This window comes from Spea bombifrons, chromosome 5 (genome assembly GCF_027358695.1).
Source record: "Spea bombifrons isolate aSpeBom1 chromosome 5, aSpeBom1.2.pri, whole genome shotgun sequence".
Taxonomy (NCBI): Eukaryota; Metazoa; Chordata; class Amphibia; order Anura; family Pelobatidae; genus Spea; species Spea bombifrons.
The window spans coordinates 75,536,950-75,609,038 of record NC_071091.1 but is presented as its reverse complement, the minus strand read 5'-3'; the positions used below and the strand labels follow the sequence as shown (position 1 = coordinate 75,609,038).

General features: G+C 41.6%; 2 protein-coding genes across 3 annotated transcripts; both read left to right on the top strand.

Annotated features, from left to right (window-relative positions):
- Positions 1-10,926: 10,926 nt before the first annotated feature.
- Positions 10,927-18,482, top strand: NDUFV2 (NADH:ubiquinone oxidoreductase core subunit V2). The gene is made up of 8 exons (XM_053466474.1): positions 10,927-11,084; positions 12,360-12,419; positions 12,649-12,711; positions 12,864-12,980; positions 13,361-13,529; positions 14,477-14,586; positions 17,680-17,756; positions 18,340-18,482. Exons 1-8 carry the CDS (start codon positions 11,043-11,045, stop codon positions 18,431-18,433), a joined length of 732 nt encoding a protein of 243 aa, XP_053322449.1. The 5' UTR covers positions 10,927-11,042; the 3' UTR covers positions 18,434-18,482.
- Positions 18,483-28,168: 9,686 nt separating this feature from the next.
- Positions 28,169-67,185, top strand: ANKRD12 (ankyrin repeat domain 12). 2 transcript variants are annotated; one of them, XM_053466465.1, is made up of 13 exons: positions 28,169-28,403; positions 44,639-44,779; positions 46,855-47,002; positions 51,023-51,088; positions 56,655-56,801; positions 58,221-58,421; positions 58,838-58,980; positions 59,525-59,672; positions 60,095-64,572; positions 65,313-65,411; positions 65,861-66,004; positions 66,487-66,582; positions 66,971-67,185. In XM_053466465.1, the coding sequence occupies exons 2-13, from the start codon at positions 44,690-44,692 to the stop codon at positions 67,154-67,156; spliced, it is 5,946 nt and encodes a 1,981-aa protein (XP_053322440.1). In that variant the 5' UTR covers positions 28,169-28,403; positions 44,639-44,689; the 3' UTR covers positions 67,157-67,185. The 2 variants fall into 2 exon arrangements, with proteins under 2 accessions (XP_053322440.1, XP_053322441.1); XM_053466466.1 differs by lacking the exon at positions 51,023-51,088.
- Positions 67,186-72,089: the final 4,904 nt, after the last annotated feature.

The window sequence follows — 72,089 nt, the reverse complement described above, 5'->3', positions numbered from 1 at the left end:
AAAGCATTAAACATGGACATAGCATTTGTGACAGTGTAAACCCCAGGGAGATGCTTAGTGTGGCATTTGGGTACAGGTGCTATCCAGATCGTAAATATGGGTCACTGGGGTGGAGCAATTGGAGAGCAGGGTGGGCCAATGCTCCGTTTCCCCATGCTGTGGAAATTCCATGCCGAGTTTTCCAGGAGGCAAGAAATCTGCAGGATCCGGTCCGGGATTCCTATGGGGCCGGCATCAGGCACAGGTGCTGGACATTAAAAGCCCCTGGAGCTTGATACTCAGAGAGACTGTTGGGGGAAGAGGAAGTTCCCTGTGCTCCCAGGGCAAGGAGAGGCCCTGAAGAAGACAATCCCTGAGCCAAGTGAGGCAATACCTGCCTGGACGTTTTGTGTGTTTTCTGGGGGAGGTTTTCCAGAGCCTGGCGTAGCTGGGTCTGGCTGGGAGGTTGAGGTAGTGGGTGATTAGGCTGGTCAGTCTGGACCAGCATAGTTCAGTTAGAGAGGGCTCCAATTGGGAGCTAGGTTTTCTTTTGCAGGTTTCACAAATATGCAATACTTTTATCCAGCAAAAAGAAACTTCACGTCCGGATCATCAATAAGTCGTCACAAACACATCAAGGCCATCCTCCATAAGCAAATGTATTTCAGCCAGCAATACACAAGGGCACATACCATGCAACAGTCAAACAGTGGTTTTTGGGGTTTAAGCGGTTAAAATAAAGCGAATTTTTTTTTTCTCTCTTTTTTTTTTTTTTTTTTTGGTTCCTGCTTTCTGCCCACAGACCATAGCAGTGCTTTGCCCGCATCCTCCACCATATGTGACAAACCCTATAGCATGAGGGCCATACGTGTCACTTTTAGGGGTCCTAAGCACCTAAGTCCTCTAGGGCAATTAGAGCCAGGAACAGCAGCTCATTTTTTATTTTTTTTGGTTCCTGCTTTCTGCCCACAGACCATAGCAGTGCTTTGCCCGCATCCTCCACCATATGTGACAAACCCTATAGCATGAGGGCCATACATGTCACTTTTAGGGGTCCTAAGCACCTAAGTCCTCCAGGGCAATTAGAGCCAGGAACAGCAGCTCATTTTTTTTTTGTTTTTTTTCCTCCTTATTTTAACCGCTTAAACCCCAAAAACCACTGTTTGACTGTTACATGGTATGTGCCCTTGTGTATTGCTGGCTGAAATACATATGCTTATGGAGGATGGCCTTGATGTGTTTGTGACGACTTATTGATGATCCGGACGTGAAGTTTCTTTTTGCTGGATAAAAGTATTGCATATTTGTGAAACCTGCAAAAGAAAACCTAGCTCCCAATTGGAGCCCTCTCTAACTGAACTATGCTGGTGCAGACTGACCAGCCTAATCACCCACTACCTTAACCTCCCAGCCAGACCCAGCTACGCCAGGCTCTGGAAAACCTCCCCCAGACAGCACACAAAAGGTCCGGGCAGGGATTGTCTTCTTCAGGGCCTCTCCTTGCCCTGGGAGCACAGGGAACTTCCTCTTCCCCAACAGTCTCTCTGAGTATCAAGCTCCAGGGGTTTTTAATGTCCAGCACCTGTGCCTGATGCCGGCCCCATAGGAATCCCGGACCGGATCCTGCAGATTTCTTGCCTCCTGGAAAACTCGGCATGGAATTTCCACAGCATGGGGAAACGGAGCATTGGCCCACCCTGCTCTCAAATTGCTCCACCCTAGGGACCCATATTTACGATCTGGCATGTCCTGAAGAGCGATGACATTTTAGGTCCCCTCTTACCGGAAAAACCTCAAATCGTATACAAAAAAAAAAAATAATTTGAAAAACATTTTCCTCCCAATAAAGAAAACAGAAATTAATTTTAATACCTTTCTGGGCAAGAAACCCATTGTTTTTTGCCCAACGCGGTAGGTGCAAGATGTGCACCTACCTACCAAGGAAAACAAACAGTTTTATCAGTAATAGGACAGGGACTACATACGAAATTAAGAAATTCATCACCTGCACCACAAAATCTGTAATTTATTTATTACAATGTCCATGTGGTGCACAGTATGGGGGAAGAACAACCAGACCACTTAAAGGAAGAATTTAGGAACATCTTGGGAACATTATGAATTCAAGCATTAAACACGGTGTCCCGCGATACTGTAATTCATGTCCTGTTTTCTCAATTAATCAATTTTGAATCATGGGAATAGACATTGTACCCCCAAATTGGAGAGGAGGGAATAGTGCAGAAAACATTTCAAGAAAGGAAACTAAGTGGATCTTTAAATTAGGAACATATAAAAAAAGGAGGCTTGAACATAAACTTGGATATTCACGCTTTCACCTAAGGGATCCTAACCCCCATTTGAAATAAATAGACACAGACTACTTATTCATTCATGGCTTCTTCAATATTACTTTTTACTATACACAATTCCAATATTTCATATTTTGTATTATTGTTTGGCACTTTTCCACCCTTATTGCTCTCTTTTCCGTGGATTCATATAGACATTTATGTATAAACAAAACCCATAGTATGTTTAGTTATAGTTCATATATCCACGTTTAATGCAATCACATCCTTAAACGTTTACATCCTATAGCGTTTATACTTAGCGTTCATGTTAATCCGTCTTCAAATGTCATTTCTTAACATCTGCACTTCACAGCACAGCAGGACACTAGGAGCCGATGCAACACCAAGAAAAGAGACAGCCCTACGGAGAAGGAGAAGCCGTTTCTATGGGGACGCGTATAAACAGAATGACGCCAGTACGCACATCCAGCCTCCAATACGTCCTCACGTATTGTGGAATGACGTAACAGCGCCACCTAGTGTACATGTGCGTACAACACGTCCTCATGTTCTGGGAAACAACGTTACACCGCCATCTAGCGTATATAGAAGAAAATACAACGAATTAACACACATACAAAAAGAGTGGAAGAAGCGATCAAATCCATTTTTTTTTCCTGAGGAAGCCAGTAAAGCCGAAACGCGTTGAGGAAAGACTTTTTATTTAACTTTTACATATTTATATTTTATATATCTTAAAGTACTTTTTTTTAAAATTTAAATAAAATTATTTTAAAGGCATATTCCCATAATAAACCTATATTTTTAAATATAAGCAGCAGTTGTTTATTCTCTGGAGGTGGTTTTGCCGCTCCCTGGCTGGAAGAAGTTGCCACACTGTATCACAGCGTTCGGGGGATTGGACCGGAAATTCCACGACATTTGGAGAAGAGATCCTGGACACCGTGGTCTTCCCCTACCCCCCTCCCTGAGCGCACCTTGCACATAATTTTACGTGCATTGGATCCCGTGATTGCAACCATTTACTACCTTTTTCACAAGCTGCTATGAGAGGGGAATGAGAAACAGACACAAATCTTCAGCACTATTGTGAGTGCAACTAACGCAATATAATTAACACCGTATCGTCTGAACAGTCTACACTATTGTTGTTTCGTTTGTTTTTCTTACATGAGCGCCCCCTATTGAAATTGAACCTATACTTTACAACACCTGGAGAGAGTTGTTTTTAAGGAGGCAGCTGTGAGAAAACAAATGGGAAGTATTTTTAAGAGATTTACATATTTAGCACACACTATTTTTGGGGCACACCGGTTCTCCTCACAATCTTTTTAGTAAAGCACACACACCCAGGGACTCACACTAACACAACCAGACAATCACCACTAATACACACACACCCAGACATTCACACTAACACCACCAGACCCATACATTAACACACACCCAGACACTAACACAACCAGACAATCAGCACGAATACACACACCCAGACATTCACACTAACACAACCAGACCCATACATTAACACACACCCTGACACTAACACAACCAATCAGCACTAATACACACACAGACACTAACACTAACACTAACACAACCAGACCCATACATTAACACACACCCTGATACTAACACAACCAGACAATCAGCACTAATACACACACCCAGACATTCACACTAACACAACCAGACCCATACATTAACACACACCCAGACACTAACACAACCAGACAATCAGCACTAATAAAGCAGCGAGTCCGCTTGATCAGGACGCAAAGCAGCGAGTCCGCTTGATCAGGACGCAAAGCAGCGAGTCCGCTTGATCAGGACTGGATGTATTGGCTAGGGCTCAACCCAGGTAACAAGGCACACCTGAGTTCTGAGTGCTCCAGAGGGCGGCCACTAGTGGTAGCAGATTTAAACACCACTTGTATAAAAAATGCCATGGTTCAGGCAGCGAAAAAGTGGTTCCTGCCATAGCATTAAACATGGACATAGCATTGCACATAGAGATAACATTAAACATGGAGATAGCATTAAACACTGACACTGCCTTACACATGGATAAAGCATTAAACATGGACATAGCATTTGTGACAGTGTAAACCCCAGGGAGATGCTTAGTGTGGCATTTGGGTACAGGTGCTATCCAGATCGTAAATATGGGTCACTGGGGTGGAGCAATTGGAGAGCAGGGTGGGCCAATGCTCCGTTTCCCCATGCTGTGGAAATTCCATGCCGAGTTTTCCAGGAGGCAAGAAATCTGCAGGATCCGGTCCGGGATTCCTATGGGGCCGGCATCAGGCACAGGTGCTGGACATTAAAAGCCCCTGGAGCTTGATACTCAGAGAGACTGTTGGGGGAAGAGGAAGTTCCCTGTGCTCCCAGGGCAAGGAGAGGCCCTGAAGAAGACAATCCCTGAGCCAAGTGAGGCAATACCTGCCTGGACGTTTTGTGTGTTTTCTGGGGGAGGTTTTCCAGAGCCTGGCGTAGCTGGGTCTGGCTGGGAGGTTGAGGTAGTGGGTGATTAGGCTGGTCAGTCTGGACCAGCATAGTTCAGTTAGAGAGGGCTCCAATTGGGAGCTAGGTTTTCTTTTGCAGGTTTCACAAATATGCAATACTTTTATCCAGCAAAAAGAAACTTCACGTCCGGATCATCAATAAGTCGTCACAAACACATCAAGGCCATCCTCCATAAGCAAATGTATTTCAGCCAGCAATACACAAGGGCACATACCATGCAACAGTCAAACAGTGGTTTTTGGGGTTTAAGCGGTTAAAATAAAGCGAATTTTTTTTTTCTCTCTTTTTTTTTTTTTTTTTTTTGGTTCCTGCTTTCTGCCCACAGACCATAGCAGTGCTTTGCCCGCATCCTCCACCATATGTGACAAACCCTATAGCATGAGGGCCATACATGTCACTTTTAGGGGTCCTAAGCACCTAAGTCCTCTAGGGCAATTAGAGCCAGGAACAGCAGCTCATTTTTTATTTTTTTTGGTTCCTGCTTTCTGCCCACAGACCATAGCAGTGCTTTGCCCGCATCCTCCACCATATGTGACAAACCCTATAGCATGAGGGCCATACATGTCACTTTTAGGGGTCCTAAGCACCTAAGTCCTCCAGGGCAATTAGAGCCAGGAACAGCAGCTCATTTTTTTTTTGTTTTTTTTTTTTTGTTTTTTTTCCTCCTTATTTTAACCGCTTAAACCCCAAAAACCACTGTTTGACTGTTGCATGGTATGTGCCCTTGTGTATTGCTGGCTGAAATACATATGCTTATGGAGGATGGCCTTGATGTGTTTGTGACGACTTATTGATGATCCGGACGTGAAGTTTCTTTTTGCTGGATAAAAGTATTGCATATTTGTGAAACCTGCAAAAGAAAACCTAGCTCCCAATTGGAGCCCTCTCTAACTGAACTATGCTGGTGCAGACTGACCAGCCTAATCACCCACTACCTTAACCTCCCAGCCAGACCCAGTTACGCCAGGCTCTGGAAAACCTCCCCCAGACAGCACACAAAAGGTCCGGGCAGGGATTGTCTTCTTCAGGGCCTCTCCTTGCCCTGGGAGCACAGGGAACTTCCTCTTCCCCCAACAGTCTCTCTGAGTATCAAGCTCCAGGGGTTTTTAATGTCCAGCACCTGTGCCTGATGCCGGCCCCATAGGAATCCCGGACCGGATCCTGCAGATTTCTTGCCTCCTGGAAAACTCGGCATGGAATTTCCACAGCATGGGGAAACGGAGCATTGGCCCACCCTGCTCTCAAATTGCTCCACCCTAGGGACCCATATTTACGATCTGGCATGTCCTGAAGAGCGATGACATTTTAGGTCCCCTCTTACCGGAAAAACCTCAAATCGTATACAAAAAAAACAAATAATTTGAAAAACATTTTCCTCCCAATAAAGAAAACAGAAATTAATTTTAATACCTTTCTGGGCAAGAAACCCATTGTTTTTTGCCCAACGCGGTAGGTGCAAGATGTGCACCTACCTACCAAGGAAAACAAACAGTTTTATCAGTAATAGGACAGGGACTACATACGAAATTAAGAAATTCATCACCTGCACCACAAAATCTGTAATTTATTTATTACAATGTCCATGTGGTGCACAGTATGGGGGAAGAACAACCAGACCACTTAAAGGAAGAATTTAGGAACATCTTGGGAACATTATGAATTCAAGCATTAAACACGGTGTCCCGCGATACTGTAATTCATGTCCTGTTTTCTCAATTAATCAATTTTGAATCATGGGAATAGACATTGTACCCCCAAATTGGAGAGGAGGGAATAGTGCAGAAAACATTTCAAGAAAGGAAACTAAGTGGATCTTTAAATTAGGAACATATAAAAAAAGGAGGCTTGAACATAAACTTGGATATTCACGCTTTCACCTAAGGGATCCTAACCCCCATTTGAAATAAATAGACACAGACTACTTATTCATTCATGGCTTCTTCAATATTACTTTTTACTATACACAATTCCAATATTTCATATTTTGTATTATTGTTTGGCACTTTTCCACCCTTATTGCTCTCTTTTCCGTGGATTCATATAGACATTTATGTATAAACAAAACCCATAGTATGTTTAGTTATAGTTCATATATCCACGTTTAATGCAATCACATCCTTAAACGTTTACATCCTATAGCGTTTATACTTAGCGTTCATGTTAATCCGTCTTCAAATGTCATTTCTTAACATCTGCACTTCACAGCACAGCAGGACACTAGGAGCCGATGCAACACCAAGAAAAGAGACAGCCCTACGGAGAAGGAGAAGCCGTTTCTATGGGGACGCGTATAAACAGAATGACGCCAGTACGCACATCCAGCCTCCAATACGTCCTCACGTATTGTGGAATGACGTAACAGCGCCACCTAGTGTACATGTGCGTACAACACGTCCTCATGTTCTGGGAAACAACGTTACACCGCCATCTAGCGTATATAGAAGAAAATACAACGAATTAACACACATACAAAAAGAGTGGAAGAAGCGATCAAATCCATTTTTTTTCCTGAGGAAGCCAGTAAAGCCGAAACGCGTTGAGGAAAGACTTTTTATTTAACTTTTACATATTTATATTTTATATATCTTAAAGTACTTTTTTTAAAATTTAAATAAAATTATTTTAAAGGCATATTCCCATAATAAACCTATATTTTTAAATATAAGCAGCAGTTGTTTATTCTCTGGGGGTGGTTTTGCCGCTCCCTGGCTGGAAGAAGTTGCCACACTGTATCACAGCGTTCGGGGGATTGGACCGGAAATTCCACGACATTTGGAGAAGAGATCCTGGACACCGTGGTCTTCCCCTACCCCCCTCCCTGAGCGCACCTTGCACATAATTTTACGTGCATTGGATTCCGTGATTGCAACCATTTACTACCTTTTTCACAAGCTGCTATGAGAGGGGAATGAGAAACAGACACAAATCTTCAGCACTATTGTGAGTGCAACTAACGCAATATAATTAACACCGTATCGTCTGAACAGTCTACACTATTGTTGTTTCGTTTGTTTTTCTTACATGAGCGCCCCCTATTGAAATTGAACCTATACTTTACAACACCTGGAGAGAGTTGTTTTTAAGGAGGCAGCTGTGAGAAAACAAATGGGAAGTATTTTTAAGAGATTTACATATTTAGCACACACTATTTTTGGGGCACACCGGTTCTCCTCACAATCTTTTTAGTAAAGCACACACATCCAGGGACTCACACTAACACAACCAGACAATCACCACTAATACACACACACCCAGACATTCACACTAACACCACCAGACCCATACATTAACACACACCCAGACACTAACACAACCAGACAATCAGCACTAATACACACACCCAGACATTCACACTAACACAACCAGACCCATACATTAACACACACCCTGACACTAACACAACCAATCAGCACTAATACACACACAGACACTAACACTAACACAACCAGACCCATACATTAACACACACCCTGACACTAACACAACCAGACAATCAGCACTAATACACACACCCAGACATTCAAACTAACACAACCAGACCTATCCATTAACACACACCCAGACACTAACACAACCAGACAATCAGCACTAATACACACACCCAGACATTCACACTAACACAACCAGACCCATACATTAACACACACCCAGACACTAACACAACCAGACAATCAGCACTAATACACACACCCAGACATTCACACTAACACAACCAGACCCATACATTAACACACACCCTGACACTAACACAACCAGACAATCAGCACTAATACACACACAGACACTCACACTAACACAACAAGGCCCATACATTAACACACATGCACAGACACTTAAACTAGCACAAATGCATGCTATCATACCCAGAGAGACACACACAGACAATATCATACCCAGACACACACAGTAATAACATGCCTGCACACACAGTCATAACATGCCTGCACACACACTAACATAAAACAATAGAAGAATTCCGCGCATATTCAGCGAATATCAATCACTGATCTGAGGAGTAAGTATTGGGGGTTGCAAAAAAACAACTCCCCCGATGTTTTCATTTAAACCCTGTGCGGACGCACACCTGTAAGGCCGGCCCTGGCGGGGGCTTCCCGGCCCCTTTGAGTGACGGACCCGGTCGCAGTTGCGGCGGGCTTAAGGGGCAGGTGCATTTTTCGGTGCACAAGTTTATAGCAAGATGCACAAAACATTTCATAAAAGCCAAAATACACCTACATTTCCATTCCGACATGTCATGTTTGGGACAGTCTATTTTAGTAGTATTAATTTTAATTCCAACTATGTACCACATGAGAGATACAAAAATAAAATACCTGTATTAACACCAATATAGGCTATGCAATGTTATACTTCAAGTGTAAAAAAGGAACTATTATTTATTAACTCTAGTTACCTGGGGAAAGAAATATATTTTTGCGAGCAGTTGATAGAAAAGCTACAGGTTGCAGGTGCAACTTATAACCGTTACAAAAATAAAAATGCCCTGGTCCCCAAACCTTAATAGAATTTAAGATACTGGAAACGGCATGTGATGTAATTCTCTGCACTAAGGGAATGGCATCCGTAGTTCCCGCTGGTCTCTAATATTTTGTTCGGAGCTTGGAAGACACTGACCCCGGCATATAACAGCCCTCTGCCATAGTGACCGTCGAACCAGTTGCCTCAGATTCTGGTATTGTTCTGTAGGCAGAGTAGTGGTGTAGCAGGAGAGGATGACCCGCAGCAGCCCCTGGAATTCTGATACCACATCCATGTGTTCGTCAAGGCGACCGAAGTCTGTCGTCCTGTCGGTTAATCCCGGTAGAAAGTAAGTGTCCCTCAGACTAAGAAGCAATCCCGCCGCTTGCCACCAATGTCACGGGGCTGGCTATTCCGACCGACTACCTCCGCTGTCTTGTGCTCCCTTAGCCTGGGACAACACTTTCCCCAGTTCCCCAGTCACTAGCCGAGACTCAGTGTAGGGTAAAACCAAACGAAGACTGATTTATTTTGGACACACAGGGCTGGATATATCCATCAAAACACACATTTACATAAAATAAGATATTGGGACACAAACCGCCCCCTTAATCTGCCTCCCAGAGACAACAGGGGCAGTAACGAGATTAACAATACAATGGGGGGGGAGACTGATTTATACAACATTAAACTGAAACAATGGCAGTCACTCCCTGGTGGCAGATCCTGGCTGTCTGCCGGAGATAATCCCCTCAGCAAGTAACGGGATGATATCCTGCTGGGGGTAGAAACAGAAGTCTTTACAAAGCCAGGGCCCATAGTCAATAGGGAGGAGGCTGGCAGTCAGGCTTCTCCAGTGGTCCCAGTGATGGAGGGTTCCGTCACAGCATTAAACATAGAGATAACATTATCCTATGGGCATTCCATCAATACTGTCATTCACCTGTCATTCCATAGAACACAGCTATAATTCCACTTAATATGAGGTTTAGAACCTGTAACTGTACTAGGGGAGTATACATGACAAAGTTCTATATGATATTTAAGATGGTTTTCTCTAAAAAACAAGTTTAATTTTTCTCCCATTATATCCTATGGGCATTCACTCAAAACTGTCATTCACCTGTCATTCCATAGAAAGTAGCTATTATCCCACATAATCTGAGTTTTAGATCCTGTGTCTGTGCTAGGGGAGAATGTGTGCCAAAGATCTAAATGATATGTTTTAAATTCAAAATCAATTATTCTTTTACCTTCCATTATAGTCTATGGGCATTCCTCCCCATTATAGTCTATGGGCATTCCTCCCCATTATAGTCTATGGGCATTCCATTTTGTCATTCGTTTTAGTATGTCCCAGAATATAAAACATATTTATTATTACTTTTTTATCTGCACTCCCAGAAACACGCAGAACCTGCTCCTCTCACTAACACCTCACATCCCATATTTAAGCAGCAGCAGCAGCAGCAGCAGAATATCGGCGTTTTGCTGCTTCCTGTAATTCTTCTGCTGGCCTGCTGATGTCACCAGAGCCCTTCTACTGGGTAGGAACTATTAGAAGACCGCTTGCGACGTTGAAAGGTCAAGTGTAACTTCCGCTTGCCGTGTTAATGCATTCGGCATTCGATTACACGTCCCCTTGAAGTCGCCAATAGTAGCTGTGCGGCTGTGTTATTCGGCGTTCGATTGGTTTCGCTTGGCTGTCTCCTCCGCTGGTGGCTCGGAGTCCTGAACGCTGCAATGTTTCTGTGTGCGCGGCTCCGGGCGGGGGTTACTAATTCGGTAAGCGGGAAACTTTCAAGGGGAAATGTGGTGCTGTTTGTGGGTGGTGCCCCGTGCAACATCCAGCAAGGGCACTGGTGAGGTGGAAATACTTTGCTCGACCTTCAGCTTTGAGTCGTCCGCGGGCCGCAGCCTGACAGAGCGGAGTGTGCGCACAGTCAGTGTGAGGCAGGCAAGGACAGTGTGTCATATACATCTATAATATTATAATAATCGTACTGTGCAGCGTGTAATATACCTACAGCTCTTCGTATGACTCTCTACAGCAAGATTTGCAGTTGCAGTGAAGCATTAACAAAACAAAATATTGTGAAAAGGGAGGTGGGTTGAGTATTATATGCGTAATGCATAGTAATATCCAACTAAGCCCATCTGACATGAGAATGCCCCCCAGTACAATTCCTAATTAAAATGTTTCAGATCCCATTAGTTCATTTAGAAATCACAAATTACTTCATAAATCGAAGTGGGTCCCTGTTCCTCTATGAATTCATTCTGACACTGGAAGGAAACGGCCTCCGATGCAGGCTCTTGCTGACGGCAAACAGTCCGGGAGTCATCTTGATGGCTTTTTTTTTTTTTTTTACATTTATTTCCAGACGTAATAGTACGTCTATAGTGTCTGAAGGAGTTAAGCTATTACAAGCCAAATATAAGATATAAGGACATGCATAATATTTCCCATATTGTGTGTTCTGCTTACTGAACAGTAACTCCCCCCCATAACGCCCCTCCAAAAAAAATCCTAAGAGAGCTGCAGGTGTCAGAGAGAATGATTTGTCTTTTAAAATGCAAGCGCAGTGATTGGTCAGCAAAGGGATTGCGACTCCGATCACTTAAGGAGTTCCTTGGCTGGAAATAAGGCTTCGGTGCTAGTAACCGACACAAATCACCGTGGAAAGTAGCGTATAATGTTTTTCATGAATGATCCCTTACTGTTTTTTTTTACTTTTCTTGTTCATCCGAATAATCCGTACACACTTGGTTTGCGTCCCCAGCTCCTTTGCTTTGGAGGAGATGTCAGATTGATTGCATAAACATTAAGTTTTGAATTTTTTTTTTAACCTCTTAGAGTGGACTTTTAAAAAAAAAAAAAAAAAAAAAAAAAAAAAAAAAAAAAAAAGCTAAAGTTTGAGTTAAAAAATCAGAATAATGTTACAGGATTGTTTCTATATATATATATGTGTTAACCTGTATACATTTAATGTTGGTGGCTAAGGATTTGTATCTGGGGTTCTCTAAACACTGTTCTTGTGTTACTTTTCAATGTTTCAGGTCAGGCGATACTTGCACGAAACGGCAAGATGCAGCGGAGCCGGCGGAGCATCTTTTGTGGTGAGTTAATTGTAAAATCTTCATAACGGAAATATGTTTTTCATAATTGAAGTTTGATATGTTTAGATTAAAATGCTTTCTGAATGCATCCTATATACGTGGCGTGTGTTTGTTTCAGTGACTGCTCGCTGGAAATCTGCTTGTAAGTAATGGCGTGTAATGCCTTGCCTCTGCCTGTTATGTGGGAACTATGTGCACTTGTAACACAATCTTTATTGGTTATTCGTAGCACAGAGATACACCGGAGAACAACCCAGAGACACATTTTGACTTCACTGCAGAAAACTATAAGGTAAATTGCATCACATCGGTATTTATTTGTGTTTACGTTTGGGAAGATCATATAAAGGTCCCATCTTTAGCTGGCCACATAGCAAGCAAGCTGATGTTTCAGGGTCCTTGTGTTAATAATATGACTTTTTGTCTCTGTATTTATTTTTGAAGAGAATCGAGGCAATAATTGGCAATTATCCAGAAGGTCACAAAGCATCGGCTGTAATCCCAGTACTTGATCTGGCACAACGGCAACACGGCTGGCTGCCCATTACCGCAATGAACAAGGTAGGGTCCGTGGGGAGGACGTCTAAAGCTGGTTGTGCTGTTTGCTAAAGCTCTTCATGCTTAATGTTTTTCATGTATTTTGCTATGAGAACATGACAATAAAAACACGAGGACAAGATCTGCCGGATCCCCCGATATGCATTTGCCCGAGCTGCAGTTACTTTCCATTTACATCCCCTTGCACTTTATATACTTACTGCTAGTCGCTGGTCAATGATTTTCTCTGTGTGTATATATAATATTATATATTTGTTCCAAGAATGCATATGAAAATACTTGCGCATTTTGTGCATTCTATATGATGTTATACAGTACATTGGAAAGATTCCTGTCAGTGGCCCTGTTCATGCCATTTTGTGATGTGCGCTGCATTGTTTCAGGTGGCTGAAGTCTTAGGGATACCTCCCATGCGTGTGTACGAGGTGGCCACATTTTACACCATGTTCAACAGGAAACCAGTTGGAAAGTATCACATACAGATTTGTACAACAACCCCATGTATGCTTCGAGATTCTGATAGCATCCTCGAGGCAATCCAAAAGAAACTAGGTAAGATGCGATGTGAGGTTCACTCAGCAATGGGTTTAATACTGAAAGCAAATTATGCTGTGAGTGTTTCAAATGTAAAAAAATTACCTTTTTATTACCTGTGACTTGGGCATCAGGCCACCTTTTGCAGAGTTTGTACCCATTTCTAGCACACTGCATTTCTACTGGCTACAATTTAAGATTTGCACTCAAGGTCAGGTTGATTAGTAGCCTGACATTTAGTATCCGCAATAAAAGGCATGCGTTCATTCTACCCGCAGAGGACCATGCCATCCACACATTCAGCAAGCATGGGTTCACTTTGTTAGGACTAACAAATGTGTGGTTTTTAACTGGTACAAAACATGGTTTGTCTGCATTGATGGGTTTTGTACATATAACCTTACAGTATTGAATGTCGGGGAAGGGTGTTCCATGCACCCTTGTCTACTATACTAAACCATTCATAATGTCAAATGACACACTGGAAGACGCACAGTGTGTGCTGATATATTTGGGTTGTATGTGGGGTCCCTGTCTAAACGAAAGGCATGGTAGTTGTACTCGCTGATCCAGAGTTCACCAAAGACTTAGGGCCACTGAGCGACTGTGTATTTATTAATATGCAATTGCTATATGAGAAAAGGGGGAATAGTGGAAATCACCACCTCGCTGTCCGGCTTACTTGGGGAAGGCCTGAATTAACAGCAGATATCTAAATATATATTTTTTGCCCCAAAAATAAAAACAAAATCCGCAAGGGGGCATTTTTCTACTATTCACCATCCTACAGCTTCTGTAGTGGTTCAGGTTAATCTGGTTAACAAAGATTGTCCAGCAGCTGGTTATCAAGTGCTAAAAATAGTCTTGTGCTCTGTAATAGATGGATAACACGAAGGTAATAGTTGTCATGCTACCTGCTGTGATGCGTTTCAGAGTGTCCGCAAATCTGTGTTTCCTTGTCACAGGAATTCATGTAGGAGAGACCACACCGGACAAGCTGTTTACTCTAACAGAAGTTGAATGTCTTGGGGCTTGTGTGAACGCACCAATGGTTCAAATAAATGACCATTATTATGTAAGTATAATCAGTTTTTATTAATAGCGATTATGGTCAGTAGCCGTTTTAGTAACCATTTAAGAATAGACGCTTAGTTTCTTTTTAATAACAAATGCGATCACGTTTCCGTACTGCACAATGTGATGGTATATAAGTCAATAATAATTCTGAGCTGCTGGCTACATACTAAATGCTCAAGCTTGCCATCCAACTAACCTGAGCTTCAGTATACCTAGGAGCTCAACCCCTGGTTGGGTTATTCCGTCCCAATTGAGCGTCTGACAGTTCCAAAACTGTTGCAGAGCGACAAAAATATCTGTTCATAATGCAAAGAGATTTTACCTCTGTGTTCGCTATTAAGAAATACCAGCCCTGGCTTATAATGCATAGATAATTTAACGTGACAAGTGTTACCTCTCAGCTGCCGCTGTTTCGCCTTTAGAGGAACCCTTTCTTCGGTGCGTTGTAAACGTGTAAGTAGTAGGCGCTGCGTTTTTTTGTTGTTGATATATTTCAGGAAACCTCTTATTAGCGCACTGACATGCAAATTAGTTCATGGACAGAACTTGCCGTAGAGCAGAACTAAACATCTGCTAAAAAGAATGATGTGTTTAATAGACGTAACTCCATGTTACCAGGGTATGGCCTTTCCCTGTCCCTTACAGCGAATGCGCTGGTGTTTACCTACCATATCGCTCCGGTCAGATTGTTGCTGTGTTACCAGTTAGATAATCCACCTGCTAATCTCACAGCGATGCTCTGAGGATTTAAATAAAGGTTTTAGACGTGCAGATGCCATTTGTTGTATGCTGGGTGGAAATGATGCCCCCATTTTTCCTTACAATAAATACAATAATATAAGGTTATTCTGTGTATGTTCTCCTGACGGCTTTTAGAAAACAGGGAGAGGAATAATATGTCATGTTGAGGGGCAGCAGCCTCTGCTACAAAACCGAGTGGCAGAAAAAAATTCCTTTGCACAATCACAGCAGACCTTTATTCCCTCTTGGATCTCCCCAACGGACCTACAGTGAAGGAAAATATTTTGTGCGTTTGCCCACTGATAAAGACATGATCAGTTTATAATTTTAATGGTAGGTCTATTTGAACGGTTTACAGACTAAAAAATCCAGAATAACGCATTCCAAAATAAGTTATACATTGATTTGCATTTTACTCAGTGAAATAAGTATTTGACCCCTTTGCAAAACATGACTTAGTGCTTGGTGGCAAAACCCTTGTTGGCAATCAGAGGTCACATGTTTCTTGTGGCTGGCCACCAGGTTTGCACACATCTCAGGAGGGATTTTGTCCCACTCCTCTTTGCAGATCCTCTCCAAGTCATTGTCAGGTTTCGAGGCTGACGTTTGGCAACTTGAACCTTCAGATCCCGCCACAGATTTTCTACGGGATTAAGGTCTGGAGACTGGCTAGGCCACTCCAGGACTTTAATGTGCTTCTTCTAGAGCCACATCTTTGTTGCCTTGGCCGTGTGTCTTGGGTCATTGTCATGCTGGAATACCCATCCACGACCCATTTTCAATGCTCTTGCTGAGGGAAGGAGGTTCTCACCCAAGATTTGAAGGTACAAGACCCCATCCATCATTCCTTTGATGTGGTGAGGTTGTTCTGTCCTCTTAACAGAAAAACACCCCCAAAGCATAATGTTTCCATCTCCATGTGTGATTGTGGGGAATGGTGTTCTTGGGGTCATAGGCAGCTTTCCTCCTCCTTCAAATATGGCAAGTTGAGTTGATGCCAAATAGCTCAATTTGGTCTCATCTGACCCCAACACTTTCACCCAGTTCTCTGAATCATTCAGATGTTCGTTGGCAAACGTCAGATGGGCTGTACATGTGCTTTCTTGAGCAGGGGGACCTTGCGGGCGTAGTGTGTTGCCAATTGTTTTCTGGGTGACTGTGGTCCCAGCTGCCTTGAGATTATTAACAAGATCTTCCCGTGTAGTTCTGGGCTGATTTTGTGTTTCTTCCATTTGCGAATAATCACACCAACTTTTGTCACCTTCTCGCCAAGCTGCTTGGCGATGGTCTTGTAGCCCATTCTAGCCTTGTGTAGGTCTACAATCTTGTCCCTGACATCCTTGGACAGCTCTTTGGTCTTGGCCAGTGGTGGAGAGTTTGGAATCTGATAACTTCTGTGGACAGGTGTCTTTTATACAGGTAACAAGCTCAGCTTGTTACCTGTATAAAAGACACCTGGGATCCAGACATCTTGCTGATTGGTAGGGGATCAAATACTTACTTCACTGAGTAAAATGCAAATCCATTTATAACTTATTTGAAATGCGTTATTCTGGATTTCTTTGTTATTCTGTCTAACTGTTCAGATAAACCTACAATTAAAACTATAGACTGGTCAGGGCAAACGTACAAAATCAGAAGGGGATCGCATTTTTTTCTTTCACTGTATATGTGCCATGAAGGCTGTGCTGGCTCAGCAGAGAGAGCCTCCATAGTCTGCATTAAAAGGCTTTCCTGCTAGAACGTGTGATGCTGTGATGACGTTTGACAAAAGTTGGTTGTGCTTTTAGTCTGTATTTTGAAGACGCTGGTTTACACCGACTTACAAATTCATATATGTTACAGGTCTTCATGACAAATAGATTTTAAAAGGGGCAGATAAGTTTTAACTATTTGTTTTTACAGATGGGTAAGAGTGCAGTGGTGTTCCTTTTGTAATGGGTAGTATGAGCTGGTGTAATGCTCTAGCATTGCATTGGTCCCTAGTGCCAACATTTATAGTAGAACCCGGCGGGGGATCTGTTACCAGTCACTGAAATACAAGCCTGACATCATGTAGGTTGATGGCACCATAGGCATAAGCACAGCATACCTGGTTGTGCTGCCTGCAGTGAGATAAACATCATGCAGCAGTAACGTGAAACAGGAAGGAAAAAAAAATACCTAATACTGCCTAGATTTACTTAAATCAATAACATTCTTCAGTGTTTTTATTCTCTACTTTTTTCTGGAAAAACACCATAAAAGCACACCTTACATGTTTAAGTCTTTGATATGCAAATACTAGCATGTCCAGTGATGGAGCTCTTAAGCAACCTAATGAATGTGTGTATATTTATAATTCTTGCAGGAGGATCTGGAGATAAAAGACATTGAAAATATTATAGATGATCTGAAAGCTGGCAAAGTTCCAATTCCTGGCCCAAGGTAAGTTCAGAGCACGGCCCAAACAGATCGTTTCACAGGGACACCTAACGGTTGTAATTATTCCATTATAATGTACATTGAATATATTCTAAGCTGTCCAGCTTACTTGCAGTTAACACCATTTATTAAAAGCACCAGATATTGATTGGTTTATTCATTGGGAGGTAGTGTAGTGTGTTGGTTTGGCTCAGGGGAAGCTGTAGAGCCGTAACATGCATGCAAATAGTTATGCCCGCCATTAAAGAAATGTGGGTGGTGGGGAGTTGATTTTCATTGTAGTCCTGTGCACAACCAGCAGCATGTGGAAGTAGAGGACTGCATTGGGAGGCGGGTCCCGCGGGACCTGGATTAAAAAAGCAGTCCCGCGCAGGGCTCTATGTGGAAGGAAACGATATACCGGTGCTTACAAAATGAGTGTCAATATAAAGAGCTGTAGAATTGCGTTTGAATAACTAGTTAGAAAGCAGTCCCTGTATCAAAGTTCTGTGGGCTGGATGCTTGGATGTTGCATTTGTGCTGTGATGGCTTCTTGATGCTTTGCATACTTTTACCCAGGAATAACTGTACTAAATTCGGTTTATAGGAATGGACGATTTTCATGCGAACCTGCAGGAGGACTCACCTCTCTATCTGGGCCGCCACAAGGACCTGGCTTTGGAGTCCGTGCCGACCTCTGAGTTTGAATGTGAATGCTTAACCCATTAATATGTGCGTGCAAATAAATAAGTTCCAAAAAGAGATCTGAAGTGTGTTGTGTAATGTGATTGTTGCATCACACGGTGTTCTGGCAGACAACGCTGACATCTGGTTAAACGCAAGAGACTGGCTCTAAAATGTAGGCTTTGTGGAACAGTTTTGAATCTTAAAAGGACAATGAAACAGTTGCACGTTGCCATTATAAGTATTAAATATACTACTGCATCAAGTCAGATGATGTAATGTTTGAGTGAGCATTGTTAAAATCACTCCAAAGAATACAAATGAAGGTACCTGTGTGTGAGCCAGCATGTTAAAATGCACGATGACTGGAATACCCTTTTAAATAAGTGATTTTGTTAAAGCAGACATGCCACTCCCTCCCAATATCCCTCTGTATGTTAATATAATTCCGCATTGTCTCGATTATAGGCAGCACGCTTCTAGTTTGGTGCCATTTAAGAAAAAAAAATTACACCTTAGTAGAATGTTAAAACAGTATTTTATTTAATGATGAACATTTATTAACATTGTATGCTCACAGAAACATGGAAAACAATTTTGTAGCTTAAAGAATGAGAACAGAATGGACAACACCAAGAATAGAGGAAATGGGGAACAAATATCCGAACTATATTTTGGAAAGACAGCCTTCCTCTTAAAACAAACAAGAATATAAATCAAACTGGAGGTAATAGTCTGTCCAAAAATGCCAACGACAAGGCTGATAGAACGGGTTCTCCTTCCTTCTTACCTAATAAGTCAGAAGAGACTAAAGCAGGGAGTGAAGGTCACATCTGTTCTGATAGTACAGAGGAACTTGTCTTATTCGCTTGTGTTGCGGACCACGCAACCTCTAGTGCTCTAATTCACTAGGCTTGGCAATAGCTTTAAAAAAAATAAATAAAATGCACTGCTCACCATCCTAAATGCTGCTTATAGGCTGCAACCCTGCTCAATATAAACCTGAATGCTAGCCCTATACATCAGCCTGAAGCCTGCATACCACCTTCAAAGGACAATCTAGAACATCTAGAAAAAAAAGTGTTATAAATTCATTTATATGGCTCATTGGTTCAATTGGGCTGTCAGACATAGTAGCCAAAAGGAGGTGGTGCTGGACATTAGTTATCCTCAGTGTGTCTGTTGTAGGAAGATTGATCAAAGTCAGAAAAGTGCCCCCCCCCAATTTGGGATCTGCCTCTGGTCTGGGTTCAAACATCAAAGCTAGAGTAACTTTTGAAACAATGGTTAACGAGTCAAATTGAACCGTTATGTCTAGTAAAAACAAACACCGTTCACATGAAGTACCTTATACCAACGGGCAAGGGTGGTGGTGGCAGAGCGATTGGGGATTCTTTGATGCATGAGGACCTGGACAACTTGCCTCTAGAAGGACTATACATTTTGCTTTGTGTCAGAATTTTACAGGTCCCCTTTTGCTAAAGCGCAGCTTTGTCATACAACCAGATTTGAGACACACAAGCGTGTCAGGATGGTTGAAGAAAAATAAAATATAAGACTCAGTTCAGATCTAACCTTTAAGAAACGGTTAATGCTCAAGAACCCACATATCACTTGGTTCTACATCAGTAGCTACAGGGTTACCTCTGACCTTCTTGAAGGAGAAGATCGGTTTTTTTTGGGGGGGGTGTTTGCACACAGCCATACGTTCTACCCCCTCTACATACAGAAAGTTTGGTTCTTGAGGAAATGTAAACAAAGCATAGAACAGAAGAGAAAATATCTAGATGAATACAGGACAGATTCCCAGCAAGCGGTGAAACGATTATTTTCAGAAGTGATTTGGAAGCCTGTACATGTATAAATATCTCCTCTATACAACAGCTGAAATGGATCAACTGTTTAAAGAGAAACAAACCAGAAGCCCTACCGCTTCCGCAAAGCTAGGCATACAGGAGGAAACTATAAGCGAAGAGAAGTATGTTCACCACCGTAAAGGACCAGTCGGGCATGTTTCTCTCTCCTCGCAGTACAGCAAGGAAAATGACATCATTGTTCCTATCTCCGGGGTTTCTGATCCGGCAGCTGCTTCCCGGCTGCTCCAGAAACCACATTCTATTGTCAGTGGAAAATGTATCTGGCGCGGTAGAGTAACAATTCCCAAAAAAAACAGAGACAACAAACTTCAAGGTCTCATATAAAGCGAGGCCTGTGCATATGAAGGAATTGGCACGCCTGAGGATCCTCGTATCTACTGCCAAAGGCTCCCAAAATAGTTTCTGCCACGACTCATTATTATAACCTACGTTATACTTTACAAATGAAGAATGATTATGCTCTAGAAACAAAGCAATACGGATATTTCACTGGAAGAACTTCTGCAGTTCTCCGCAGTGTTGGAGAGTGGGTCTTGTCTGGTAGATTCGAACTATGACTGTGGAAACGATCCACGTGCATCACATTCTCACACTGGCTCAAAACTCCTTGTGTTTAATTTTGTTACAATAGAGGGCAGCCGATAAACACCCATCTCCCAAGTGCCTATAAAGGGAGGAAAATATGATGGTCTCCCTGGGGAGCAACCTCCACAATAGGAGGGGAGTGCTTCGACTTTGTTATTTCTAAAGCGGGGGTGGGGGTGTGTTAGTTTTAATTCTTTGCATTTAAGCCCGGTGTCTGTTTCTGAGCACCCATTGGCATGTACTACATATTTTGGGAGCTTGTCTTTAACTTTTTGATACATCCGTTTACAAATTTTTTTTTTTTTTTTTAGAAAATGTTCGCTATGCCCTCTTTCTTCTGCACAGCTATACTAGTATCTATCCTTTAGTTATAAAAATCCACTTTCTATAAATTGAATACTATACTCATTTGGCATGGTGCTTGTGCATGCAATGGCAAAAAGCACGTCTACCGTATATTCCGGCGTATAAGACGACTGGGCGTATAAGACGACCCCCAACTTTTACAGTCCAAATATAGAGTTTGGACTATACTCGCCGTATAAGACTACCCCTCTACCCAGCGTACAACAACCAGCCAATCACGGCAAGCGATGTACCTTACCGGTGATTTGCTGGTTGATTTGCTGACATATACATACATGCACTGCCCTTACACACACACACACATACACACACACACACATATAATATATATATCTATATATATATCTACACATATGCCTGTCCATACATACACATTTATACACTGCCCTCACCACACACCCATATATATATATATATATATATATATATATATATATATATATATATGTATACACACACACACACTGGTGTGTATATATATATATATATATATATATATATATATATATATATATATATATATATATATATATATATATATATATATATATATATATATATACACACTGGTATATCCCCCCCTTTCTCCCCATCTCTTACCTTATCTTCTGTCTTCTTTCTTCCATCCAGTTGTGGGAGACCGAGGTCTGGCACTTCAGACCTCGGCTTCCCTGCTCTCTAATCACTACGCGCCGGCTATTGAGGCCGAGCGCAGGGATGCCGTCATGTCCCGGCGCCCGGCATCAATAGCCGGCGCCTAGTGATTAGAGAGCAGGGAAGCCGAGGTCTGAAGTGCCAGACCTCGGCTTCCCTGCTCCCTCATCACTACGCGCCGGCAATTGATGCCGGGCGCCGGGACATGACGGCATCCCTGCGCTCGGCCTCAATAGCCGGCGCGTAGTGATTAGAGAGATTGGTGGCTTCGTGGGAACCTCCGGCTTGGTAAGTACCCGGCGTATAAGACGACCCCCCACTTTTAAGAAGATTTTTTGGGGTTAAAAAGTCGTCTTACACGCCGGAATATACGGTACATCAAATTGACTCCCTGCTTTAAACTATTATATAACCAATTTATTGGCTTATATGTTCTTGTTTCTTTAATGGATTGTATAATGATGCCATCTGGTCCAAATGTTTGTTTTTTTTGCTGTGTAATAAAGAGAGGGCACAGTCCTTTGGTTACCATGGAAACAGGCAGGTCGAAATGATGCTTGCAGTTATGGATCAGCGCTCTCATTGGCTACCAGGAAGCCGGCTGAAGGCTCGTACAAAGAGCGCCGCAATCATACTAATGCTATTAAGAGCAGGCACTCTGCCCTGGTTGTCCTGACAAGCACAGTGGAACTGATCCAGACAACAGACAATCAAATCCCCTGTCACCACAATGTCTGTAGTCTGCTGGCCGTGTGTGCTCGTGGTTCTCTTCACTTGGCTACATGTTCCTTCATGGCATCATAAAGCTCTGCACATTAAGTAACTTGGAGAGAGACTTCCTTTCAGTTCACGTTCTACTTTATATTCCCCATGAAAAGTTCAAAAAAAAAAAAAAGGGGCTATCCTTCTCCATCAATACGCTGGGATACTTCTAGTGTGTCAGATTACAGGAACTCGCTATTGGATTCCTACCTTCTGGGAATTAATGGAACAATCCAGTAGACTGGCCCAATAAAACAATGACCTGATCAATAAGGCACTGTGTGTTTAAGGTATCTGCATCATTTGTTGTACACGTACATTCACTTGCTATTTGTCCTTACTATTTGCAATGGGTCAAGAACATAATTCGTGGTGATTCTGTTGGTGTCAAAATGATGTTAAGATTTTATACAAACATATCAAAACTCTATGACCTTTGAAAATAATACTTTACATGCAGAGTACAGAGTTCTAAGAATCAATATTACAAGTGATCTGGCTGTGCAGTAAAGTAGTAATAAATGGAGAGAATTCTGCCGCGGTATTAAGCATAAACTTATGCAATATAAATCAGATTTCGTTCAACCCTCCCTTATATGAGAGAGAAAAAAGGCACAAAACCTCTATTACCTTTCCAAATGGAAAGTCAGCAGATCTGCGGCACGGCTGTAATTACAGAATTTAAATCTTCTAACCTGTCAGCAAAAGCAAAGAGAAGGAAGCATGTTTCTGTGAACGCGTGAGGTGTGCCTCCTGCCAGCAGAAGGGTGTGTATTATATAAAAAAAAAGCGATAATTATAAACAATGCTGCTGGGAAAACTGCACTGCAACAGTGATATTCGCTGCGGAATTGGTCCTCCCTCAGAGTTACATAACCACGTAAAAATCTGCAAAATGACTAATCGAACGCGTTTATGTGAGCATAGCAAGCAGGCCGAGCTCAGGCTCGGTGACATTCGCAATGCTTTACTAAGCCCGGTTTCATTACCGAGGATCCGCTGCGGTTGGTACAAACCCCGCAGACACGGAAGGGTATTATATATCCAATTATGACTCTCGCCTTTTCAACCGTACATGTCATGTTACCCAAGGAAGCTTATGATGCGGAGGGCCTTTCCTGTGAGATCACTGGAACATTTGCGACTTTCCAGAGGCAAGAAACCTGGAGGAGCTGCCAAAGAGAGATCAAGAAACCAAGTATTTAGGCTGTGAAATTGTACAATGATGGAAAAGTGAATGAACACTAGCAGTATATATCCCTTCCACAGCACACAATGCATGCGCTAATTCAGAAATGCTGACTGGAAAGTAAATGGACTAATTATATAGAATTTTACTTATTAGATCCATCCCTCAAGGGAAAACTAAATACAAGTGCTTTTTCCAATGGCTAATGTTTTAGGCAAGGGCTTCCTAGGGCACTCAGTCATTGTACAAGGGCTCAAGTGGTCATTTGTTTCCAATTGAACTATAATAAACTATACTAGGTCCTAAAAAAAAAAAAAAAAAAAAAAAAAAAAAGTTACCATTTCTGAATGACTCACCGCCATTTCATCATAATAATAAAAATAATAATAATAATGTGTAAAATTTTTAGTGATGGATAAGGAACAGGAAATATATACAGTGATTAAGGGGTGTTAATTACCATCCAATGTTTGCCATCATCCTAAACCCCCCTCCCCCATCAAAAAAATATAATTCTAGCTACTTATAAATTAGCCAGCCACTCGGTTCATGTGTTCCCACAGCTATCAGGGCACATTATGGGTGATGGTGCCAGAGCGGGAAACAAACACCATGTAAAAGGTACATTAACCTTCTGCGGAGTCTCATTTTATAGAGATTAACTGCCACACAAAAGCAGGTTTGAAAACATCCGCTATCACAACTTTACTTAATGGGACAATCTAGCCATCGTATAAATTTACAGGGCACCCCTCCAGCAGGAAAATCCCCCATATAAATGTATCTCTCTCTCCACATCCATCAGCTTAATGCAGTGCAGGAGATGTGATACAATGGGAGCACTCTCCTGTACCTGATTGGCTGCTTATAGAACCAATCAGTGGCAAGAAACGTCAGAGGGTGGCAGATGTTGCAACTAATAAAGCGCTTTTTTTTTTTTATTCTGTTTTAATTTTTGAAGTACTTATATTAACGTACTCAGCGTACTTTCAACATGTATTCTTTTATAGTGGGGGTTTTGAGGACACTAATCTTCTCCTTTAACTTATATTTAGTAACCCAACTCAGGAAACATGACATTTTACTTGTGGCTAAAGACTTTCATCTTATTGCATTAATTACTTGCTAATAAAGGCCAACAAAAGCTAGGTTGCAGGGAGCGGGTGACAATGGATACGGGTCGAGATTCTCTGATGCATTTGAAGGGAGACACCATGTAAAACTAAATGAACCGTTCCGCTATCATATAAAGTGCATATGACAGCTGTAGCGTCACTTTAAACCGATCAATGTTCTCCTCTGAAACATCCACTTTACTGATCCTTCTCTGTTAGCTAAAAGAGCCCCGGCTTCAATAGAAATGCCGCTTGGCTGCTGCCTGTATTGGAACAAATTCTGCTCAATTGGCTTCATTCAGATGTGATTTTTTGGGGGATCTTTAAAGAGCCATACAACGATAACACCGTTCCTTCAACAAAAACCACATTGACTTTAGTGAGGAACTCTTAAATGAAGTAGGCACAAACTCGCATAGAGCTTTATTCCCGGCCAAGAGTTATTGGGGGAAGGAAGATGTAGAGTGGGGGCGCCTTTGTCAGAGGAAGCTGAACAGTAAAGGGAAAGCTTTCCTCTATGATGGAAGTCTCACACCTGCTGTGATGTGAGCGAGATGTCCACTTGGAGAGGGTAAGATGGCTCAAGAGACTAATGGCCTTTACCACACTAAAGAAATGTCAGTGCTAACATACCACATACAGACTTGGTAATCTAAGGGTTAAAAGGGAATGTTCTAAGGGGAAAAAAAACAACTCTGCAACTCTAGTTCATCAAGAGGGAGTTTGGGCTATTTGCATATTTACATAATGGCAATACCGTCTCATTGTATAGATTTCGATTTATCATCTCAGCTGAAATTCATTACTACAATATATTTTTACATTTAGCTCACAGTGTGTTTGAAACACCAATCAACAATAAAAATTAATCCCTTAATAAAAAGGACGCCACTTTCTAAATTACTACTTCAGTATAAACATTCTAAAATGACGCTCCAAAACACATAAAATCAATAAAAAAATAAAAAAAAGCAAAATGCATAGTGCTTTCATTCTTCAACACAATCTTCATTTTCAGCAATTTCTAGTTTAACTTAAGCATTTTATTTAGCAAAGACCGACATTCATTAATACTACATGTCTGAGGGAACATTATGGCAGAACTGCAAAGTCTGTTTGGCCTTTGAAGAAGAAGATTAATTTTATACATACAACTCACATATTAAAATACCTACTTACTATGTTTGTTTTATAAACACCACTGTACAAAATAGGACAGAAAAATAAAGTGCCCCCCACCCCAGAATGCCCCCTGTTGCAGCGCTCATACAGAGGGGAATAAGGCACTTTCTCTCTTAAGCACAGATTCTCGCAAACCGTCTTTACACGATGAGCTCTGCGGAGGTTTCCAAGCTCAAATAATTTTAGTAAAATTCTCCTGTGGATGTTTTTGCCTTCCCTGCCATCTGAACAGGATGGCTGCATAAAGACTTCTTCAGATGTCTGGGGAATCCCCAGTGAGATTTGCGGGGGAAGGGCATGTGCTCAGGATGAAACAAACTGAGCACTATGTAAATTTAAATGTCATATTTTCTGGCAGTGTCAAAATGTTTTACTTTTACAAATTTAAAATCTGTGCTTTGTTTTAAGAAATTAAATAGTTGTAGCGCCAGACCGTAAAAAAAAAAAAAAGTAAAAAAGTAAACAGCCTGCTCGCTGCTAAAGCTTCTTCACCCTGTTGTGGGACATTGTATTATTTTTTCAGGTGCATAAATCAAAATGTAGAAATCATCAAAGCAATTTTAATGGGGCGTTTTCTGATACATTCCAACAATATTTTACATAAAAATTATTATTATCTTTTATTTAAATAACGGCAACAACTTACACAGCACTTAATACAATATTAAAGGGGTATGACAAGACGAGAATTGGACAGACTAGGACAAACCATTTGGACGTTGGACCATTTAAGGGTATTCAGGGCATATTAGTGAACACACCAATCAGAGGGTATTACAGTAAATACACGAAGTTATGAAGCACTGTTTTAAGAATTATCACGTGATTATTTCCCTCTGGGTAACGGAAACAGTATTACTGTGAATAAACTATTCCACTAAGGCACCTAATTTGTTTTCACCGAATGACTTATTCACAATGACACAGCGCTGAGTAAAAATTAAGATGCATAAAGTTTTCCACTTCCTTAAACAGGGTATTTCCTGCATGCAACAAAGTAAACCAACGAACCAGAAACGTTAGCCAGATAAACACAGCTTCGAACAATCGGGCCCCGTTTTCGTTTTGACAGAAAGTGACTTCCGCTTACAAAGAACACGTATGGAGCACGTTAACAATACAGTTCGTGCTGTAATCCAAAAAGGTATAAACACACAAGATGTTTAGCAATATAACGGAGCCGTATAGTAATACTGCCACCCAAACGCGTCAACGCAGAGAAGCCAATATCGCATGAGACGTCACCGCCACCCCGCACGATTGGCTGCACGCATGCGCAGCATCTCAGCGCTGCGGGGAGGGGGATAATCACTGCGCCACAGCGAACAACAGAAACAGTAAAACGATTAGCCCATTTCGCCGAGTCTTCATTAAAATATACCCACCAAAAACAAATAACTCAACCTGGCCCAGGACTACCGGGCCCCGCCACCTCGTCCGCTCTGCTTGTGTCCGCTCGCCGGCTTCGACTTCCAGAACCTTCGAGGCGCAGGTACAGCGGCGTGACGTGGGAGGCGAGCCAGCCAATCACTGGACGCTTGACTGTTTCTAACTGCCAACAAGAAAAGATTGATAGCTCCTCCCATTACGTGGGCGGAGCCACAGCGCTACTCCCCTGTCCGTGCGTTTCGGTGTCATGACAGCTTGTCTTTACATTACACAGTACGTTAAAGCGCGGTGTGTCAGACCGCAGCTGGTGGCATGTCTGAGGTTTTTAGTATCCATAAGTGGCCGCTTTCAACGCACAGGCAAAACGCGTTACATGCGTGTAGGGGCCAGTGACGTGCCTGCTGTGGTGGACCAAGTTATTCGCTATACATGGCGCAGGCTAATACACTGTATTCGCAGACACTTGGCGCCAGGAGGGAGGTCTGCTTGACATTGTCACCGCCCCTCACGCTGCTGAACCGAGAGCGCCTCCTGCCCATGGTCACGTGGGAGGGGAGCGGCGTCCAATCCGTGTCCGGTCGCTGAGGCCCGTGTGGCTGGAGGAGGAGGAGAGTGTGTAGATTGTGGAGAAGGAGGAGGGAGGCAGTGAGGGAATAGAGGGGTGTGAGCGCTGCTGCTCTCAGGCAACAAGGAGGAGGTGGAGGAGTGATTTTATCGGAGCCCCGCTCTCGGCCAGTGTACCTCGGCTAGCGGCGTGTGTGTGACTGGAGACTCGAGCAGCCCGGGGCAGGTGGCTGTTGGAAGGAGCGCGCGGGAGAGGTTCGAGAGCCGCCTAGAGCGCCAGAGACTGTGACCCGTGCGGCTGCAGGTGAGGAGCGTGAACCCCTGGGGAGAGAGCATGCTTTGTGTATGATTTGCCGAGGCCCCTTATAGTCACAGTCCGACCCCGGAACCGAGCGCTTCGTAACTTTCAGGGGCCGAATAGCCGCCGACTAACCCGACGTCGGAGGTGCTGAAGCTGTGGGATCCCAGGGCTTGTTTGGGGTTTGCATGTTGTGTGATGAGTGCGTGCGCTGGGGGGCGGAGGCCTCCTGTCACGGCTGTGCATGTAGCAGTACAGGCCTTGTGGCTATCATCGCCAGATGTGTGCTTTATGAGGTCCTTCCCGTGTCTTGGCACTTGCCTGGTGGCTGTCAGTGCCACAGGACACGCATGTTTAACCCCCTCAGCGCGGCCCTCACCTCTCAATGCTTTATCACGCTGCTCACAGGCTGAGGTGTTTGGATTCTCCCGGTGGGAATGCTGAATAGTTGCTGGATGAGGCAGCTAATGGAGCCTTTTCTGTGTAAAGTGTGATATGGTAATGGAGGTGAGGAAGGATCGGTTCTGAGTTGTCTCGTAGCCGGGGTTACACGAAGCATTTGGGGCAGTCACTAACGATTATTGTGTGTATTGTTGTATTTGCATGAGATCGATGATGATCCAGCAGTTGACATCCATGATCTTGACGATGATCCATGATCTTGACAGTGCTGCTAGTGCTAATGTACCATTTCCTTTGTGCATCACGTTGATGGTAGGTGTGTGCCCTTTACACACTGTCCCTGGGTACGGCAAGTGCCACAAGCCACACTTTGGATGAAGAGAGTTAGATATAATATGTCCTCTGGGGAGAGGCGTCTTATTACAGCGCTCCCTTACGTGAACACGCTAGCTGTGTGTACACTAATAGCCTGAACACGCTATCTGTGTGTACACTAATAGCTGTGTCGTTGTGTTGTAAAGGGGGGACGATTTGTTTGTGCCAGTGGAGGAGGTGTTGTGGCAGAGAGGGGTGTTTTGTTGCTGAGGATTGGTGCTGAGAGAGCAGCAGGAATGGCTGCTGAATGTGTCACTGCCCATCTGCCTGCATTACTGTCGCTCCAGGCTGCCGGGACCTTCCCAGCCCAGCCTCCATATTCATCGCTTTTACTTTCCTTTTTATTATATACGTAAACCTGCGAGGAAGGGTAGAAACAATTCTTTGTAGAGCCGAGCAATCGAGACGACTGCGGCTAATCTGTTCTTCCAAGCTGGGTTTGTTATTCTTTTCTGTAGAAAAATGAATCCGTGGATACAATAGTAAACACAAAAGCAAAATAAAATACACATGCCAACAGGGACATGTCTGAGATATGCGTGTGTGTTCATACTGACATCAGTGTAATTTTGCTCGCCGTGCTCTGTACAGTGTGGGGCTTTGTCCCTTTTTTTCCACTCGACCTAAGCTTAGACAATCGTTGAATAGTAAACATGAACATGGCATGTTGCTCCCATGTTGTTACTTTGTGTTAAGTAACCTGTCACAAGCAGATCTGTGTGTTAATGCAGATTGCCATTTTTGTGTTTGAAATGACATTTCCCCCCCTGTTTTCCGTGTCCACGCAATAATACATTTGAATTTCCATTCAGTCTGGGTCTAGTAGATGCCCCAGTGGCGTGATATAAAGCGAGCGGGATGAAGGGGGGTGTGTTCCTTGTCTCTCTCCACAGGCGAGCGTGCAGAGACAATGCAGGCCGGGCATGAATACCGCATAGAAAGGAAGAAATGGCACATCCTTGCACAAAGCTCGCCAGAGGCTGTTGGACATGACATTGCCTCATGCGTGCTGCTATTTTGCTTCTGCATTAATGCCCTACTTGGCTAATGCCTAATCTGCTATCTGGCATGGGGCTTTGCTGCTCCACCTACCTTATTTTCTACCGCAAACCCAAGGCTTGCTGATGGTTTCAAAGGAAAGCATGTTAAGGCCTCAGACAGGCACTGACAAAGCAAGCATTGAATGTTCGCAACCCCATTTGTAACAAAGGGTGCGTTAATAGCCTTTGTCATGTTTTCATTTTTGCAGTATTTGAAATAAAATTTCCTGTTTTCGAAAAGTAGGTCATAACTTGTCAATGTGTAAATGCCGATATACGCACACACGTTAGAAAGTTTTCGTGCTTGGATTTATTCTGTTTGTGGGTGTTTACGAGCGCATATGTATATAATATATATACATATACATACACACTTCTTTTGTTGGTCTGCTCTCATACAAGGTTTTTAAGAAAAAATATATTGAATACCTGTCCCCTATATATTTTAATGTTACGTCACCTATATTCTCTACCTATATTTTTGAACAATTTTTATGCTCTAAAAAAAGCCTTGCAACACTTGCCACCGATTAACATGTACATGATTATGACAATAGTGTGTCTATTCTGCATCAGTAGGAATTAATGCTTGAGGGATATTACAGCTTTTATAAATAGTTTTTACCGAACACATGTGTGCCTTTTCCCCACGGTAAGATAAAGTCGCTCATAATTTATTCTTCCTGTTCATCTTATTTGGACACTTAACGTTTCTTTTAGACGTACATGTTAATGAGTTTCATAGGAATTCTCCAATTTTTTTTTTTAAGTTGAACATAAAATACAGAGCTACATATGGTAACTTAGGTTAGGATTGACACAAACCTGTTTTTGTCTCATTTTGTTCCAATAAACGCCCTTTATCTGCAGTGTTGGAAGCCGCCATTGTTGTCAGTCGTGATATTTTGGATGGCGTTCTCTGCACAATCACCACACTGAGCTGATTTTTTATTACATTGTGATATAGTCCCTTCATTTTCTACGTGATTAACAATAAGCTGTTGTATTGCTCACCAGAGGCAGTATGATAAAGCATCAGGGTGTTTGTGTAGTCGATTGAGCCACAATAATAATTTAATAAAAGGCAGTAGAAGCCGGGACAAGGGATTCGAGAACTTTTTAAAAAAATATTTTTAAACATCTGAACTTTTTTATAAACATTTTTTTTCATACAACCATGCAAATATAGAGGAGGTATAATAATATGATACAATACGGTGTGAATCCAAAATATTACATTTCATTTACTGATTAGGGTGGAGATATACCAGGGGCCTGGTAGCCGTGGGCATTAAAACGTATCTTTTTCGGATGAGAATAAACTTTTCCATTGCGAAAGGAGTGTCGCCAATATTTACGTTTATCCAGTTCATAAATTGGCAAGATAGTGATAGACAGGTTTGAACAGATATATATAAAATTCTGGCATGAGAAGGCGTACGATAGAGCATTTTTGTTTAGGCAAAGTCTTAAAGATCAATCCAAGATGGCGCAAAACATTGGACACCAGCAGACAAACCTTGGGAGCTTATGGCTACCATGCGCAGCTACTCATCCATACACAGAGCAGTGTATGGGGTTGGTGCATGGCTGCTGCTTGAACTGTAATGAACGCATATTCCGCTTTTGATGTTGTAAATTGCAAAGCTTCCTTTCCATGAATTAACTGTTGGCCCCTTAACGACCATTGCTGCGCCTGGCACATCATGGGGGTAAAGGCGCTTAGAAAGCAATCAACTATTGTTTTCTTCACTCAGTCGGTGTTGCTGCAATGCCACAGAGATGCTGTGTCCCTGTATTGAAAGGCAGTGTAACTTCCCGAGACCTCTGAGCTCCCGCTTTGGGCTGATCACAGGTACTGGGATCGGTAATGCTGTGCTGTGTTGCCCTGTAAATATAAAATATAAAAATTTAAAAAGTGAAAGAATAAATAGAAATGTAATACAATTAAAAAAATAATAGACTTCAGTGATGTCACTGTGACATTATAATGGAAACCTTTGTGCCCCTCCTGCTAGAAATATACATAAAAACCCTATCTTGCACACAAAGTACAAAAACAAACAAACAAAAAAAAGTATAGAATGTACGGGGTATTTTTTGCCCTTATTAAATAGCAATACTCTACTTTTGGTGTTTCTTAATAAATATTAGAATATATTTAGCAGTTTTTCATAAGCTTTTGTGAATGGGAATTTTCAAGTAAAAGTCAGAAAAGTATTTTTTTTTCTTTTCACCAGACTATTTTTAATATATGATCACAATAATAGTATCTAAATATGAGAGAAGAAAATTACAGCTGCACAGTATAAACAGCCATTGTCACAAAAGGTACACGGAGAGAGAATATATATATATATATATATATATATATATACACCTAATTAATGGAAGTCCGCTGTACGTCTAAGCTTTGTTTTACTTTAATTCATTATTTATGGATTGCCCCTTTGGTGTGAGATGAGAATAATCAAACGTATGATATAACATATAAATAATTAAAAAACCCTGTTTATCATGATTAATTACCTTCCAAGTACCTTGGCTTAGTTCATCATGGTATCTTACCTTATGCCTCTTTAATAGTAATAGGGTGGTATATAAAAAGTGTGTATACAAGTATATAGTGTTTTCTGACAACATAATAGACTTCTTTTGTTTAATTTAAATTTTCTGTTAAAATACAGAATAAACTCTGTTGATTAAGTGAACACAGGCTTACACTCCTATAGCAGCAGGACTGTGTGGCCATAAAGGACAGCCTTAAATTCTCGTTTGAATGGGGAGAAGCACTGACATTGCACATACCGTATGCACAAAACAAAAAACGTTGTGTTAGAAACATGCAGAGCTGCGGCTTCCTTTGTCATGCTCCGGTTGATGGGTTTTTTTTTTGCGATTTGCAGCGACCCAATCAGCATCTTAGGAACCATCAACATTTAAAAAGAGATGTTAGTGGTAGAATGGAGAATTATGGTACGACTATAAATTTATCATCACACATCACTATTGTATTGTTAAAGCCTAGTCTAACTCATCCACTTACATTGCATTCGGAACTGGCAGCCAACGTGTCACCTTCCAGACTGTTGGCATTTATTTAATGGTGACAACGTGCACGTACAGGTCATCTTCAAGGAGCCGTTTACCAGAGACTTTATTATGAACACTTTAATATGCCTTATTTAAAAAGGTTAAAATAAAAGCCCTTGTCTTAGGGGCACACAGAAGCTCCAGGTGATTCTCACCAGTCGGCCAGTGGCAGGGAAGGGCTCATATTGGAATAAGTGGGAGCACTGGCCACGTTTGGCCCCCTGAATTCTGCTCACCGAGCCAGTGCTGGAGCTGATTGGCATTCATTAAACTACATATCGGGAGATGTATTCCCCTGACCTGCGTGGAAAATAATTGGGGGGGATGGGGAATGAACAAATACACATGGGGGGGGGATTCTGCAGACGTGCAAGGGAGATGTAAATTTAAAGGGACCCCACAGATATATTTATTCAAATGCATATGATCCTTCAAATCCTGCCCTTTTTGTTTACACTGCATGTAAAAGCTTGTAACACTGCCACAGTTTTTGTGTGTGTGTTGGGTCATTATCAGCCCTTCATATATCCGTGAAGGAGATAGCAATAATGTATAGAAAGAAAAACATGATTAAGGTTTTCTGTGGTTTATGACCCAGTGCTTTATATTTTTCAGGCATGCAGCGGAATCCAGTGTAGCTATTTATCTAAACTATTACTTTATCTCTCGCATGTAGAACAGGTGGCCCTTTATAGTATTTTATACGGGACAAAGAGGTGAGATGGCGAATGAATAAGACTGGGTGAGGAATGATGTCTTTAGTAATGATACCAATGCCAGGATTGCACACAGGCCATCGCAAATCGAACCCGCTGCTCACTCTGACAATTCATTGTTCATCCATAAGGAAAGCATTAACAGTATTATCCAAATATTTACATCTGCCCGGTTCCCGAGCACCATTTAGCAGAACAAAGATGTGTGACGGTACGCTTCAGCAGCATCTTTCAGGCCAGGAAATGCAAAATGCATAATAACCTTTTCTTGACATCCTCTTCCTTACTATATAAGCCCAGCAAAAGGGCTGCCTGCAAATGCCATGAGCCCCGTGGCACCTCACGTTCTCGGAGTGTTATCTGCTGCGCGTTAACAGCCAGTCACGCTGGAATAACGCATTTATTGCGGTCTGATGCTTGCATGGTAGTAACGTGGCCATCCGCATTGAGAGCCGGCTGTTAGTTCCTCTCGATGTCATCGTCCAAAGTAGTAGTATGCAGATCACAATGAATGCATTAAATGTTGGATTTGGTTGCCACGGCAACAAAGCTGTGCAGGGACATCAAGAAACACAGCGACTCAGGTCTTCGCAGTATCTGCTATTAGACTGAAATCTGTGTCTTATGAGACTACCTCCCTCCTACCCCCCTCCATATTAACATATATCATAAATATAATGTTCTAGATCTTATTATACCGCCTGAATTTGGAAGTAAAGCCTAATGAGTTATCTGTAACAAGGTAGGGGTCTGAGAGAGCCGTGTGACGCACGCTTGGGGTGGTTTGCATAGTTGTAAATGACGGCTCTGGTTAAAGCGGCTCTCATCTTTCAAATGTTTAGTTACAATTAGATTTCCGAAATATTGGGACATTTTCACACAGCTGCAATTTATTCAAGTTTATGTGTTTTCTTATCCTAATGTACTAGCGACACACCAACCAGAGTGGCTCAGTCTTAATCACCCAGACTGATACGGAAGAATTACATTACAAAAGGTCCAAATATGATATGCATTGTTATAATTGTCAGACACTCGGTGTGATGTTTTCAGCATGGAAATTCTCCCAAACATTCTTCCTACAAAGGCAGCCGGCAGGCCCGCTCATAAAGGTGGCTTCTTGGAATAAAATCTAAACAAGTTTTCTTGAATGCTGAGCTGCATTGTGGTATAAATTTCCATACGATAATGTGACCTCGTACACGCAGTATATCCAACACAAACAGACAAACACACACAGATACTGTTTGAGAGGCAACCATGAAAAGATGTCATTTTATTTATCTGTTATTTAAAGGGGGAAGTCTCATGGGGAGGAAAAAAACATTTCAACAGGTGTTAGGTACGCTGCTGGCACTGACAAAAAACCCGGTCTGATTTCAGTCCATTATCTGCAGACCTGGATATTGTCAGACGCTGACGCTTCCAGCTCAAACTGTGTACCGAGTTGAAAAAAAACCTCCCCAATAGTTCCGACTTTCCACGTCTAGGGTTCTGGTGCGAGCTCATAGTCACTCGACTCCGATGATTCTGAAACGGAGTAATACGGTTATGAGCTCTCTTCTGGATCCAGCGGAGTAGGAAATATGTCCTCGTTTCTTGGAGGTGGCTCCAAAGGGAGACGCACGTCGATGTATTGTACGGTCGGCCAGCACAGCCGTGGAACGTTGCATTCGTTTTCCCCATCGCGTCTGCTGGATTCATGGTCGCCCCTTTGAAAAAGGCCGCTAGGGGGAGGAAGAAGAGTCCTCGCTCATTGGCCTATCGTGTCCTCCTGCAGAGTGTGGAGGTGGAGGTGGCGGGAACATGAAGACTTCGTCACCCGCTGTTACACGAACTGGCTGATCTCTGGCGACTTCTGGGTCCTCCTTCGGATGGTTTGCGCTCACACAGGCAGCAATGCAGGAACACAAGCCGAATACTGCGAATATGGCTATCTCCAGCATGCGAGCTACACAGACTTTAGCTGTTTTTTCTGTGATGGATGCTGGCCTGCAGTCTGGTAGCACAAGTCCTGGGATACTAAGTAGTACCCCGCAAGCCAATAACAGGATCCCAGGTATTAGGAACTGCGCAAACCGCCGGCTTTTCCCGCAGAGGAAACGTCTATCTGGATCCGACGGGTCTCCTTCTAATTCCCTCCTTCTCCTCTCTTGTATGGCAGTAAGCTCTGCCATCACTGAACATGCCAGCCCTATCCCAGCAAGAACTGGGCCCATCACCTTGTAGGTGTTACAGCTGTCGGACTGGCATGACGCGAACCCATAGAAAGAAAGTACAGATCCGCCGCATAAGAGCGCCCAGCCAAATACAAACAGCGCGAATGTTATTTTGCTGCTTGTGCGAGGGCTAGGAGTGCCGAAGCAAGTGCGCTCCATGATGGCTGAAATGTGTACCTTTCAGGTGTCACTCAGATGGTCAGGTGCAGAGATTCACAGCTATGTGCCGGGTATAGCGTGCACACAAATGAAAGCCTTTTAATCTCTGCCGATTTTGTCTTTTCAAATTCAATTGAAAGGCATATCTAGGGGGGAGCAGAGGGTTATATTGCATATCTGGGGGGGCAGAGGGGTATGTTATAAGGCGGATCTGGGGAGGGCTGAGTGGCATATCTGGGGGTATAAAGCATACAGAGGGTATAAGGCGTATCTGGGAGGCAATGTGGCAAGCCTGCGCATACTGGGGAGGCAGGTTGGGAAATAAAAGCAAATAATTCATTTTTCTGCTTGTTTTTAACATCCAGTTATTTAAAATAAACAAAGAAATTTACATCGATTTATTTTTATCCGATTAATCGATGAATCGAAAAGATAATCGGCCAACTAATCGAGTTGTTATTTGCAGCCCTAAAAAGCTCTGTGACAAATATTTTATCCCGGGACCTCAGGACACACTGGATCTCCGGTGGTACCTTGGAAGGTGCCGCATGGTCATCAGATGGGTACCTGAAAGAAGGTTTCAGAAACACAAGCCTTATCCCTGAAGATAATACAATATTACAAAAAATGCCCAATTTCTACATCCGCTTTCGTGCATCGAGAGAAACCTGTACTCTTCCCAATACATTTCCTTTTTTGTGACTGATATTATACACACAAAGTACATAAAACAGGCGCACTAATGATCTTGGGACGAGAGTTTTATCCCGTTTTCTCATATAACAGCATACAATAGACCTACATGAGGATGTTCCCTTATATGCTGATAACACTTTGAAATGTAACCGTATGTTGATGCGGTCCAACACAATGTGTATAGAATAGCCAGCGTTCGTTGTAAGAAACACGTAAGCTACCAGGCAAGAAGGATTAGGAAAAGATCAAGTGTGAGGAGCTGCAGACTACCAGAAGATATGTTCTGCAATCAGTGCAGGTTAAAAGAGCACAATGGGAACGACGTACACCGTATACATACTGTGCAGAAATTGTGCTAATTGTACTAATACCTTTTTATTGGATTAAGAATTCGATGTAGTGCCGCGGAATATGAAGGCGCTATATAAAATAATCACTAATAACTATTATTAACTTCCATTATCAAGTCCAACGTAATATAAGACAGAAGAACTGGTAATCAGACCCTGGTGCGCGCCCTTACGAAAAAATTACTGCAGTTTTTCTGAAGTAATACTGCAGTTTTTTGGACATGAAAAAACTGCAATACTGCACTTCAGAAATTTTGCAGAAAACCACAGTAATTTTTCTTGTAAGGGTGGCGATGGCTGCGTGTGTGACATAGAGCGTGTTTTATAATAGAGACCTACGTAAAAGGGGCACCAACAGTGTAATTGAAGAACACGGGTTCCTTGCGTGGTGTAAATGTATATATGTAAAGAAACACAGCGGTACTGACCAACATTCAGTGTGCAGCTTGAGCTCCTGGTATATTATTCTAACATTCGGAAGAACAGAGTGCAGAGCGAGAGGGGCTGTTTGTTTCCTGTTCTCTCCAGGCTTACCATGTGTAAAAAAAAAAAAAAAAAAAAAAAAGGATCCAGTCAGTGGGGTCTCTTCACTCAAGGGAGTGTGGTCAGCATGGTTATATTTCAGTTTGTTGACTTCATTGTACAGTATGAGTGGCTGACCCTATGGAGCTTCTGTTTTAGGGAAGAGTTGTGCTGGCCCTGTGTAATGTATAGTTAAATCAATGTGTTTCCTACAGGGCTAGGGTTTGCTGGTGATGACCCTTCAGAATGATCATAATGATGTCAGAGAGTTGCAGACCCTCGTGACGGCTCTCGCTCCACTCAATACACCTCTTTGCAACGCAGCCGAGAGCCTAGTATGTAGAATTGCTAGTAAAAGCAAAGCTTCTGTTGGTGGCTCCTGATACTCTCTGCAGCTTGCAAGCTCTTCAATTTAAATTTACATTTGCACGATACTGGCTCCGATCTGGGGCTGGCCTCAATTATTTTATTATGTTTATTATCGATTATCAGTAGTAGTGTTTTGCCAGTGACATCAATATTTAAATAAAATGAATGCTCCCATTTAATGAAAACGGTGTCCAACCCCGCGGTTACCGTCCATTCTTCTCCATGTTTGGAGGCAGCGTATAGTTGCGTCGCTGCACTGTGTGCGCAGGATCGTGGCTGACAGATGTTGGGATGTTGCTTGCCGTCCACGCTCCCAGCAGGTCCGTGATGCTGTGGTTTCGGTAATTGTGTCCGTGTCAGCAAAGCCGGTCCCTATGTGTAATTTCAAGAACTGAAGAAAGAGCCGGCGTGTAAGAAGTATTTCTTCTCTCCAATCATATGATCCGGGTAATTAGGCAGACTGCCAAACATTGCCATAGTGGCAAAATGCTACTATGCACTATAAAAGTTTGGCGCGTCAGTGGTTAATTTCTGCCTGGTAAGTGTAGTTCTCTTTGTAACGTATTCCTTTTCTGCGTTGCCTAATCATTTGAGAACTGAAAATAACCGTTGTCTCCGTTCTGCACCTGGCATATAGGCGATATTGTTCAGCAACGGCAAGTGTGTGGAGCATAAATGTCGTCCAAATATATAACCTTAACGCGTAACGGCTCTGTCGGGCGAGTGTTGTCTGTTTGTGTATGATAAAGAACGGGTTGTTGATGTGTCATCGGGCGATATGTAATGTCAGATGTTCAACTTGACAAATGTAACACTGGGGGAAAAGTAAAACTAACTTGTGACGGGGCCAAGAAACATCAATATTGATGCATTTTTGCAACTATTTCCCCTACTTTTTTCTGTATTTCTGCAAACTGTGATATCTTGCTTACCAAGGTTTTTTTTAGAACCCTGCATACTGTTGGGGTTTTTTTTTTTTTGCCATTTTTGCCATATGTTGGTTTAATCAAGATTTCCCTTTTCCGTGTTTGAGGTACCCACATAAGTTATACATCCTTTTATTTAAAACCATAAAAACATGTAACAAATTGTGAGTGCTAGTAAACATATTCTAATAAAGAAGTGCTAAGCGTTTCTTCTATACAGTAGGTGCCACTGATGAACAATGACCCGATTTATGTTTGGTAACATCCCCTAATTACAGACATACCCAGCATGCATATTTCTGTATGTTCTAGAGGGCCACATCCATCCCTTACATAGTACCCTATAGGGTAGTATTTGTAATACTTGTGGCTTTAGAGGTTTGGGGGCAGTGAACTGGGGGGTAGTGAACTTTTACATGTGGTTCTAGAGCAATGGGATGTCAGGGCTTTATATTTTTTATTGTTTTCGGATATAGATCCCTTTAGTTTATCTTATGTATGTCAGTGATGTCACAGTGATATCTCCAAACTCACTGTATTATAAAAAAAATTTATTAAGTAAATAAAAAAGTTTTTCTGTTTGTGGGGAACATTGTTTCTCACTCTGATATCCACTGCACTGATCTCATTGTGATCAGCAAGCAAAGGGTCCTTAGCCTTCCATTACTGATCGCAATGCGTGTTACCAGTGGAGGGGGGGGCAATCAGACTTTGGAGCAGGGATCTCTCCTACAAAGAGCATCCGGTGAATGTCAGCAGTGCGATTGGGCATTCCTTATGTAGCAGTGTACCCGCTGACAAGAAGCCACAATGGTGGCTTCTGCTGACAGGAGGATACAAAGTACATGATGTACAGCTAAGGGTAAACTTGCCACACATTTTGTGGATGTACCTGTCTGTCTATAGGCTAATGAAAGGGTTAACAGGATAGATTTTTTTTCCCAGGGCATCTTAGGCAGCACTGAGAGGAGACAGCAAGGCAGGCTGGAAAACCTATACACCCCTCCCCCTTAATATCGCATTTTTTTTGTGCCCTACATTCGGTAGTCGCTCCACACCATCTTGAATATGTGGTTTTATGCCACTCTTGGCAGCTCTTTTTCTCTTTTAATCCCTAGAGGGAGATGCTGTTGTTAACTGGTTTGATGACCAGTTGGTGTGGGGAAGTCAGCTGGAGGGACTGTCTCTCCCTAGCTTTCCCGTGGGACTGAGGATCTGAGCTGCCAGCTGCTTTAAGTGGCATCTGTGAAGTATAGAAACGGTCGTATGTCTGCCTATTAATTGCTAGGTAGCACCGTTATCAAGTCTCTCCAATGCTGTTCCTGTGCAATATTGCTTTTTTGGATCCTGCTGCTCTTAGGATATTTTATCCTGTTGATTTTCTGCTCCCAAGTAAAGAGCCATGTCTGACCTGCAAACTCCAACAGTGTGCCATGGAAGTTTTAACTTGTTCCGTGTTCTTGTTCTTCAAATTATACATGGTGGTTACAAAATGGATTGGTGTCTTTTCCTTCAAGTTATTTGCTTTCATGGACTGGTCTGAATGAAGATCAGATAAATATTTTATTTGATGTTCTGGTCTGGTGCTCTGTTCGGAACATAGGAAGTGACCTATTTTCGCATCTTGTCTGCAAGTCTTCGGGGACTTATTTAATCTTATTCAATTATTATTATTATTATTATTCGGGGACTTATTTAATCAGACGGGACCAGCCAAGCTTTTCCTGCAGCAGAAGCTCTATGGGGATGGGTCTTCATGACGTATAGTGAAGTCAAGAGGTTTAAAATACAAGTCTACTGTCTACCCCTTACTGTTGTTCCATACCTAGATGACTGGCGGGTTGTGGCAAGCACATGACCTCTTTTTCTAAACCTCTTGAAGTTTATATAAGGGAAGGTCTTCCTGTCACATGATACCTGGCACAGATCTCTTGTATATGTAGACAGATGGGTTCAGCTTCCCAAACTTTTGCGTGTCCCTTTAGTGGTGGCAGGTCTCAGACATCCGGTTCTTATGTCTTGGGAAGATATATGCAGGGAAGATTGTCTCAAGTCCTATCTTGGCCCTTGCAGCATTATCTAGATGGAGCAGTAGTGTATGCTACCATGTCCCGAAGGCATAGGCAGCTAACCTCGTAAATACATCCCTGCGTATCATATGTTTCGCAAGGTCTTCCTAAGCTGTCATGATCAGTTAGCTCCATTTGGAGGTATAGATATCCCTTTTCAATTTCTGCTCTTCTCTACGTGGGACTCCTTCAGAAATTTATGAAAGGAATTCTGTGACACGTTGTTGTAACCATGTGGATGAAAATCTCCTACGGTTTTAATGGGAAAGGTGAAAATATTACCACGGATCCATCTACTAAATCCAGGTGTCTGGTTATTTTGAGTAAAAACTGTGCACGGGAATATAAATGGTAAACACGGCAAGTGCATTCTGGCCCGCGTAAGAAATAGAAGACTTGGTTTCCTTGTACAAATCAAGTTTACACAATCTGCCTTTCTTTTTGTGGTGTGTTCTTGAATGGACAAAAGGTAAAGAAACCCTGGGCATCAAATAAGCATTACCATACATTCTTTTATAACTAGTGAAGTAAACAGGTTAACCGAGCAGGGGATTTCCAGAAAGGGCATGTGTTAACGTATCTTGCTTCATTCCTGCCGTCAGTTGGTGCAGGGCGCTGACTTTAGGCCTTTCTCAGGGATTATATCTACTTCCCTGGTCACATGAGTTACACACGCTGACAAAGTGAGTGTTTGTAAACATTAACTTTATCTCTCGCTCTGCTTTACGCTGTCACATGGCGTTTGGGGAGAAGAAAAATGCAACCCGCCGGCCAGCTTTTAACTACGATCAATCAGATCAATACGCTTAGAGTACTTTGTGTCCATACAAGCCAACGCTCGCTTATACTTTGTTGTTGTGGTGTAAAGCATTGCAATATCTATCAAAGGTTCCCTGGTGGAACTGGGAGGGAAAAAGAAACTTTTTTGGGATGTTTTGGTGTTGTGACATCATCAAGGTGCTTTGTTCTTAGACCATTTCTTCCCATGCTCGCCCGGTTTGCCTGTTTCTTACGGGATTTTTTACTTGTTTATTTGTGCACTTTTCCAAAAAGTAGAAAGGGGGGTGAATAGTTTATTAAACGTGACATAATACTTTTATTTAGCCTCTGCTACACTGATAATTACCTCATTTACCCCAGAGGATGAAGTAGCTGCAGTAAAATGGGCAACGTTGACATTTAAGTCATGTTGTAAGCAAAAAAAAGCCACAAAGGCATATGTAATGTTATGCTAAGCAAACGTACTTAGCAAAACCTTCTTATTAACTGCGCTAGATATTATACTTTTTCTTCCCTTCAAACAACAATATTCCTGGTCCGCGGAATGCGCGGTTTTGTTGTTCATTGTTATAGTAAAAGTAATTGTATCGATGTGGCACTATTGTAGTTTAGTAATATGCAATTTAATAGAATTATAAAGAAAATGTTTGGGAGGGAAAAGAGGGGGGGTAAAAACTAGGCAGCAATCCTTTGTTTCAGGTTTGTTTTTTTTTAGGTGTTTTGCGTCTGAATGAATTCACTTTTTACCAGCCAACAATTACTTTCTATCACATAAACAGAACTCATTGACAGTTTGAATGTTTTTTTTCCCTGAGAAATGTTGTTTCACAGGATAATGCAATAATTTGTATTTATTAAGATCACAGAATGTCGTTCCTAAAGCATTCCGTGCCTTTTGGCTTCCCAAACCTTTTTAACATTGATTAGTGTTGTACCCAACCTGGTTACCAAAGTATGTTTGTGAAATGGTGTGCAAGACTTCAGGAGGAGCTTTTGCTTTGCTACTTAAATGTATAGGTAGTTCTCTCTTGAATCCCTATAGTCTAAGTCCTCTCCGGTTTATTACTTCCACCTCTGGTTCAGGTTTCTCACTTAGAAACATAGCCGGCTGACCCGTTTAAAAACCCACTTTTAATTGTTAACCTTGCTAGGACCTCTGATTATATGTATTCTATCCCGTTTCAGACTTCTTTTTCACTTTCCATTTCTAGGTATGTATATGTCTTCAGTTCCATCTCTTAATCTTTTCACTACTCTATACTCATCGGTGTGTCGGCACAGGCAGATTGCTTGACTGATTTCCAACAACAGTACAATCTTATTAAATCTTCCACGGTTACCCCTGCGTGCCATGTATGAGGGTCAGTCAACATTTCCATCATTCTGTGGGTTCCCTCACCGTAGTAACTGTGGAAGCCCCATCTTTTTGTCCCACATTTTTTTCTGGCCCTGTTTTTATGTATTGTACCGCATTCCTGTATCTTACCTCCCTCAGTCAAAGGGGTATATTCACCGACTTTCCTAAGGATTATGGGCTCATAGACCCTGTGTTTCCTTTGTGCTGATTCCCTTTCTTCCCTGCCTAGCGCCTGACCGGGACCTAGCCACAAATTGTACTGCAGCAAGGAATCGTGGCAATGCCCGTCGACATTTGGTTACAGATGTCACGCGGTTATGGAGAGGGGGCTCATTTGGGAGACCTGGTTCTATTACCCATCCTTAGAACTGGGGTTTACCCAACCGCAGCTCTGGAACTCTGGCCCGGCTACCGGACGGACTGTTCCCGGGGACATTACCAGCGCTGTCGCTCAGAGTCCCAACGGCTGAACAAGTCGCTTTTTGGAACATAACGTCCGTGGACCCTGAGTGCTCTGTTGGTGCCCCGGGATTGCCACCGCTCCCTCAGGATCACCCCAAAATAGTGACTCTTTGTCTAGTAGACATTGTTGGCCATAAAGCTGTATGGAGGCACTGGGATGTCTGGTAGTCGATAGGATTATAGTCCTGATCTTATGTTTGCGTATAAATATCTGTGCTGTTCCCAATAAACCTAGTCACCCCGACTAGTGCTTGGGTGATCACAAAGGGTTAATCCCTTGGGCAATTGAGCTTGCATCGGCAAGGAAGGGATCTCTACGACAGAGCTGCTCAGTCGGAGTACGGGTCTCCATCACAGTAACCCCAAAGCATTATGAGCAAGCGCCATTTTCTTCATCCGCCCCTATTCTTTCATCTCCATCTTTTCCCTGTATGTAAGATGTAGAGAATTTTGCAGGCTGGGCCTTTGTTAACTTTGTTCCAAGTAATGTCTGTAAACTCATATGATGTGAAAATATGCATAAACCTCGTACTTTACAGTGAAGCGATTTCACAAATACAAGATCAAATTGCACAAACCTTCACGTTTCAGAAGACCGTTTTCTACCCAGAATATGTAATATTTATACGATGGTTGATTTTAATAAAGACATTTTTCTTCTTTTTAACTAAATATGAATATCTGTGTTTTTGTTTCTCTCTTCCAGACGTACGATGGTGAAGTGTGATAAGTGATCTGATAACCGAGAAGCTTTACAATGCCCAAAACATTGTCCACAAAAGCCATCCCAAGTGAGAACTCAGACAGTGACTGCAACACTATGGTGGAAAAACCAGCCGGAAGGAAGGTAAGACGAGATCCTCACTAAAGAAGAGCACAAACTGTTCGGAGGGCCAGATGTTTTCATTTGCTTTCCCTTAAATAGGTTGTTTTTGTGAAGTCTGTCTCTTTTTTTCTCTGTGTCTCCAGCAACTGGCTCTGGATGTTTCCAGATGTCATTCTCCGAGCGTCGGAATGCATGGAAAACAGCTGGTGGGCTTTCTTGGAGAATTTGCTGTAGTTTACCGTACCACATAGGCTGAGTTTGCAGTCCACATCCAGTGTGTTCTGCCTGCTGGTTGTGCCAGCAGAATGATTTAATAGCGATACCATGTCAACACCATCTGTGCTCGTAGTTAGAAGAGCTCTTGGTTTTCTTATAGTTCGGTACACTTAGTAAACTGATATAAAGGTTCTAAATGTTTAAAGTAAGTTATTATTCACCCCCTTTGGTGAAGCAGATTGATTCTTGCTGGCTTGGATGGGCGATGTGAGGAGAGAATTGAGGACTTCAGGACAAAGAGTTAACAACATTGTCACCATCTACAGAACCCAGTTAACAAAAACCCTTAATGTTAGGCCAATTACTTTGAAATACACAAGAATAAGCTATAGACAAGTGTAATAAATGCAATGATTAAAGTTATTTGAAGGGAAATGCATCGTTGGGTAAATGGTTGTAGAGGCTTATGTGGATTTGGAACCAGGACTTGTGATTTTGGCAGCTAGGAGAGATGGCTTTTGCGGTGGCTGCGCAGGTTGGCGTTGGCCAGGAACATGGTAAGACCTGTGCTCGTTTCAGGGATCTTCCAGGGAGCGGTGAGCGAAGTGTTACAGCTTGTTTAGCTGTGAATTCTCTCCTTTGTTTACCCGTCCGCTAAATTAAGCCAAGTTAGAAGAAGAAAAAAAAAAGAAATCATTGGGGAAAGGATTTTTCTTTATAGCATGTTGCTGGTTATTGTTCATTGGTTTAGACATCATTTTTATGGCTCCTTAAAGGGAAGTCCCGTGTGTGTGTGTGTGGGGGGGTATTTTTCTCCTTGTGTGTTAAATACAATGCTCCTGTATACAGTAATGTAAGGGATCACTGACATAAATAAAACTTCTTTATCTGCAGACCTAGAGTCTGCCATTTGTTCAGTAATGAAGTCCCTCTGTATTATTTAAAGCCCCGATATGGATTTTCCCTGCATCTACCTAAACTAAATTTGTTATAACCTGGCATGTCTGCTTTAAATGTCTTATTCCCCAAAACCACTTCACTTGGCAGTGAATTCCACATCTTAACTGCCCTGACTCGGGAGGACATTTCTTTCTTCTTTTTCTCCAACCGTGGACTGCGTTGTCTGTAAAGTTCGATGAATGCAAAGGTCCCAGGATAGGTCTTTTCATTGTCCATTACCATACAGACGTATATTTAAGATGTCTTAACGCAGGAATATTTTATCCAACGTAAACAAGCCCAATATGGAGTCCCTTTTCACAGCTTAGTTTTCTTTCTTGTCTGTAAGTCTTTACCAGTGATATAAAAATAGGCATTCACACTCCCATGTACATGTCCCAGGTTCAGGATTTCAGACCCGTCGTATGTAGGTAGTATTGCAGACACAGTCAAAATTTATGAAATTTTGTTAATTTTACATGTAAATGACCAAAATTGATGCTATATACAGAAAACAAACTGCTTCTGGGAGGGATGTGAAAGGGAAGTATAATAATTTGAGTGTTTGGCGCACGCACACTATAATAACAATCAATGAATGAGTTTGATGAGATATTGTGGGGTGGCTCAACAGAGACAGCATTCGCCCAACATCTGGACAGCATATTCTTTTCCCATAATTTATTTGAAACAGAAATAATCCCTAGCCTTACTTGTAACTCTGTATTAAATCATTTTTGATTCCATGGCACAGGCCTTTGTAATGTGCTCCTTCATGTGCCGTGCTTTCCATCATTTAATCTGTTCTGGGTGTAAGACGGCAGAGAAGAGAACCTGTCGGCACGGCAGTGCAGATCCCCTCCTCTCACCCGCCAGATGCTGACCCATGCTGCAGTGACCGTATGCGGCTTATTCTCACGCGATATTCTTCTCTGTCCTAGAATAAGGAGAAGATTACATCTTACAGCAGAACGCCTAAACTGGACCGGAACGACATTAGCAAAGATGCAAAGGAAAAGTCTTCCATGAAACGCAAGCTTCCCTTCACGCTCAGTCCATCCAGAACCGAAGACCGGGAATCTGACACGGGTAACGCTGCGTTGGCCCATATGGCCGCTTTATTCATTTATTGGCCGCTTTATATTTTTTACTTTTCGTATTGTGGTAATTTTTTTGTGTTAATGTGCTTTAGATATTTTAAGTAAATATTTTCATTTAAATGCATAAAATATTCTGCATTTTTGTTTTTTTACTTGGCTGTTCCGTTGAGGTTTCATTTTGAGCTTGCGCTCGAGATAACTGTATTATGTTTCTGGCAGTAAGAGGAGGACATGATTTGGAATATGAGGCTGTTGGCCAAACCACAAGACAGGGGCTACAGACACTTTATTTAGTAGCATGTAGAAGTAAAGCTATTAATTCATGCAAAAAGATGTTCTTCGTGTTTTGTTTATGTCGAAGTGGAAACTATTTAGTAATCTAATTGGTATTCAACTTGTTCTTGTTGGTTGTGATCCTGATCTTATAGTTGGGACTTTTAACAATATGTCGATATGTAGGACAGCCTTCCACGGTCTTATGCAAATAACTGGGTCTGACAAAGCCAACAATTGGCCTTTATTTATTTAATAAAAATGGTCATATGCTATTGGTACATATAGAAGCGTAGTCACGGATACTTATTGGTTACGCTGGTTGGGGCTTAATGCATATGCACTATGATCAGACCTTCTCTGTATGCCCAGCCCAAGGCTCTACTTGTTTGCTGTGTGTTTTATTTTTATTAATGTAATAAAATGGCGTTTATTTCAGACTTTTTTGTCTATGTTAAGAGATTGTGTAATAGATGAATGTAAATACTGAAAGAAAAAGTAGAGAACAGACAGACACTGAGAACAGATGATGCTATCTTGCCCTACAGCGGGTCCCGCTTGGGTATCATATTTTAGTTTATTCACGCCATTAAAATGGAAAAACCTCTATTAGCATATCAGACTAATCCAGCCTGGAAATGAAATGTGAGCCAGTTCAGCACAAGGCTACCAACTATTTCAAATGTTTGTTTTGGCTTTCATGGCTGAGAAAAGTTAGTTTCATTTAAAGTTATAGAATACACGGATCATATCTGTGCAGACCTAAGTAGTATTGCTTCAATGTTAACTAATGCAGGAAGGTGGTAAGAGCTGGCGGCGCGCTATATACTGTGTGTGTGTGTGTGTGTATGTATGTGTGTGTATGTATATATATATATATATATATATATATATATATATATATATATATATATATATATATATATATATATTCACTACCCTTTAGCCCCTGGTTTGCACATATACACAATTAGAGCTTGAAAGCACTCTGAATAATATAGTGGAATACACCATTAAATAGAAAAAGAGTAATAGCTGTGTGATCTGCAGCAGCCGTATGTGTTCTGTGCTCCATTTCCAATTTTTATCATTGTACTATTGTTTTGTACAGCGCCATCATATTCCGTGCAGCAGTAGCACGGGTAAATGGGACATCATACGTAGTGCATTAGATAACAGAGGTAAGGAGGGCCCTGCTCAAACGTACATCTCTTATGCTCTGCTGCAGTAGACTGAAACATTTATTGCTGGCATAAAGCATAGGTTTTGACCTCTGGCATAACTACAGGGGCCCGTGCCTCTAGGGGGCCCGCTGCGACCCCATCTTCCGGTCTCCTCATGCCGGTTGAAAATAGTTTCTAACCTGGACTGCACCAATCCAGGTCAGAAGGGCCCTTTATAAATGTATCGCATATATATGAACGTATGTATGAATGTGAGCATGGAACTGTACTTGTGTTTTGTGTGTAGGAGCGTGCATGTGTACTGTGTGTGAGAATGTGTGTGTGAGCAGGGATGTGTAATTGTGTGTGTGTGTGTGAGAGAGCAGGGATGTGTAATTGTGTTTGTGAGCAGGGATGTGTAATTGTGTCTGTGTGTGTGAGCAGGGATGTGTAATTGTGTGTGTGTGAGCAGGGATGTGTAATTGTGTCTGTGTGTGTGAGCAGGGATGTGTAATTGTGTGTTTGTGAGCAGGGATGTGTAATTGTGTCTGTGTGTGTGAGCAGGGATGTGTAATTGTGTGTGTGAGCAGGGGTGTGTAATTGTGTCTGTGTGTGTGAGCAGGGGTGTGTAATTGTGTCTGTGAGTGAGCAGGGGTGTGTAATTGTCTGTGTGTGTGAGCAGGGATGTGTAATTGTGTCTGTGTGTGTGTGAGCAGGGATGTGTAATTGTGTCTGTGAGTGAGCAGGGGTGTGTAATTGTCTGTGAGTGAGCAGGGATGTGTAATTGTGTCTGTGAGTGAGCAGGGATGTGTAATTGTGTCTGTGTGTGTGAGCAGGGATGTGTAATTGTGTCTGTGTGTGAGCAGGGATGTGTAATTGTGTGTGTGTGTGTGTGTGTGTGTGTGACCAGGGATGTGTAAGTGGGGTGGAGTGTGTGTGTAAGTGAGTATGAGTAAGTGTGTTCATATTTGTTGTATGTTGGAAGGGGTAGCAAAAGTCAAAGAAGGCACTGACAAGTTGTTTGGGGGCAATGATGGCACAGACTAGCTGTTGAAGTCGGGGGCCCCGGGGCAATTTTCTTACCAGGGCCCCGTGGTTTCTAGTTATGACAATTAGCGATGTCAGTGGTTTTGATGATAGCGCACTAGTGTAGATTTTCTTTGTATTGTACGCGTCCCGTACATTTTCCAGATAACTAAAATCTGTAGCTTCCCGCTAGAACATTAAGGGCATCCCCTACGAGCACCGCTCGCCAATCCATCATCCATTAACCACTATCTGTGTGCTACCTGCGGCGTTTGTACGCAGCGTGTTTGTGGCGCTCGTATGTTGTGTGCAAGCAATCTGTTGATCTTGGTCTTCCGGTTTGTTTTTTTACCTGGCAGTAATCCATAACCACTAAAAGCATGTTTACAAAGAGTTGTTACAAAGTACAAGTTCATGAGAGGTTGACGTTTTATTAAGTAAGAAAAGGGTTTAAAATTCTTTTTTATTTGATATAATACGACCTTCATTATGTAAGGGCATTGATGTGTTTTTTTGCTGAACCCCATTGTACAGCACTGCGGAGTATGATGGCGCCATATAAAACAATAAAACCAATCTGTTGCTTTGGGGGAAGCTGCAGACAAAGTCATTATAATGCGAGAGAAGTGTCAGAGAAACGGGTTATGGTTTGAGGGAGATCTGTGTGGACTGAGCCTGTATACGAGTCTGTCATAGATTTAAGTAAACTACACATACACATGGACGTCGTGTGCCTGCCTGGCTTATAAATGAAAGTCTCAGTGGCTTGTAGCATGTACTTTTCCATACATGTTGCCTACGTGGCTGCTTAAAGCGGATGCGTACGGGGGAAAGGGATCTCCCTGCTCTCAGGATTTGCATATCCTTCTCTGTTGTGTTAACAGGAGGGCTATAACGTAAGTGAAGGAGAGAGCTTCAGGACGAGAAAGTGAGACCGTTCTTCCACCGTTCTAGATATTAGATATAGCACAGGGAGTCTCGCTTGGAAACGCATGTTGGACGGTCAAGCGAATTCACAGAACTGTTCCCCGCTTACACTAGGAATGCCAGACTCTACGAGGTGGATCATGTTGTATGAGCTAAGGTCATGGGGTCAAGTGCCAAATGTGCAGTGTACTCTACGGTGTTCACGTCACGCTACTAGTGAAGGGGCTCGTGTTAAGCACAGGTGACCAAAAAGTCCTGCATTGTGAAATATTCTTCTAGAAGTTTATTATCCCTTTTTCCTTCCTGTATGGTGTGTGCGTGTGTATATGTATGTATGTATATGTGTGTGTGTGTGTGTGTGTGTGTGTGTGTGTGTGTGTGTATATATATATATATATATATATATATATATATATATAAATATATATAATTTGTACAGGGATTGTGTACCGGTAGCGTCCTCCCTCCTTGCCTTCACTCCTATGTCCCTCCTGTTCTTCTGTCCTGTACCTGCTACACACTTATGGGTATGGTTTTTCTCTCTGCTTGTGCTCACATGCTGTCCTCCTTTGCTTTACTTGTTTCCTTTTCCCTTCTCTCCTGTGCCTTTGATTCTGTAGATTCAGAACCAGGAAACACAAGTGAAAACTGGGGCGAGCGGTTAACTCCTTTCAGCACATATGCAGGTAAAAGTAAGTGCGGATCCGTCTCCAGAGCTTGCTCACTGTATAGGCAGCTGATGCGGGGATTGCACAAGTATCTTTGGTGTAATGTACCTGTATCTCGTATGATGCAGAACGTTAGTAGTACTTCTCCGTGCCGTTAATAAGCATAATAGGCGTCGCAGAGTAATCAGCAGACCTACGAGATCTGTCATTTTGGGGAAAAATAAAGTGGCATTTCACGTTTCAGGACGTCCTGGGTTTTGTATTTATTGCTTTGGACGGCGATCTTAACTTCCTCTTCTGAGATTTGCATGACTGATCCTCCCCGCTGAGCTATTCCACTCCTCTTGATGAATGTAGTTCTGGCACCATCACGATCATTAGGAGGAGCAACAAGAGAGAGAAGATGACTTTACTCACATGAAATCATCACAATTTTGCTCAAAGAGCAGGTTTCTCTATTTCTCTTGCTATGCCAGCTTAGTTGGTTTCACAGGCCACACCTCAGTGGCACAGATGGGTTTTTTGTAATTATTTTTTTTCATTCAGACATGACTAGGAGACAATCAAATTTATTTAGTAACCTAGTATTGACAGTAACAATCTCAGAAGGCACCAGCAATATTCATGAGCTATCACCTTTGTGGATTTAACTTCATGATAGTGAGCTTCTACCTTACCCGCCTGTGAAAAGAAAATAATTGAATTAAATTATATCAAAATAGGCAAAAGTATTCTGTAAAAAGTGTGGTTTGTATTATTGTCACCTGCTTCAAAATAAAAAATAATAAAAATGGGTATGGACCTTGATTATAGAGTTATTACAATAGGGGATGATTGTAGCAGAGGTCATGTGTAGCTATGAGTCTCCAACATGGGGGGGGCGCAGATATATACCTCCCAGCATTTCATATGATCATAGAGAGGCTTGTTTTTAGGTAGTGTGATTAGATGCATGGCTAGGGCCAGGTCTCTAGCGAGACTTTTTACTTGCCATTGTGACCGGTTGATGGTTGGTTGAATGTTGTTTCTAAGAAGAATACTCTTGCTTCAAAACGTATCACTGTTGTTAGGGCCTGTAGTTTAATAATCTCATGTCCAGATCCTAGGAAAGAGGAACGTAAGAGGAGGACAGAAGGGCATTTGGGATGGGTGTAGGTACTTTCTTTTGAGAATGCAGGTTGTGAGAATTGGGTGGGGAATTCCACGAAATAGAAGAATGCAGGTGAAATCCTGGATGCGCGAGTGGGGAGAGAAGACAAAGTGAGTAAGTCAAGGGCACGGCAAACACGCTGGTTGGTGGAGAGTATTTGGAGATATGCAGAGAAGTAGAGGGTTGTAATGGGTAAGGGCTCTGTATGTATGGATCAGGAGGGTTTTATTATAGGGTGCACAGCGGGGCAGAAGATGGGATCAGATTAGTGTAGCAGAGGTGTTCAGAATAAATTGGAGTGGGGAAAGGAGGTACATGACGAGGCCGGTTTGCAGTATATCCAAGAGGAAAAGCATTGGCCACCTTATGCATTATTTAGCTGAACAAGAGGAAAATAAGACGGGTTCCTTTTTGGAGATGCCGCATAGTATAGGGGTAGTATAGCGAGCATTCATGCTGTCAAGCAGCAGGTGTGTTTAGCTAAATGTAACCCTAAGCCAAGGAGCTTTGAAGCGGGTTATGATGAAGAGGACACTCTGCTTTTATCGGCATTAATGGACATATTTCCTTGGTACTGAATGCACCAGATCTAAATCTATATTTGATGCTTAAAATTCACTTTTTCTCCTTCTTGGCACAGCTGACCTCATAAAATACTTTTGGGAATCCTAAACTGAAAGTACAATCCAAGTTTATATATAAAATGCGTAAAATAATCAATTTTGCCTAGGCTCCAATGCGTTTTTACTGCATGCAGCGGCTGCCAAGGGAGGTGGCAATGAGACAGAAGTGACATTTTCAAACGCCAGTAACTAAAGAATGTCTGAAATGCGCTAAAATGTACCGGAATCTGTGCAAAATCAACTCCAACATTCATCTAAAAAAATTACGACTAGCCTTTTCATTTTACTTTAGTAACGCTCTGCAAATTTTGGAAATCTCGGTTGAGGTTGGAGCTGTTACGTTTGGCCAAGGATTGTGCTTGAATTGGGATTTACCCCGGACGTGTATCTCTTATAAAAATATGACAAGACGCCAGAGTAAAAATAATCTGTGCCGTGTCAGTTCTGAAGCTCTTGTGTGGATTTCTTTTCTTGTAGTTAGAAGGTATAGCTTTTACCCGGACGCCATTGCTTTTCAGTTATAAGATAGACATGGCAGCAAGTGAAGAGGGTAAAGGGTAAGTGCTGCATTTCCCTTTGTATGGCAGAAAGGGGCCCTGTAATAATTACCTGCCTCCATTTTACCTCAGAATAATAAGCATCCATATACTACTATTACATTGAAAGTGATTTAAGGGCCCAAACTTTTTCGGTGCGTTCCCTTCCTGCGTTGTCAGCGCTGACTCTGCAGGAGTGATAACCCATCCTGTGATTAGGACGGCAGGCTCGCACAACTGTATGTTCCTGTGATCGGCAGGAAAAAAGGTCACAATAAGAAGAACGGGGTCAATTAAGTAATGAAAAAAGATTTTTGGAAAATGATTAAGTTCCTACTCCCCAGTCATGTTGCTATTAATGGTTTGCTGTATTTGGGAACCAGTGGTCTAGGGGCGTCCCTAAAACGAAGTATTTAAAACTAGTGAAAACGGTTTTTTTAAAAAAACTAAAAAAAAACAGGCCCACAAATTTATATTGTACGACAAACCTGGACATAAAGGGCAAATCCTTTTTAGCCGCTATGCAGAGTACAGTCAGATAGCCCCTGTTAGTGTCTGTGCTTGGGGTATGAGAAGGGGGTCCGGATTGCGCTCCAATTAAGGGCGACCTGTGGTTTTTGAACCCCAGAGTGCGGCATCATCCAATTATTCATTCCAAAGGTTTGGTGTGTCTTATTTTCACATATCTTATATTTTGGCCTGACTTTGTTGTATGTGTCCATAGCCGGCTTTCTAACCTGCTGTAAAGGGATACTGACCAGTACACGTTATTATATTATAAGGGGAGATGGTTAATAATAAATAATACGGTTGTATGATTGTGTGTGTCTTTTCTATGGCATATTAATGTTTATAGTATGAGCTTTCCTTCCCCAGCTTCTATGTGTTACAGCGCAGTGTAGTTAATAATGGTGATCGCAGAATATATGTAATGGAAGACCCAACTTGGTGATACCATCTGCTTCTCTCAAAGTAATCCTAATCTCATTAGGTGGAAGCTATAAAGTGGAAGAAATCTGTCTGTCTGTCTGTCTGTCTGTCTGCCTTCCGTATTGTACACGGTTTCCACACACTCAATGCACACACCTTTTTAATGGCGTTTCCGCATTGAAATGGTGCTCGTGTATCTATATATGCAGCCACGTCCTTAAACGTAAAGAACGCCAATCCGTTTTCCTATTATTTCTAGTCTCAACCTAAAAGGGAGTTTTTATAAATACTATGTTTTCTGTTTTAAAACAATGTCCCTTGATGTTTTTAGCCAGCGGTGGATCTGGCGTGTGTTCTAATTGCGTTATCTTGGCTCAATCTACTAGACGAGCACACGGACTCCTTATCAATACTGTCTGTGGTATGTGAGAAAATGTCTGGTTATCACCCAGAGGGATCTTCACAAGGACATTAGCATCACAGCAAAGGGCTCAGCATGTGGAGCTAGAAAAAGGCACCATAAATCCGACCCGACAATAAAGCCACAGCGCTCCTCCATGCTAATCTGCCTCGCTGCGTGCAGCCCTGTCGTTAATGGATCCCGGTAACTGTAACGCCCTCTCGGTTCGTGCCGTTCATATAGATAATGGGGGCTCGTCTGTGACTTGTTGTTAGAAGGGTGGTCCTGTCGTATAAACAGGGCGTATGATCAGGCCCTCTGCATCCCCGATGTCGTATGTATGATTGCGTGCATGGCGTTCTGGGGTATATCGGAGAGGCTTGTAGATGTGCGCACGGCCCACCCGGCAGCCACGTTTGTAAATGTATTTTATTCTAATATGCTGGCATAATAACCCCAATTTGATGGCGCTATATAAAACAATAAATAATAATAATAATAACTCATGTTACCTATGCCGGTTCTGAGCCCCCTTAGATGGCTTTTGTGATACAGCAAACTCACGACCAGTGCTCTGATTTCACTATTCCGTTCTATTGTGTGTGTGTGTGATATTATTATTGTTATTATTGGAATTACGACAGGGATTATAAAGTGAAGTGCCGGATACATTTATCGCTGGGTTCATGGATGTCTGTGAGCGTGTGTGTTCATGTGTATGTGTGTATACCGCTATATGAATACACTGCATTTACAGGTCTCTTGCGGGGAGGGCTTTGTTTAGACAGTCTTGGGTTATCTGTGTCCGTCTTGTCCGCTTGTCTTTTGTGTACGGGAGGCTTGTGTGTCGGCTGCCGTGATAAGCGTTACTAGGGCCCGACTGGTTTGTCTTAAAAGGCTTTATTTTCTTGCTGATCGGGCTGCATTTCTTTCTGTCCTGCAGACTCCAATGTCTGATCTTATTTAATCCGGGCTCTTATGTAGCATAACGTGCAGCTTCTGCTTCCCCGAAGAGCTTAACGTCTATATCTGTGTATTAAGGCGGTGTGAATGTTTTCTGGCTTAGAATGGGATGCCGAGGGCTACCTAAACGCTGTCCGTCTTCACCGCGTCCATTTGGCAGGGATTTTTCATTTTTTTAAAAATAATAAAACCGGTTGCTTCTGTGTTTTGCTTGTGTGTAGTTCTTGGTTAATGAATGTCGTCGGTTGATGTGCACGATAATCTAAAGACATCTAAGTTGCAGTATAGCCCTCACTATACAGCTACGTTAACATGCCTTCTCTTTTTTTCTCATTAAAGCTGTTTATTTTCTCTTTCCTAAATAATTGATAGTTGTTTTCTAGTAACTAGTTTTTCCTGCTATTATTTGGCACAAACCATTTTTTGTGATTCTTCGATCTGCATCGTAAGGAGCCGTAGGTGCTTGCTGGCACGCTACTCCATAGAGTTCCTCTGTTGTTTAATGGAGGTGTAAAGGTCTCCTCTATGGTTTGGGGAGGTTTACCATCAGGGAAGGGAATTGAGTCCGGCAGTAAGATCTGTAACTCTAAGTGTGTCATGATGAAGCAACAGATAGTTTGGCAACGAGAGAAGAGCATTGGCGCACACACAATAACACAGTAATTTGTTTTAAGAAGAGGGAAAGGGTGACTTTCCGTCTCCTTGTGACCGGCAGCTGCCGTGACATCTATAGAACAAACCAGAAATCGAAGCGCTTAAAGTAAAAACAGTAACATTTACTATAAGTCCTAATGCTCAATTCAAGCAAATCTCTAAATGAGCAAGAGGAATTTGCTTAACTCTGGAAATCTGCAATTAGTTGGTTCAGCCAAAATTGAGTCATTGTTTCCAGTTCACCTCCCAGATCTGGGCTCCAGTCTAATGCGCTGCATATTTCTAAAGTGTAGACCTGAGATCTTAATCAATTTCATACTAATTACAGAGAAAGAAGGTCCAGAGAAAAAGAAAATGAAGAAAGAGACCGGCACCAAGAAATCTACTCCCGTTAATATCCTCTTCGGTTACCCGTTATCAGAGCGCAAGCAAATGGCTCTTCTGATGCAAATGACAGCTAGAGACAACAGCCCAGGTATACCATCTTTAAATCATTTTACAGCATCTTGAGGAATGACTTCAGTATTGACATTTTTGGTATCATGGTGGTTGAGCTTTATGGGTTGTTGAACTTCAGGCTTTAAGGGCCACAAATGCACCACAATTTAGGTAATTCCTTGCTTTGAATATAAGCGATTTAATCAGTTTTAAGCATTGATTAAGCTGCACGTGCTCAAAGTTCTGGCATCAAGGTCTGGAGTGTGATAGCTCTGAAACTGTGAACACTATAGGTTGCAGTGGCATGATGTGTAAATCAGCCAGTGGTAAAATCCCATATATAATAATAAAAATGATGATTAGTTATACACTGTATTTGCTCAATTATAAGGCAAGCTTTTTTCAGAAAAAATCATCAGAAAAGGACCGTGTTTTATAATCAAGGTCGTCTTTTATTCGACCTCCAATCGTCACACACACCCAATCTCGCTCTCATTCCCTCGCTCTCACTCTCATATACACTCTCACTCTCTGTCTTCCCATATTCTCCGCTGACAGAACTGGCTTTGCAGAACTGGCTTCTTGGGGTACTTCCTCAAAAGAATGCAGCCATAGCGAGCACCAAAGGGACAGCCTCTCCCCCATTCCTCCAGTTGGGGAAGAGGATGTGCCTAAAGGCTCCACCCTTTTGCAGAAGTACAGGTTGAGTATGCCTTATCTGAAAAGTTGGGACCAGAAATATTTGGGATAAGGGGTCATTTGGAATAAAGGATTTGGTGTGTTGGTGTATTGTTCTCCACTTTCTAGCCAGGAGCACAGCATCATGGCAGAGACATGATCCCTTATCTGAAAAAGAATTTGGGATTATTTCTGATAAGGAATTTCCTGATAAAGGATAATTGAGCTGATACTGAAGAGAAGCAGACGAAAAAAGAAGATATAAGAACAATAAGAGGCAAGAGAAGAAGCGGACCTGTGGAAAATGAGGCAGGAACACGGAAGCAGTCGGTGGAGGATCTAGGGAGACATTGAGTGAGAGTGTGAGAGCAACGAAAGCAAAAATAGTGTTTTTTATATATTTTTTTTCTCATGGGGTCGCCTCATATTCAGGCCTCTTTCTTTTTTTCTTTAGTTAAGATCCAAAGTGTGGTAGGTTGCCTTATAATCAAGCAAATACAGTATATCCTGTGTTGAGGGTTCTCTTGATAAAAGCCCCAGAGGAGCTGAAATGTCGAGTTTCTGTAATTATACCCACTAAAAATGAATCGGCTCTCAACAAAAATCCTTGGTGTGCTCTTTTACGTTCTTACAGATGTATAGAGAGAGATAGATATAGATGTATGTTTTATGAGTTTCATAAACTGAGGGAAAAAATAATAAACACTTGCAGAACAGGCTAAAGAATACTCTGTAGCTTTGAGAATGGATATTTTTACTCCTTTCCCTCTTTGTTTAGATTCCACCCCAAATCATCCTTCTCAGGCAACACCTGCTCAAAAGAAAACACCCACATCTTCTACACGTCAGAAAGACAAAGTGAATAAAAGGAACGAGCGTGGGGAGACCCCGCTGCATATGGCTGCCATACGAGGAGACACGGGACAAGTGAAAGAGCTCATTCGTCTGGGCGCTAATGTCAATGTTAAAGACTTTGCAGGTAATGTTTTATTGTATACGGGGATAAGATGAAATGCGATGGGGGGATTGTGGTCAGTTCATGGTGGGGAATGAAGATGATTTCAGGACACCTTGCATTATTAATACCTGTAAGGTTGTTGTATTTTTCACTGTGGTTCTTTGGCCAATAATGAAACTGTTCAATAAAAATTTGCCAATTAAAGTATTCCAAAATGGAATAAGGTAAAAAATGATTTGAGTACAGGGTAAATGAGCAAAAGGAGCGCTAAGAGATGCTCAGATATACCCATTCATTCAAGAGAACTAGGGAGTAGCATTAATTCCAAAGTGTGACGGAGACCTTTTGTGGATTCAGATCATGAATCTGATCACCATGGGACTTCATTTTATCAGCTGTCTGTTTGTAATGAAAAAATGTAACATTTCTTTTTTCAGGCTGGACACCACTCCATGAAGCATGCAACATGGGCTATTACGATGTTGCAAAGGTTTTGATAGCGGCCGGGGCGGATGTAAACACACAAGGCCTGGATGATGATACGCCTCTTCATGATGCTGCCAGCAGCGGGCATAGAGATGTAAGTGTGAAATATACTTCTAACAAAAAACGACTTACATCATCTTACAAAGGATTTAAAACCAAGTACAAATTAGTGAATTGTTTGGAACTCTTGTGTTCCCCCTGGTGGTTAACATAATCCACAACATGATTTTTTATTTGTTTTATTATTTTTTGGAGCGAGAGAGAATCAATATTAGGAATGTATACAAGGACATTATGCAGGTTTACTACACACCTCTTAAAGTTGTGCTCAGCTAAAACTGGATTAGGTTATTACTCAGCAAGGACATTTTTACTTGAAAGCATAGGCTGGTTTACTGTCAACAGAGTATGTTATTTATAACACATGAGTGTAACTAGCCAAATAAATACATCACAAAGAATTTCCCTATAGTGGGAAATGACGTTTTAATTGGCGCACGTTCACTTTGCTGTGTGAGATGTCACCTTTTCAGGATGTGGTTGGCTTTAAAAAGTAGAAATCAGAATGTCATTAAAATGACGACACCTCTTTGCATGGAAAAATCATTTTTCATCTGAACATATATGTCTGGTTCCAGATTGTAAAGCTGCTTCTTCGACATGGCGGAAATGCATTTCAAGCAAACAAGCACGGTGCGCGGCCTGTTGATGTAGCTGAAACAGAAGAATTGGAGCAGCTGTTGAAGCGGGAAGTGCCCATCTCAGATGATGAAGAAAGTTATGCAGGTGGGATATGTTTGTATTTCTTTTTCGGCCATTGCAAAATGTATTTTCACAAGGGGATATTCAAATCATTGAAATCCTGAAATATAGCATTATCATAGGTTATGGATTTTTTTTTATGCTCAGAATATCATCATACATATCGCCCATTCTAAGTACCACTTTAAATGTTTCATTGAGACTTTTCCTATGGTGATTTTATGAAGCAGTATCATAAGTTCATCATCAGTCATGTAATATGTACAGACATCTTAAATGGGGTGCAGTGAATATGAATATGTTCGGAAAGGTGGTCCCTGTCCCGTAGAGTTAACAGTGTAAATTGAGTCATTACATGATTTTGCTGAAATGTACACAGGTCAAAAATACATATTTTAATTAGTATTTAATTTTGTATGTTTCACTTTTTTTATTTTTATTTACAGATTCTGAAGAGCCACACTTTACAAATCTTTCAAGCGTGGATGAAAACCTAGACTCAGAAGGTGACAAGGAGTCTCTCGTTAGTGAAAGCAAGCATGTTACAACCAAAGGAACACCTTGCGTTTCAGGACTGGATGAGTACGAGTTTAAAGATGATGAGGAAGAGGAAGAAGACCCTGAAATAAACAAGATGCTGGAAGATAAACGCGTACTTCGGAATGATCTAAAAAAGGAAAACGCAGATGCAAATGATACATTCTTTGTAAAGCACGACAAAGTGGATTTTCCCAAAGTCTATAAAAACAGAAAACCGAAGCCATCTCGGTTGTTGTTCACGAGCTCTGACAGTTCAGATGAGGATTTGCTTCCTGATAAAGTGAGTCTGAATTCTGACCTGAGAGTTAAAAAGGATTACAGTGTTTTAAATGACCAGAAAGAGAAGGGCAAAGTCAAAAGGAAACTAAAGAATCAAAGCAAAAACAAGGAAAACCAAGAACTAAAGCAAGAAAAAGAGAAAAAAGAAAATGTGAAAGTAGTAAATTTAGTAATGTGCCCAAGTTTAGACACTCTAGATAAATCCAGAGAGGAGGATATATTTAGGAAATCTATATGTACGAAAGATGAAACGTCTTTGCACTTATTTCAGATCGCCTCCGCCAAATCCCCTAAACACTCTTACACGTTTGTCGACAAACAGTCGGCCCCCCTCAAGCAGGAAAACACTAAAATGTGCGTGTCACCACCAGGAGGATCTGAGACGTCTTTGCAGACTGAGCTTTTTCGGTATGACCAGAGCCCCGAAGCTGAATACTCGTTGGAAAGTTCAAGTTCTACGTTTTCCAAATACAAGGAAAAAAGCAAACATCTCAAAGAATTCTTTATTGACTACGGGGAAAAGCCTAGTACCAAATGTAAAGAGGATGATAAGAACCCATTTGAGGCTTCGGAATCCATGACAAAAAATGACAAAGATGGTAAAGTGGTAAAAAAGCACAAGGTTAAGCACAAAGAGAAAGAGAAGATAAAAAGAGAGTGTGAATTGGAGAAAGAGAGAGGCAAGCAGAGGGAGAACAATAAAAATGTGCAAAGGAATATAGAGTTTGACAGAGAGTTCTGGAAAGAAAACTTCTTTAAAAGCGATGAGAATGATGAAGAATTTGCGAGCGTGGATACAAAAACCACATCCCCGGAAAAAAAAGCCAAGGCTGAGAAATCCCCAACAAAAGAAGATAAAGCAAGAGAAAACCATGTTCACTTAGAGAGCTCTAAAGACGAACATGAAGAGGCAACAAAAAGGGAAGATAAGGGGAGAGAGTGTAGTAATGACACGGAATATCAAATATTGGAAAAAGAAATGGAGACTTTGCCGGCAAATGCATGTGTCAAGGAAGAGCCGTTATACATCGAAAGAGATGTAGACTCGGAGAAAACATTCAAAGACGCTAGAGAGAAAAATGAAAAGAGATTAGCCCTTAAGGAGAGAGACATGGAGAAGCCAGAGAAAAAAAGCATTGACAAGGATAAAAAAGCTAAATCAGAAAAAGAAAAACCCGACATACAGGAGAACGCAGACAAACTGAAAACTCACGTTCCTTCAACGGATAAATTACAAAAAGAAAATAAAACAAAAAATTCAACAGTCTGCAAAAAAAGTGATGACAAAGAGAAGACAAAAGACAAGAAGGCTGACAAAAATGAGAAAGACAAGCATCCAACAGACTACAAACTCTGTGCGGATAAAAAGATAAAACAGGCAGAAAAGGATGCGGACCTTGGTAAATCAGACAAGGCAAAGCATAAAGAAAGAGACTATCGGAAAAAAGACAAGTCACGAGAAGGAGATTACCTTGTTTCTTCCAGCTTAAAGCACAGTCAAGAAGACCGTAAACAAAGCAGCTCGGAAAGCAGCAGACTACAACATGAAAGGCTTTCCGTTATCAAAGACAAGTCAAAAGAGGAGCAACTGAAAATTTCTGACTACAAGGAAAAAGATCGCAAGGACAAAGAGAAAGATATCGATAGGTACAAAGAGCGAGATAAACACAAAGATAAAACACAAACAAATATACCGAAACTCAAACCCAAAGACGCCGAATCTGAAAAATGTAAGCCGAAGTTACAATCGTCATCAAAAGATGCTCGGCCAAAAGAAAAAAGGTTGGTCAACGATGATCTCATGCAAACTAGTTTTGAACGCATGCTAAGTCTCAAAGATTTAGAAATCGAACAGTGGCATAAAAAGCATAAAGAAAAAATAAAGCAAAAGGAGAAGGAAAGGCTACGGCATCGAAACAGTGCTGAGCTAAGCAAAATCAAAGAAAAAGAAAAACTGAAGCATTCACTTACTCCTTCCAAAAACAAGGAATTGATGAGGTCAAAGAGCTCAGAATTATCCGATGTTTCAGCAAAAGAGAAGTTATTGAAAGATGCCACCAGTTGCAGATCCCAATCTGTCGATGCAAAAACCCATTCTGCAAAAACACTGTTGGTTTTGGAAAATAACAATATCGCTCGGTCACCTAGATCAGAGAGTGAAAAAACTGGCCTTAGCTCTCGATCGATATCTTTGATTTCTGTTGCCAGTTCAGAAGACTCTTGCCACGCAACTGTGACTACTCCACGACCTACGATTGAATATGATTCCGACTTTACCCTGGAAGGGTCCGACTCCCAGATGTCTTTTTCACAGTCGCCCTTTTTACCGTGCGCCAAGTCACCGGCCGTTCACGACAGAGAATTAGACAATGTCGCAGAGTTACCAGAACGTGCTAAAGCACCCATACCAAACCGCCTTTTCCCAAATTATTTCCGCTCGGCCTCTGTTGAAGATGTGAAACTGGCTATTGGGGAATGCAGGCCTGTTGTCGAAGTACGTCGATGCAGCATGCCGGCTGCCTTTGTTGATCACCTTAAGCCATTGCAGACTGTTTCGGAGAGTAGCATACCAGAAGTGATACCATCCAGTAGCTGTGTATCCCCAAAACCAGAAGTATTAGGTGCTCCAGACAAGGATTGTCAGAGTAGTATTTCCAGCTGTCATTCCAACAGTAAGAAGTCATTATCTTTTAGTAAACACTCTCTAGATTCAAATATCGTTGTCCAGACCTCACAAGCCTCTGAAGGAACTTCCACTCAAAATGGGCCAGATGTAATTGCGTCACCGTTGGTAATGCCTTGTAGCTCAGAATGTGAACCTTCTAAGCATTCTGAACAAGACCCTCCTGACACAGACACCGATAGCAAAGCATCTCTAAACTTGCTGTTTACCAGACAAGAAAATACAAAATCTGGAACAAATGAATCTTGTGTCTTGATTTCCCCAACAAAATGTCTGTCGGCTACACACCCTACAGAAACTCTGTGCACGCTAAAATCACAAGTGCCCCCCAATATAAATGAAGAGCACACCGCCTTGAGTGTCAGCTCTAATCTTGTCACAAGGGATGAACCGGGAGAGACTGAACCTAAACTCGTGGAAATTGAGAATATTTCAGCGTCCTCTACGCAGAGCTCTGAAAATTCTCAGACTGCAGAAGCGATTAAAACTGTCCAATCAGAATGTTCTGTGGAGCAAATACCTAGTATGGGTGAAGCTTCTGACCAGGGGAGCATGGACTTAAAGGAAAGCACTGTAAGTACCGTTCAAGTAAAGGAAGAGGATATTTCCAAAGGCAGCACAGATAGCTGTCCATTGTCCCTGAAAGAAGACCCGTGTGTTCCGGAAAATACATCTGGACCCGCTTTAATTAACAGTAAATGTGAAAGTGATGCAAAGTTGTGTCATCTCACAGAAACAACAAAAGAACATCATGTCAACCAGCAAGCACGTTCTGGACACATGAAGGAGTCTGTGCAACGAAACGTGGATCAGCCGCACCATACTTTGTCTGTTTTAGAAAGTCACCTACCCCCAATGGTTCAGGAAGAGATGCAAAAACTAAACCAGCCCATCAAGATGGAAGTTGATGAAAGTACTGAAGACAAACCAGAGCAGCAAGAGATCCCTCAAAGAATGACGAGGAACAGAGCCAACATGCTGGCTAATCAGAATAAACATACACAAACTACTTATCCACAAACACCTGAAAAGGAGCCTGTAGAGACATCGATATCTCTCAGAGGACGGATTCGACTAACCGAAGATGACGATGCACAAGTGCATCCGCCACGTAAAAGAAAGATGGCGCGTGTCCCTCAGCCAGGGCTTCTCAATTCCTCAATACAGCAGGCAAAGGAAAAAACCCAGCAGTCTCTTGCAGCTGTAGTAGATTCCTTAAAGCTGGAAGACATACAGCCATATCAATCGGAAAGAGCAAATCCTTACTTTGAATATCTACACATAAGGAAGAAAGTAGAGGAAAGGCGTAAAATGCTTTGCAGCGTCATCCCCCAAGCACCCCAGTACTATGACGAGTATGTGACTTTTAACGGAACGTACCTTTTGGATGGAAACCCTTTCAGCAAGCTGTGCATTCCAACAGTAAGTTTCTTTTTTTTTTTGTTTTTTTTTTTGTTTTGTTTTGTTTTTTAAATAAATATATTACGCAACAACTTACGCACCACGTCCTACAGTCCATACATTCAAGGGATTTACCAGAACTATAATTGACAAACCGATTCATTAGGTAAAGAGGGTCCTACTTGCAAGTTTACAATCTAGAGGATCCGCCACTTGCCATGAAGTTAAATATGTTCATATTTTTCAATTTTTTTTAGATTCAATCCTTCTTTAAATTAATGCACCAACCATAAAACATGTTACAATCATTTAAAGCGTCAGCCAATCAGTAAGAGGTACTCTAGTGAATACTAGTGAATCTCATCATAAAAGATAGGAAAGTGGCCATCTGTTTTCTCTCTCCTCGCTCATGGCAGCTTTAAATCATGTATCCTTAATACAAGACTTGGTGCGGGGTAAAAAAACAAATTCTTGCAACATGAATATTCATTGCCTCTGTTCAATGGACAGTATAATGTCCAATACTGCCCCAATAATGAATAATGCATATTAAGTATGTACATGCGTACTGGCAGTGTGTGTGTGCTGCGCATGCCAAATACATCTCCTGTATGCCAAGACATTGGGGGCTGGGAAACATTTACAAGGCGTTTACAAGGGGAGAATGTTATTTTAAAACGAAGGGCATTCCGCTCTCAGAATACGCAGCATCAATTAATAAGGGGATTATTTCATGTTGATAACATTTAACTGTTTTTCAGATTACTCCGCCGCCATCTCTCTGTGAGCCACTGAAAGAACTTTTCCGACAACAAGAAGTTGTGCGCATGAAACTCAGATTACAGCACAGCATTGAACGGGTACGTGAATAATACAACGTAGACTTTAATTTATATTTTATAACCAGTGGCTTCTATTACTAGTTCCTTTGGTAACATATCAGAAGAGAAATAAAGGTCCCTGCATGCTGGCGACTGATCAATAAAAATCATCCAAACCTGGCATACAGGTATCATACTCTATGACATAACAAGTGACCCCATTTTTTAAAAAGACACACTTGTAACTATATATTGAAGACACTTGGGCACATGTTGTAGAAGCCATAGTACAAAACTGTTATAACTATGGCGTAAAGCCTATCTACCACTGTCATCTTCCAGTATGTAGAACGCACATATATTTGATGTTTGTTTTTTTGCAGTTTTATTGTTATGCAGTGACTTATCTTATATTTTGGTCTAGTAAAGATTCAGGACTTTGATCTATAGTAATTTAAACCACATGCTTCTGTCCTTTTCTCATGTAGGAGAAGCTCATCGTGTCTAATGAGCAGGAAGTTCTGCGTGTGCATTATCGAGCGGCGAGAACTTTAGCTAACCAATCCCTTCCCTTCAGTGCCTGTACCGTACTGCTGGATGCCGAGGTGTACAATGTCCCCCAGGAGTCCCAGGTAAGAAGGAGAGCCCCAAACCCAGTGTACACAATACTGGAAGTACAAAATGTTATTTCATGGAATCATTGTATTGCTAAACATTGGTGATGACATTGGCTGTAAATGCATACATCATACAGCTAAAAAGAAAAATAGTAAAAAAACCTATCTAAAACGATAGCGTGTATTGCTGATAGATCTGATGTTGCAGCAGAGGCTCAAATAAATATTTAAGTGTATTTTGTGTAATGCAGAGAATGTATGTGACACTTATAGCAATCTTTATATTGGTAGATTGTTCCTGCTTCCAGTGTGTAAAAAGAGAAAGTTATGTAAGAATTATTACCTGTTATATTAAATAAATTCTAAACTCATGTTTACCAGTTATTGAACGTTCATTCGTGTTTCTGGATTAAAGCTACAGACCTTTGACGATATTGTTGCGTATGTCACACCGACTGACATAAAATTGCTTTGTATATTTTTTTGTGTTTTTGCAGACTGAAGACGGCAAAGCTTCTGTACGAGATCGTTTTAATGCAAGGCAATTCATGTCTTGGCTGCAGGATGTTGACGACAAATTTGATAAACTAAAAGTAAGGTGTTACGACTGCTATAATAACCCTTGTGGGTTTGGTTATGCATAATGCAATACACAAAGAGGATATCGCTCTCTGTAGTTCTGCATGCGTTGACCCCTTAACAATAACAGATCAATGAGGTACTTCGGAAAATATGTAAATTTAGGGTACTACAAAAATGTTTAAATGGAAATAAGCAGAAATAAAAATGTTCCATATATATGTATATTATGTAAATTTAAAGGTGTCTTGTTAAGAAAACAAATATTGGATGTCTCTCACTCTCACTCTCACTCTCTATATATATATATATATATATATAATATTGTGTCTACGGGATAGGATGTTGATGTTGTTAGGAGAAAACGTTAACTGTGCTTCTTTCAATCTGCCCTCTTTCCAGACATGCCTCCTAATGAGACAGCAGCACGAAGCAGCGGCCCTCAATGCCGTTCAAAGATTAGAATGGCAGCTGAAGCTCCAGGAGCTTGATCCAGCCACGTACAAGTCTGTCAGCATCTACGAAATTCAAGAGTTCTACGTCCCGCTGGTGGAAGTCAATGATGACTTTGAATTGACGCCTATATGACATTGCCGTATTCTGCAGCTGCCTCCAAAGACTGTACCTCGGCAAACAAAGCTGCAGAATTTGGATAATTTAGCAATTACCGCCTCTGTTACAAACATATGCACTGTTTTACTAAGGGGGGAGAGGGAGGTATGAATAAAATCACCATGCACGCGGCATTTAGATCTAACCCAGGGATGAACAAATATAGGAATGAAAATCTTCATAGGACCATTTCAGTTGTCTTTATGATATCATAACTCCAACCTAAATTTCCTAGATTGTGTTTTAAAAGCCACCATAAAAGAAAATGTAAAAAGATCACTGGCAGCGCAGGAAGCTGCTTGGGGGAATGCTGCTGTTAATTTCGTGGGAACCAAAATTAGTACCAATTGACCATTTCCCATTTCGCCACCGAAGGCCCCTGCTATGTTTCCCATTTCGAGCTGACGTTCTTTTAAAGAGTTTATGGCGTATTCTACTCTGTGCCATAACGATCTCACCTTTTTTTTTACCCCAGAAACATTTTACGAGGGTAACTGTGTCTATGGAAAAGCAAGGAGAAAATTATGTTCTAAGCAAAACATAATGTAATTGAACCAGATGTAATATTGTCTTATTTTAAATAACTTATTTTATATATAAATATATATATAATGTGCATTTGTACATAGAATTGTAATTATCAGAAACTGTACAAAGCTAGATATTTTATGTGTAAACTGTTCTGTCAGAGGTTTTATTGGACCAAAGTTGTTGTCTTTTATTATTTTATTATTTGTAATGTGTTGTACTTGTCGATGTTTTTCGGTATGGCATGTTACATGAACTGTAATGGTTTATGGATACACGGTGTTGCATGCGTCACACAGTTCAGCGCTTCAGCTGCAACCATTCTTGACTTATTTAACACAGAAAACAAATTTCAAAGCCTGCTGCCACTATCCTTAACCTTATGCAGAGTATATTTTTTGTTTAAATATGAAAAACACAAAAAATACTTGTTAGACATTCGACTCAAATGAGCCTATTTTTAAAAAGACGCCTTTGAATGAAAATTCTAAAATTGTAAATGGTCTATTTTAATATTTACCAACAATTTGTACATATCTCTGTAAATAGTGTTTAATAAATTTTATGGGTCATGTTCAAAAACCACACGCCATTCTGGAGTACGGTGTTTCTTTGGATACTAGTGGAATGCAACAAAAAAAGAAATGGGGGCAATGTTTTCTCTTTTGTAAGACGAAATAACCGTATTTGGTTTCATGTTAAATTCCAGTGCTCTTACCAGGTAAGCATCTCTTAGCTCATAGGAAAGGAGATCAGAGGCGGAAAAGGGGACAGATGGGGACAGTCCCTCCCAAAAGGGAAAACATGGGTAGTATGGATTTGTGCTTTTCTTTAGTCACTATGCGTGTGACAGTAGCCATTTCGTCGGTCTCTTCATTAAATGGAGACATTCAGCAGCCATATTTGTGGTGGCATTTTTTGATAGATGACGTACTAATGCTTGGTTGGACCATTCCATGTGTTGCCATAGTTGTAAGACCACTTTCAAACTTTACGCAATGACATATATATTATATTTGTATTATATTATGGAAAAGGCTGTGTTACAATCTAATTATGTTGTCCACTGTAAGATGGCACTGTGTATTTAGTTCTGTCAGAAGGAATATTACTTTAGACACACATATGTTGTGTCTAAAGAAAGTAAAGATTGTATAGATAAGTGGAAGAGTATATTGGAAAGTTTTTATTTATTAAACTTGCTTACTCTTAATGGATATCAATTTAGAAAACAAAAACGAAATGGAACTATGTGACCAGTTACAATAGTAGAAAAACTTCGATTATTTCGATTATAGAAGGAGAATTAAAAAGCTCTCATGAAAGGTTATGAACTGAGTGCTTACAGTGAACACAAGAAACATGGAAGTTGCATTTCTTTTAATAATCAGCCATTCCATTGGAAAGAGGATTATTGAGAACAGAATATTGAGAATAGTGCAGGCACCCACAAGAAAGAGGATATTTGGAATAGAGGAAAAAGTTCTAAAGGATGTAGGGGAGAGAATTTAAAAAGCATATTTCATCATTTATCTCATGCTATGTTAAAGCCTCCTGAGATGTCTTTAATTTCCAAAGTTTGCATCAATTAGAAACCTAGATGTTTTTCTTTATAGATGCTCAAAAATCATGAGAAACTTTCTAGACCATTAGTTCCTCCAGGTGTGTCACCTTCATGGGTAACAGGGAAAATAACACATAGTGTTATCTTTGAGTAATGATTATTATTGCCTTGGATTCTCTCCCAGGGTTAGATCAATGCCAGTCCAGTAGAGGAAGCAGCTTATGTGTCCATTGCCAGCTCAAATACGCTGAATTAGAACTTTCCATGACTGAATAGGACCAAACGGCTGTAAGTCCTTCCGCAGATGATACAAAGGTCTGCAACAAGGTAGATCTTCCGGGTGGAACAAGTAAAATGGCAAGTGGTTTCAATACATTACAGATCTCTGGTCAAACCTCACCTAGAATAGACCCCATCTCCAGAATATTAGAACATAGAGTTAAGAGGAGGGCTACAAAAATGGTAAGTGGTCTGCAGCATAAAAATCATCAGGAAATACCTTAATATGTATAGCTTGGAGGAATGAAGAGAGACTTAATAGAAACATTTAAGAGTTTAATGGGATTTAAATGTAAGGGTCAGAGGCTTTGATGTAATTGACCCCTAAATCTAATAACTGGTTGTGCATCCCTTGGCGGCAACAACTGCAATCAAACTGGCAATGAGTATCTTGCATTACTGTGGAGGAATTTTGGCGTACTCTCATTGGTAGAATTTTCATTCAGCCACATAGGTGGGTTTTCAAGCATGAGCTACCTTTTTAAGGTCATGCTACAACATCTTAATCTGATTCAAGTCAGGATTTTGACCAGGCCACCCCAAAACCTTAATTCAGAGGTAGAGGTGCTTGGGTGCTTCGGATCCTTGTCCTGCTGCATAACCCAACTGCGTATGAGCTTTAGGCCACACGTTCTCCTTTGTGATTTTCTGGTACAGAGCAGAATTCATGGTATCTTCAATCATGGCAAGTCATCCAGGTCCTGAGGCAGCAAAGCAGGTGCAGACTATCACACCACCACCACCATGTTTGGTTGTTTGTATGAAGTTCTTATTGTGAAATGCTGTGTTAGCTTTACATCAAATGTAACACCCATGTCTTCCAAAAAGTTCCACTGTCCACAGAATATTAAAGATATATATATATATTTTTTTTTACAAATATGCCTTTGTGCTCTTTTTGGTCAGCAGTGGTTTTTCACCTTGCAACTCTCCCATGGATGCCATTTTCGCACATATTATGAAATCATGAACATTGACAGCGAGACATGCTGTTTTTTTACACGTTAGTCTTTTGTGATCTCCTGGATCCGTAGTCAATGTGCTCCTTGGAGGAATTTTGGTACGCCGACCACTCCTACGAAGGTTCACCACTGTTCCAAGTTTCCATCATTTGGAGATAATGGCTGTGACTGTGTTCGCTGGAGTCCCCAGAGCCTTAGAAACTGCTTTGTAACCCTTTCCAGACCAATACATGTCAATGACTTTGTTTTTCATGTTTTTGAATTTCTTTAGATTGTTGCATCATGTGTTGCTTTTTGAGACCTTTTAGCACTTTGCAAGGTTCTATTTAATTGAGGTGTAGATTTAACAGGGCTGGCAGTAATCACGCCTGAATGTGTCTAGTCATATTGAACCCAATTATCAATTAAGTTAGGCTAATAGGTTGATTTAGTAACTAAGGGAGCAATTACATTTTCAAATAAGGCCAGGTAGGGTTGGATAGCTTTTTCGTTCTGTAGATGAAATCATCATTTAACTCAGGTTATCTGTATCTAATAATAAAATTAGTTCAATTATCTGAAATATCTGAAGTATAACAAGTATGCAAAAATAGTTGTTCCAGTGACTTAAATGGCCAAACTGTAACTGTACTTATCACTGTAACACATACAGCAATATAATAGTGAGGATAGAGGGGAAACAAAGTTTTTCCTTATTCCAGAAAATTGTAAAAAATATCAAGAATAAAAAATAGAGATGCCCATGACATTACGAGGGTACTTTCTAGTTACAAGAGTGTACCTAACACTTCAATGGGCTCTGCACTTATGTCTGGTAATGAGCAGTGTAAACCAGGGGTGGGCTGGGCCGGGGGGCAATTGCCCCCCAGGCCGCCCGAAATCTAATCTAAATGGCCGCTGGGTGCTGATGCCACTGGCGCTACTTTAATACTTTTTTTTTAAATTTAATATGGCAAGCCGGATCGGCTATTAAATGAAAAAAAAAATAGTATTAAAGCAGCGCCGGCCGGCGGCATCAGCACCCAGCAGCCGTATGCGATGGCCGACAAGTGATGGGAGCAGCGTGAGGGGTGAAAGCTCCGCCCCCTCGCACTCACCTTTCACCCCTCACGCTGCTCCCATCACTATGCGGCCATCAGATTGTTGGAAATCGAATCTAAACGACCGCTGGGTGCTGATGCTGCCGGCCGGCGCTACTTTAATACTTTATTTATTTATTTTTAATATGGCAAGCCGATCCGGCATATTAAATAAATAAAAAAAAGGATTAAAGTAGCTGTGGCCGGTGGCATCAGCACCCAGCGGCCGTTTAGATTAGTTTTCCAGCAGTCTGATGGCCGCATAGTGATGGGAGCAGCGTGAGGGGTGAAAGGTGAGTGCGAGGGGGCAGAGCCACTTCACTTGACTTGCCCCCAGGCCTTAGGCTGCCAGCCCTCCCCTGGTGTAAACCGTAAAATACCATATTGGCTCGGATATAGGCCGCACCCGAATATAGGCCGCACCCTAAAAGTTTGGTGCTTTTTTAAAGAAAAAGTTTTGTAATAGATATGCTGCCACTCTGTCCCCCCCACCCCCG

Bases quoted from the DNA above. Each gene is read 5' to 3' on its own strand.
- NDUFV2 (XM_053466474.1), top strand. From the start codon at position 11,043: ATGTTTCTGTGTGCGCGGCTCCGGGCGGGGGTTACTAATTCG. The intron at 12,981-13,360 runs GTAGGGTCCGTG...GCATTGTTTCAG, and splicing joins CCATTACCGCAATGAACAAG to GTGGCTGAAGTCTTAGGGAT. The intron at 17,757-18,339 runs GTAAGTTCAGAG...TTCGGTTTATAG, and splicing joins GTTCCAATTCCTGGCCCAAG to GAATGGACGATTTTCATGCG.
- ANKRD12 (XM_053466465.1), top strand. From the start codon at position 44,690: ATGCCCAAAACATTGTCCACAAAAGCCATCCCAAGTGAGAACTCAGAC. The intron at 44,780-46,854 runs GTAAGACGAGAT...TCTCTGTCCTAG, and splicing joins AAAAACCAGCCGGAAGGAAG to AATAAGGAGAAGATTACATC. The intron at 66,005-66,486 runs GTAAGAAGGAGA...GTGTTTTTGCAG, and splicing joins ATGTCCCCCAGGAGTCCCAG to ACTGAAGACGGCAAAGCTTC.